Source organism: Choloepus didactylus, chromosome 10 (assembly GCF_015220235.1).
Source record: "Choloepus didactylus isolate mChoDid1 chromosome 10, mChoDid1.pri, whole genome shotgun sequence".
In the NCBI taxonomy this organism is placed as follows: Eukaryota; Metazoa; Chordata; class Mammalia; order Pilosa; family Megalonychidae; genus Choloepus; species Choloepus didactylus.
In genome coordinates this window covers 12,143,967-12,216,055 of record NC_051316.1, presented here as the reverse complement: position 1 = coordinate 12,216,055, position 72,089 = coordinate 12,143,967, and the positions used below count along the sequence as shown (strand labels likewise).

Sequence of the window (72,089 nt, the reverse complement as noted above, 5' to 3'; positions counted from 1 at the left end):
CCAAACCCACATTTGTCCCCAAATATAAGCTAAATATCCCCCACTGCCATTGGACCCCCCAGTCCCTCTCCTTTTTCACAAGCATTTGCTTTAAGCTACAACCTGAGTCTCCTGTGGGAAATCTACTAACATCCACCCCTGGGCCACAATAAAGGCAAAAGCCCACAGTTTTTGTGCTCCCTGCCTATTGGTTGAACTTCCCAAGCCAACAGCACTTCCTGTTGACTCGTCATGGCACCCACTCTCTGGGACATATAAGTAATCTTTTCTCATGTATTATGGCCTCGGTTTCCCACTGTGTCACACCTGACTTCCACCCAGACCCAAATTTAAAATCCATCTTAATTCAGAACATCAGTGATGCAAAAATGACCACACACACACCCACATACACATACAGAGTAAATACTATATAGTGCTTTTGGGTACATACATACATACATATTCAGGAGGGATAAATACAAAGTTAATAGTGGTGGTTGTCTCTGGCACCAACAGGAAAATAGTTTAAGTAGAAAAGTAAGTGAAAATGAAAAGCAGAACAAGAAGAATATGAAAGAAAATTAAATTGATAGAATGTTAATTTTATGTTTGTGGTTTGTGGCTGTTTTGATATACTACCCTCCATATGTCTCTGGGTTCATAATCCTCCAACAAAATAGAATTTAACTGAAAAATTTGAATACAAAACAACAGCATTAGGATAATTATTTTAACTTTGGTATCCTAAGGCAGAGAAAAAATGAGAAACCACAAAATACTACATTGACTAAATACAATGTAAATACAAATACATATACACATACATAGGCATATACACATGAGTGTACACACAAAAAATATACAGAAAATGGATGCTTCCCAGCTCTGAGAAACTGAGAGGAAATTTGAGCACAGACTGAGAAGAGAGAGAGAGAAGATGGCCAAGTGACGGAGGCAGAATTTGAAGAACACTATGGATTGCTAGCAAGCCACAGCTTTCAGAGGAAGCATGGTCCTTCAGATTTTGGACTTCTGACCCCAGAATTCATTGCTTTTCCAGATATTGTTCCCAAATTTTGGATCTACAACCCTGTTTAGAGTCTGCATTGCCTAAAGGTATGTGACAAATACTATGGAAAGGAGAATGAGTAAAACATGGAAATCAAGACATCAGGTCAGAACAAAGGAGCACCAAATCCACTTGTTTTTCTGGTGCCTAGGACAAGAATTTCAGCCACAGCTTTGCTTTCTGGAGGATCCTATGCATTTCCTTTTGCTTTTCTGCTCTAATCATGGTCATTTTCCAGCTACAACAATCAAGTCCAAGTGTCAGTACAATATATTCCTTTTGTAAAAATCACCTTCCTGGTGATAGAAAGTCATCTTGTGATTAGTAGATTACCCAGCACCACATATATATGTTCAAGTGTAAAAAGATGCTGTTTTAATCAAGAAAAAAGGTAATACCTGATTGGGACCTCAGATTTCTACAGGAGAAGTAGAGGATTCTATAAATGATCATCGGAAGAACTAAAAATATTACATTCCTTCAAAGCATTCTTTTTCTCATTTTAACATAGAAAAGAAACTGTTTTCCCATTCTCCAATGAATGATAGAGCTATTTTTGTTTTTCTAATGAAAGTAGTTAGATTTTTTAGATGTTTATACATTTCTAATAGATATTTTGGATTTGTAACTCAAAACAAGTTTAATTCTTTCATTATATATATACAAAATGAACTATATATACCTTTCAGTTATGCTGATAGTATCTTTATGAAAACTCTTTAGAATTATCTGTAAAGTAGAATATATGCTTCACCTAGGACTCAACATTTCACCTCTCCATCTGTGTCAAACATAAATATATGCTAAATGATATGTGCACCAAAAGATATGTAAAAAAAATTCCTAACAAAGTATTTTATGATAGCCCCAATTTGAAAAAATATCCATCAACAGTAGAATATATACATAAATTGTGGCTGTCCAAACCATGGAATAGTACACCACAATGAAAATAAATAACAGCATGGATCTATCTCACTAAGATAATATTGTACAAATACCAGACACATGAAATACTTAACTGCAAGAAATGCTTGTTTAAAATTCAGTTACATTGGGTCTGTAGGAAGAGAAGAGGCTTCAGTCTTCAAAAAAAAAAAAAAAAAAAAATGAAATGACTTCCAAAAGAGTTCTAGTCATTCTGGCTAAAAGAGCAGAGATGGTGGTGGTCAACCTTGTGGATGTCATGAGATGAGCTGGAATTAAAGTCACTTTTGCAGATTTGGCTGGAAAAGAGCCAGTACACTGTAGCAGAGATGTCATTTGTCCTGATACCAGTCTTGAAGACGCCAAAAGAGAGGGACCATATGATGTGATGGTTCTGCCAGGAGGTAATCTTGGTGTACAGGATTTACCCAAGTTTGGTGCTGAGAGAGAGAGATTGAAAGAAAAAGTAAATAGGAAGGGTTTCATAGCCACCATCTCTGCAGGTCCTACAGCTCTATTGGCTCATGAAATAGGTTTTGGAAGCAAAGTTACAACACACCCACTTGCTAAAGACAAAATGATGACTGGAAATCACTACAGCTACTCAGAGAACCATGTGGAGAAGGATGGCCTTATTCTTACCAGCCAGGATCCTGAAATCAGCTTTGAATTTGCTCTTGCTATTGTTGAGGCACTGAAGTGTCAAGAAGGTGGCTGATCAAGTGAAGGTGTCATTTGTTCTTAAAGATTTGTAAAGAAATATATAATAAAGAGTTAGAGAAAAAATATAGAAAATGATACCAAAGTTAGTTAAAAAAAACTTGCAACAAATATTAAATAAAAGATAATATTCAAAATACTAAATAGCTTTTACAAACAGGCCAAGAAACATAAATATGTATGTAAACATGTAAACTTTGTAAGAACAAAAAGACTCCATTTGATATTGATCTTGCATTTGTTTTGAGGGTGTAATTCTTGAATACATGTTTTCTCAACACTATTGGCATCTTGAGCCAGATAACTCGTGGTGGTGGTAGGGGGGCCTGTCCTGTGCATTGTAGGATGTTTAGCAGCAACCCTAGCATCTACCCATTAGATATTAGTAGCATACCTCCTCCTACCCCACTTATGACATCCAAAATTGTCTCCAGACACTGCCAAATGTCCTGAGGGGAAAAGTTGCCCGCATTTGAGAACCATTCCTCTAGGATTAACAACATAATGTAAGGTTTGCATAATTGGCTATCTCATTCTCTCAAGCCACCTGTTAAGTTTATCTGACTCTATGTCAGATAAAAACAAAAATCTTTTTTTATTCTGTTAATTTTTGTTTTCAATTCTTTCATATCTTTTTAAATTAGATTTAGTGACATTTATCTAGAAAATTATACCTTTTCTCTACTTTTTCAAATTTATTGTAACCAAGTTATTATTGAAGTTTTTAAAGAAATCTCCATCACATCTGTATGGTTCTTTTTACTCTTAATGCTGTATTGAGGTATGACCCATTTTTCCTGAGATATGATCAAGTCTAGTCCAGAAAATTCAAATAAATTGGAATATTCCTATTGTTCTCTTCTCTATTTCATTATTTTCTCCTTTTATTTTTATTAGACCTTCCAACTATTAATTTAAGGTTTGTATTTTGTATTTTTTCCTAGTATCCTGAATTGAATGCATATTATTTTATTCAACAAATATTAACTCAGTACTCATTAGGAGCTGATACACTGTGAAAACAATAAATAACTCCCCTTGACTTCTTAACATAATGCATGCATTAACTTCTCTAGAAAACAACTTTGACCACATCCTGTAGGCTTGCCATATTAAGGGCTCATTGCCTCTACCCTCAAGAGTCTATTTCAGATTTGATTTTCAAAATCAAACAAGCATACAGACTTTATTAATTTCCAAAAGCTTGGAATTTTGGGCCATCCACAATTACTATAGAAAATAAAATTAAACTTTTGCTTTTAGAAATTTGATAAAGCAAAGTCAATTTGCAAAACACCTTCATTAAGTCCTATACTCCTAACAACTCCACATTCACTATACCCATGAAATTATATTTTTTCCCAGGATGAACTTGCTGACGTAGCAAAAAGATAAGATCTGAATAAAGGCTTTCTCATATTCATTACATTCTGCAGTTAACTTTCTTATGTGTAGTAAGAGATCAAAAACTTTCCTATTTTAATTAAACATAAAGGAGTCTTGCTCATCTTCATTGTCTAACAATACTAGTTATACTGATGTAATTGCTAAAATTTATCAGGGACATGTGTCAGACAATATGTAAATTAAAATATTTAATTCCCTCCAGTTTACAAATCAGTTAACATTGACAGAACAGTTAAATTACCAACCCAATGTCCCAGATGTAAATTAAGGTATATATCATGGGTTAAAAACAGAATTTTCTAGTAAGAGTTCTCTTAAATTTAATAATCTAACTTGTGATGAAAGGGTTTTCTACATCCAAATATTGTTTATCCAAAATAAGTTTCTGATGTTGAGTGAAGTATAAATACAAAGCAAATAGAGTTGCCACACATGCATAAGATTTTCTTCTAACATAAATTCATTAATGTTAAATAACTGCATCATTACAAGTGGAAGCTTCCCTATATCAATTTATGAATGTGCTGATACTGAATAACAAAAGTTTTTTGGTATCCCTTACATTCCTAGAGTTTCTTATGAATTCTGTCATAGTGAATAAAATTCTGAATAAAAGCCATGAATAAAGGCTTTCTGACATAATTTATATTTTTTGTAAATAAGTACACCATGACTAAGTCTTCCTACATTGTTTACATTCACGTTTTTTTCCTCCAGTAAGAATCTGTGATGTTTATGTTTGAAACTAACACTGACACCATCAATAATATTCATAGTATTTCTAACAAGTATGCATTTTCTTTAATTTTTTATTGTGAACTTTAGCATATATACATGACAGTGATAACTCTCAATGTACGATTTCACAAGTAGTTAGAGAGCAAGTCTCAAAGAAAATCATGGGTCACAGTTCCACAACTTCAGCCATTTCCATTATTGTAAAATATACATACAGAAAGGTGTCATCTCTTGTACAGCTCAACAAGCAGTCACATAGGTGATCTCGGAAATTGTTATGGGCTACAGTTCCACAATTTCAGTTCTTTCCTTATTATGCATTTTCTGGTTTGCTAATGCTGCTGTTTTGCAAAACACCAGAAATGGACTGGTTTTTATAAAGGGGGTTTATTTGGTTACAAAGTTACAGTCTTAAGGCCATGAAAGTGTCCAAGCTAACACATCAACAATAGGGTACCTTCACAGAAGAATGGCCAATGGCATGTGGAACACCTCTGTTGTCTGGGAAGGCACATGGCTGGTGTCTTCTTCCTTTGCTCCCAGGTTGTGTTTCAAAATGGCTTTCTCCCAGGATGTTTCACTCTGGGCATCTGGGGGTATTCTCTTAGTGTTTCCCAGACAAACTCCAGAGTGGCAAAAGTCTACTTTAAAGCCATCTTCAAAATGTCTTCTTGGCTGCAGCCAATCTCAGGAGTCCACTACTCCAAGCATCTCTGAGCTAAGACAGCTAGCTTCTGGGTCTGTGCCAGAATTTTTAAAGGACTCCAGAGATTAAAGCAAGACCCATGGTGGATGGGCACAGCCATGCCTCCATGGAAATAATTCAGAGTTATCACCTACAGTTGGGTATGTCACATTTCCGGAGAAACAACTTAATCCAAATATTCCAACCTAATCAACATTCAATACATCTGCCCACATAAGATTGCATTAAAGAACATGGTGTTTGGGGGGATGTAATACATCCAAACTGGCACAATGCAATACAAGGTATATATAGAAAGGTGAAGACCTTCAAGGCATAATTCAATGAGCCGCTACAGAGCAAATCCCAAGGAATGTTATAGGGTACATTTCCACCATGTAACATAATACATCCCAGAGCTCTTACCAGCTGCTAATTATTCATCCCTAGTATTAGTGTTGAGTTGGTAAGATATTCCTATTAAATATAGTCATTAATACCTAATGGGTAGTTTTTCCATACCACTCTGTTGTTGACTGCAGCAGCATCACACCTTATAAGTATATCATGTTAATACTTATTTAGGTTTGTGGTGCTACTCAGTGGGTTACTTGCCTTTAAACAACCATTTAATATGCTGACCTTCAATGCATCACTAATACTTATAATTGCATTAAGGTACCATAGTCACTTCTCACCATCCCCAAACTATTAAGATCACCCTCATTATCACATCTGTACATATTAGATCATTGTTCACACTTCACTAGGTTCTGACTATCTCTAGGTCCCCTGTATTCTACATTTTAAGACACTTATTTTACATTTTCCAGAGTTCACATTAGTGGTAACACAATATCTCTCCTTTTGTGTCTGGCTTATTTCACTCAGCATTATGTCTTCAAGGTTCATCAATCTTGTCACGTTTCACAACCTTGTTTCTTCTTACCAACACATAGTATTCCATCAAGTGTATATATCACACTTTGTTTACCACTCATCTGTTTAAGGACATCTGGACTGTTTCCATCACTTGGCAATTCTGAACAATGCCACTATGAACACTGGTGTGCAAATATCTGTTCATGACACTGCTTTCAGAGTTTCTGGGTATATGCCAAAAAAAGAAATTGCTGGATCATAGAGTAACTTGATATCTAGTTTTCTGAGGAACCACCAAAATGTCCTCCAGAGTGGCTGTACCATTATACAGTCCCACTAGCAATGAATAAGAATTTCAATTTCTCCACGTCCTCTCCAGCATTTGTAGTTTCACATTTGTTTAATGGCAGCCATTCTAATTGGCGTGAGATGATATCTCATTGTATTCTTGATTTCCATCTTTCTAACAGCTAGTGAAGATGAATATGTTTCATATGTTTTTAGCCATTTGTATTTCCTCTACAGAGAAACGTCTTTTCATATCTTTTGCCCATTTTATGGGCTGTTTGTACTATTGTCATTGAGTTGTAGGATTTCTTTTTATATGCAAGATATCTCTCTTATCAGATACATGGTTCCCAAATATTTTTTCCCATTGACTTGACTGCCTCTTTACCTTTTGGACAAATTCCTTTGAGGTACAGAAGCTTTTAAGTTTGAGGAGTTCTCATTTATCTATCTTTGCTTTTGTTCCTTATGCTTTGGGTGTAAAGTCTATGTAGTGACTGCCTACATTATCTCCTAGGAGTTTTATGCTGCTGTCTCTTATATTGGTGTCTTTGATCCACTTTGAGTTAATTTTGGTATAGGTGTGAGGCAGGGGTCATCTTTCATTCTTTTGGATATGGATATCCAGTTCTCCCAGCCTCATTTGTTGAAGAGACTATGTCCCAGTTCAGTGGATTTGGGGGCCTTATCAAAAACCAATCAACCATAGATCTAGGGGTCTATTTCCAAATTCTCAATTCAATTCCATTGAGCAATATGTCTATCTTTGTGCCAATACCATGCTGTTTTATAGTAAGCTTCAAAGTCAGTAAGTTTAAGTCCAACCATTTCATTTTTCTTTTTTAGAACATTTTTAACAATTTGAGGTAACTTACCCTTCCAAATAAATTTGATAACTAGATTTTCCAATTCTGCAAAGCAGGTTGTTGGAATTTTGATTGTAATTGCATTGAATCTGTAGAGGAGTTGGGGTAGGATTGACATCTTAATGATGTTTAGCCTTCCTATCTAGGAACACAGAATATTTTTCCATCTCCTTAGGTACCCTTCAATTTATTTTAGTAAATTGTGTAACTTACTTGGTAGAGGTTTTTACATCCTTGGTTAAGTTTATTCCTAGGTACTTGATTTTTTTTTAGTTGCTATTGAGAATGGAATCTTTTTCTTGAATGACTTTTCACTTAGGTCATTTCTAGTGTACAGGAACATTATTGACTTTTGTGCATGAATCTTGTATCCTGCCAATTTACTAAATTTGTTTATTAGTCCAAATAACTATGTCATTGATTTCTCAGGGTTTCCCAAATATAAGATCATATCATCTGCAAATAGTGACAGTTCTATTTCTTCCTTTCCAATTTGGATGCCTTTTATTACTTTCTTTTGCCAGATTGCTCTGGCTAGAACTACTAGCACAATATTGAATAATTGTGGTGAAAGAGGCATCCATTTCTCATTTCTGATCTTAGATGGAAGGCTTTTAGTCTCCTCCCATTGAGTACTATGCTGGCTGTGGGTTTTTCATATATACCCTTTATCATATTGAGGAAGTTTCCTTCAATTCCTACATTTTGAAGTGTTTTTATCAAAAAAAGGATGCTACATTTTCTCAAATGCTTTTTCAGCATCTATTGAGATGATCATTTCATTTTTTCCCTTTTGACTTATTAATGTGTTGTATTACATTCATTGATATTCTTATGTTGAACCATCCTTGCATGCCTGGAATGAACCCCACTTGGTCATGGTGTATGATTTTTTTTTGTCTTTGGATTCAAATTGCAAGTATTTTTTTTGAGAATTTTTGCATCTATATTCATTAGGGAGATTGGCCTGTAGTTTTCCTTTGTTGTAGCATCTTTATCTGGTTTGGGTATTAGAGTGATGTTGGCTTCATAAATGACTTAGGTAGTGTTCCATTTCCTTCAATTTTTTGAAAAATTTTAGGTAGGATTGGTGTCAATTCTTTTTCATAAGTTTGCTAGAATTGCCCTATGAAGCCATCTGGCCCTGGGCTTTTATTTGTAGGAAGATTTTGGATGACTGATTGGATCTCTTTGCTTATGATTGGTTTGTTGAGGCCTTCTATTTTGTCTCTGGTCAGTCTATGTTGTACATGTGTTTCCAGGAAAGTATCCATTTCCTCTAAATTATTTAGTTTGTTGGCATACATTTGCTATAGTATCCTCTTTATGATTTTTTAAAAATTTCTTCAAGGTCCACAGTAATGTCCCCTCTCTTATTTATCATTTTCTTTATCTGGGTCTTCTCTCTTTTTTACTTTGTCAGTCTAGCTAAGGGCTTGTCAATTTTGTTGATCTCAAAGAACCAACTTTTGGTTTTATTCATTCTCTTTATTGCCTTTTTGTTCTCCATATCATTTATTTCTGCTTTAATTTTTATTTCTTTTCTTCTTCTTGCATTATAATTTTGCTGTTAATTTTCTAGCTTCCTCAGTTGTTTCATTAGTTCTTTGATTCTAGTTCTTTCTCCCTTTTTAATATATGCATTTAGAGCTATAAATTTCCCCAATACCCCCTTCACTGCATCCCATATGCTTTCATATGTTGTGGTCTCATTTTCATTCATCTCTATATATTTAGAAACTTCCCTTGCAATTTCTTCTTTGACCCACTGATTGTTTAGAAGTGTGTTGTTTAACTCCCAGATATTTGAGAATGTTCTAGATCTTGGATGGTTATTGACTTCTAGTAGTAATCCACTGTGATCAGAGAATGTGCTTTGAAGAACTTCAGTCTTTTTTAATTTATTGAGGCTTGTTTTCTGCCCCAGCATATGATCAATCCTGGAGAAACTGCAATGTGCACTAGAGAACAATGTATATCCTGGTGATTTGGGATGTAATGCTCTCTATATATCTGTTAAGACTAATTCACTTACCAAATTCTTTAGATTCTCAATTACCTTATTGCTTCTGTATCTGATTGATCTATCTATAGGAGACAGTGATGTATTGCAGTCTCCCACAATTACTGTGGAAACATCTATTGCTTCCTTCAATTTTGCTGTTTGTCTCATGTACTTTACAGCATCATGATTGGGTGCATAAACATTTATGATTGCTATTTCTTCTTGGTGAATTTTCCCTTTTCTTAGTATATAATGTCCTCCTTTGTTTCTTATGACATTCCTGCATTTAAAGTCCATATTTTCTGAAATTAATATTGCTATCCCTGCTTTCTTTTGGCTGTAGCTTGCATGGAATATTTTTTTCAATCCTTTCACTTTCAATCTTTGCCTCACTGGTTCTAAGATGAGTCTCTTGTAAGCAACATATTGATGGTTCCTATTTTTTAATCCATTCTGCCAGTCTATATCTTTTAATTGGGATTTTAATCCATTCACATTCAATATTATTCCTGTGATGGCAGTTCTTGAACCAGCCATCTTATCCTTTGGTTTTTATTTGTCAGATATATGTTTCACCCCTCTCTAATTCCTTTAAGGTATCCTTTCTAAAGCTCTTCAGTTCTGTGCCCTGCTCCAGACCTCTCAGTCCTTTTTTCTCAACCAGTAGAGCTCCCTTTAGTATTTCTTGTAGGGCAGGTCTCTTGTTAGCAAATTCTCTCATCATTTATTTGTGAAAATTTTAAGCTCTCCCTCAATTTTGAAGGAGAGCTTTGCTGGATAGAGAATTCTTGGCTGCAGTTTTTCTCTTTCAGAATTTTAAAAATTCATACCACTGCCTTCTCCTCTCCATGGTGCCTGCTGAGTAGTCACTACTTAGTCTTATGCTGTTTCCCTTGTATGTGGTGAATCACTTCTCTCTTCCTCCTTTCAGAACTTTCTCCTTCTCTTTAGCATTTGACAACCTGAACAGAATATGTCTCAGAGTGGGTTTATTTGGATTTTTTCTATTTGGAGTTCATTGGGCATCTATGCTTTGCATATCTAGGTCATTTAGCAGGGTTGGGAAGTTTTCCCCAACAATTTCTTTGAATACTCTTCCTAGTCCTCTACCCTTCTCTTCCCCATCTAGAACACCAATGATTCTTATATTTGTGCACTTCATGTTTTCCATCATTTCCCTGAGATCCATTTCATTTTTCAATTTTTTTCATCATTTGTTCTTTTGTGCTTTCACTTTCCAACACACTATCTTTGAGTTCATTTATTCATTCCTCTACTTCTTCAAATCTGGTGTTATGTGTCTCAAGAATCTTTTTAATTTGATCAACAGTATCTTTTATTTCCATAAGATCTGCTATTTTTTTATTTACTCTTGCAAATTCTTTATGCTCTTCTAGGGTCTTCTTGATGTCCTTTATGTCCTGAGCCATACTACTGGTGTTCTGGTTCTTCTTTTACTAATTCCTCCAAGTTCTGTATCTCCTCTGGTTTTTTAATTTGGGAATTTGTGTTATCCATGTCTTCTGGTTTCTTCATATGCTTTACAATTTTCTGTTGTTTGGTGGCATTTACTTATCTTGATAAGGCTCTTTTAGGATATTCAGACTTATTTAAACAATTATCTATAATTTGGCAGAGGTACAGCTTGACAGAACGCACTTTCCCTGACCTACCAGCAGATGGTGCTCCCAAGCCACCTCTTACCCTCAAGCCAGTTCTCCCCAACTTCATCTATGCACTGAGTGAGAGCCCAAACCATGTGGAGGTCCAATCAGTGCACCAATTTTTCATTTGCAGTGGGGACTGCCAGCCCTGTGCACTTTGACAGGGAGTCTGTTCAAGGACACAGTAATCTCAGCCATTCCTGGGGCTGTGGGTGGAGTACCCTGGGGCTGCAGAATGCTTATAATCCTACATTTCATGTTCCCCACAGTCCCTCTCTGCCATGGGCCCACAAACCCCTGGGCTTGGGGGAAGGCTCCTGGAACTTCCTTGCGGTACCACTGCCTCTAGGCTGTGCACACCACAGACTTCTGTGGAAAAAAGCGTGGGTCCCTTCACAAGCCAGCTGAATCCTGAATTCCCTCAAGGAAGCGCTCACCTGCAGCACTGTGAGGGGATGTCTCCCAGCCAGCTGCAAAAATGGCTGCTTGGGGCATGAAAAGATACTCCCTTCTGCAATCAACCACCTGCTGCAATGGCCAGTCTCTGGCATGGGGTCTTTGGCTGCAGGTCTGCAAAGGGTTATCACCCACACCAGGAACTGAGGCAGGTGCCTGGGGCATGGAAGGTACTCCCCACCATGCTCAACTGTTACTCCAGCTGCCCATTCCCCAGTGGCTTTGGGGTCTGGTCACCTCCTCTGAACACAGTCTGTTTCTCCAAGTACACAGTCACTATGGGTGGAGAAGTCCCTGCCCAGCCAGTGGAACACTGGATCTGCTATTCTGGAGCACTTTCTGTCCTTTATCTAGTGATTTTCTCAGGGCATTTTGCCCTAAACAACCATCTTGGATTCCCCCTTGCATTTTCTAATATTCAGTAAACTGTAAGTTCTTAATAAAGGCTTTTCTTAATTTTTATATTCACAGGGTTACTCAAAAGTATCAATTACCTGTTATAAAGTTGTGAGTCACACTAAAGACCTCTGCACGTTGCTTATTTTCATAGGTGTTTGTTTTCCCTAATATGAATTCTGTGATGTTGAGCAAGTTTGGAACTCTAGATGAAGGCCTTCTCACATTCCTTACATACATAGGGGTTCTCATTAGCATGAATTTTCTGATGTTGAATAAGATATGATTATTGAATAAAAGCCTCCCCACATTCCTTACATTTATAGAGTTTTTCACCACTGTGAATTCTCTGATGTTGAACAAGGTGTGAACCATGACTAAAGGTCTTCCCACATTCCTTACACTCATAGGGTTTCTCACCACTATGTGTTCTCTGATGCTGAGAAAGTTCTGAGCCACAATTAAAGGCCTTCTGACAATCTGTACATTCATAAAGCTTTTCAACAGCATGAATTCTTAGATGTCAAAGAAGGTGTGATAACTGAATGAAAGCCTTCCCACATTCCCTACATTCATAAGGCTTCTCACCAGAATGAATTTTCTGATGTCATGCAAGTTGTTAAGCATGTCTAAAAGCCTTACCACATTCTTTACAATTATATGGCTTTTCTCCAGTGTGAATTCTCTGATGTTGACCAAGGTGTGAACCATGACTAAAGGCTTTCCCACAGTCCTTACACTCATAGGGTTTCTCAACAGTACGAGTTCTCTGATGTTGAGTAAGGTCTGAGCCACAACTAAAGGCCTTCTCACAATCCTTACATTCATATGGTTTCTCCTCATTATGAATTCTTAGATGTCAAATAAGGTGTGATAGTTGAATAAAGGCCTTCCCACATTCTCAACATTCATAGGGTTTCTCACCTGTATGAATTTTCTGATGTCAATTAAGTTGTGAGCCATGACCAAAGGCCTTCCCACAGTTCATACATTTATAGGGTTTCTCTCCAGTATGAATTCTCCAATGCTGAGTAAGCTGTGATCCACAAATAAGAGTCTTCCTACACTCCTTACATTCATATGGTGTCTTGTTGCTGTGAATTCTCTGGTGCAGCTCTTGATAATTTTTATGAGAAAGCATATGAATATGCCCCACTGCTGGATGCTGGCTAAAAGGAGGTATTTTTTATAGATGATTTTCCCTTGTCTGATATATTCCTCCTCAGCTTCTGGCTGTTTTCCATAAAGACCTCTGAAATTGGATTCATCAAGGCTGTGGCTTTTTAATCTTTTCATTATACAATACTGGAATGATTCTCTTTCAAAAATACTCTCTTGTTTGGGAATAATTCACTATCACACAGGCACTGCAAATCTGAAAAATAACAAGAAAGTATGCATATGATGTTTTCTGAGCCATGAAAAACAAAACTGGTATGGCAGAAACCTGAGATACGTGAAAATAATACTTTATTTGCATATAGAAGTAAATGGCTTAAAACATTCTCAAATATTGAGGAAAGAAGTCCAAAGAGAGGAATTTCAAAAACGTTTAAGGTGCTAAATAAGTCTACAATGAGTGGAGCACAAACAGAAATCCATGAATACTATATAGTGTATTTACAGGACTTTTTAAATTACTATATGCTTGTGCTATAATGTTATAGAAAGAAGGGAGAAGAAACTCAGAGACAGTTCCAGAAATGGCAAAGTAAGAATAGTTTGGTTTAGAGAATATCATCATAATAAGTTGCACAGGGAAAATGACCAAAAATCAATTAAGATAGACTATACTTTCACCTCCTGTTGCCTTTATGCCTTGGACAAATTACTTAACCAACTTGAGCTCCCAGTTTCTCATACCATAAGTTAAGGATAAAAATGTCTATTCTTATGGAATTTTGAAGATTAAGACTAAAGGTCCTTGTCACAACATAAGTGCTCAATAAGTACTATTTCCAAAAAAAATTATTAGACAAGTTGTAGGCTTACAGAACAATCATGCACAAAATAAAGGATTCCCATACACCATCCCACCACAACACCTGGCATTGATGTGAAACATTTTTTACAACTGATGATAGCACTTTTTATAAATTGTACTATTTTTTTAGCAGTAGTTACCTTTGTTACAATTGATGAAAGATTAAAATGGTACTGTTAACTATTGTTGATACTTTACATTAGGTATATTTTTCTTCCATAAACCACCCAATTTTTAACACTTTGTTTTGTACATTTATTATAATTCATGAAAGGACATTCTTGTACTATTAACTATAGTCTATCATTTACAATAGGGTTCACTGTGTTACACAGTCCTATGTTTTAACTTAAAATTTTTTTCTAGTGATATATACATCTAAAGTTTCCCTTTATCCAAAATAACCTATATAATTCAGTGCTATTAATTACATTCACAATAATGTGTTACTATCACCACCATCCATTTCCAAATCTTTACAATCATCTAAATAGAAATTCTGTACAAATTAAGCATTAACTCCCCATTCTCTAAGTCCAAACTATCCCCTGGTAATTTATATTCTAGATTCTAACTCTATGAATTTGCTTATTATAATTAGTTCTTATCAGTGAGAACATACAATATTTGTTATTTTGTGTCTGGATTATTTCACTCAGCATACTATCCTCAAGGTTTATCCATGCTGTCAAGTGCATTTTTACTCCTTTTTTAAACTATGTGTGTCTGTGTATACGCATATATATATATATATATAATTAAATGTTTCTTAGACATCAGACTTTGGTTCTGAGCTTGCAAAAAAACTTAGCGATAACTTGTGCTGGTTTGGATGTATTGTGTCCCCCAAAATGCCATGTTCTTTGAAGCAATCTTGTGGGGACAGATGTATTAGTGTTGATTCAGTTGGAAACTTTGAATTAGGTTGTTTCCATGGAGATGTGACCCACCCAACTGCAGGTAACTCTGAACTATTTCCATGGAGGTGTGGCCCCAGCCATTCAGTGTGGGTCTTGTTTTAATCACTGGAGTCCTTTAATGCTGGCCTAGACCCAGAAGCTAGCCATCTTAGCTCAGAGATGCTTGGAGTTGTGGACCCCAGACACTGGCTGCAGCTTAGAGAGACATATTGAAGATACCCTTTGAAAGCAGACATTTGCTGACACTTTGCTCTGGAGAAGCTAAGACAGGACAAATGCCCCAAGAGCAACATTTCTGAACAATGTACAGGAGCTGAAAGAGGAGCTGGAATAGAACCTGGGATCAGCAGACACCAGCCATGTGCCTTCCCAGCCAACAGGGATTTACTGGATGCCACTGGCCTTCCTTCAGTGAAAGTACACATGCTGAAGCTCAATTTAGACATTTTCATGGGCTTCAGACTGTAAATATGTAACCAAATAAACCTCCCTTACAAAAGCCAATCCATTTCTGATATTTTGCATTCTGGCAGCATCAGCAAGCCAGAAAATAACTGATTTTAGAAACTTAGACCAAAACATCAATTATGGTTTACACTGTCCTGTTTGCTTCTCTGATTAAATAAAAATTTCTATTATCATTTAATAATTACTGAACCCCAAGAATACATCAACTGTCCTCTCCTTTCTTTAGATCAGGGTTGTTAAGATGCTTAACAGCAGCTAGTTTCAAGAAATATCAAGGTCCTCTCTGAATATTCTAAAGTAAAACTTTCAAAAATTAATGGGAAACCATTTTACTTCCCCTCCCCCCAGCACTTTTACTTCTTAATCTTTTGATACTGAGGTTGTTTAGATCCATTTTCTTTTCTTCTTGCAGTTTTCCATATCTATCCCCCTGACTTTTTAATTTAATCCATAACATTGCTTCTAGTATTCTCCAGAATTTTTTGCTTTCAAAAATGGAGTCTCAGTATGAGTGGTTTTCATCCAAACAATGAACACATCCTCACTGTCTTAAAGATGTTTTACTTATTTACTCCTTCACTGGCTTTTTTCTTGCAGTTCCTCTCATCAAAAGTTAGAAACTATTTCTCCACCCCTGAATCCAGGCTGGCCTTGAGACTTGCTTTAAGAGAATTTGGGCAGAGATGTGTCAGTTTGCACCTGACAGTTCGTAGGATTTTGTATGCCTCTACTTTCTCTCAGAACCTAACTCTGCAATACTAAGCCTGGGCTTACCTGCTAGAAGATGAGAGATCATATGAAGCAGACCTGACCCAGACCAATTGTCTTAGCTGAGGTCCTGGACATGTGTGCAACATTGGCCAAGATCAGCTCAGTCTGGCCCAGATCAGTAGAATTTCACAGCCTTTCCCAGCCTCATTAAAAATAATAAAAAAGTTGTTATTCCAAATCAATAAATTTTTGGATAGTTTGTTATACAGTAATAGCTAACTATTAACAAAACTAGTACCAAGAACAGTGTGCCACCATATCAAAAACTTTAATTTGTGGCATGACTCTACAACAGGTGGCGGAGGAAACTGGAATAATGACCATTCAATGAAGGCTGGGAAATGACGACCTCTATTTTTTAGTGGCAAAACATTTGGTAAAATTATTGTCCACAGTGTTTCCTCAGAAAGTTAAGTATAGAATTACCATATGACTAGGCAATCCCACTTCTAGATTTACATCCAAAAGATTTGAAAGCAGTTATTCAAGAGATTAAAACCAATGCTCATAGCAGCATTATTCACAATTGCCAAAAGATGAAAGCAGCACAAGTGTCCATTAACTGATGAATGGATAAATATGGTATATATCTATGAAGGAATATTATTCAGCCATAAAAAGTAATGAAGTTCTGATACATGTGACAAAATGGATCAATACTGAAAACATCATGTTGAGTGAAATAAGCCAGAAACAAAAGGACAAATTTTGTTTGATCTCACTTATTTGAAATAATTAGAAAAGCAAACTCACAGAGTCAGAATCTAGATATAGGCTACCAGGGGACAGACTGGGTATAGGGAATGAGGAGTTAATGCCTAAATTGTACAGAGTTCCTATGTGAGTTGATCATAAAACTTTGGTGGTGGATGGTGGTGATAGTAACACAAAATTTTGAACATAACAGCATTGGGTTGTGTATGTGAATGTGATTGAGGGAGGATATTTTGGATTGTATCTATGTTACTAGACTAAAAATTTTATCCCTATGTGGGATCTGACAGCCAGGGGTATTCCCTGGCAATGCAGAATATGACTCCTGGGGAGGAATCTGGACCCGGCATCATGGGATGGAGAACATCTTGACCAAAAGGGGGATGTGAAAGGAAATGAAATAAGCTTCATTGGCAGAGAGATTCCAAAAAGAGCTGAGTTCACTCTGGTGGGCACTCTTACACACAATATAGACAACCCTTCTTAGGTTCTAATGAATTGGAATAGCTAGCAGTAAATGCCTGAAACTATCAAACCACAACCCAGAACCCCTGAATCTTGAAGACAATTGTATAAAAATGTACCTTATGAGGGGTGACAATGTGATTGGGAAAGCCACATGGATCACACTCCCCTTTGTCCAGTGTATAGATGGATGAGTAGAAAAACAGGGTTAAAAAAAAAAAAAAACACCCAGTGATCTTTTTCACTTTAATTGTTCTTTTGCACTTTAATTTTTATTCTTATTACTTTTGTGTGTGGTAATGAAAATGTTCAAAAATTAATTTTGGTAATGGATGCACAACTATATGGTGGTACTGTGAACTGACTGTATGCTTTGTATGGCTTTATGGTATCTGAATATAGCTCAATAAAAAAAGAAAAAAAAAAAAGAAAACATGGGACAGCAAACCTTATGGTAAACAATGGACTATAGTTAATAGTACAATTATAAAAATGTTCTTTCATGAATTGTAACAAATGTGCCACACTACTGCAAATTGTTAACTATTATAGGGAATCCATAGTTTGTATATGATTTTCTGTAAACTTACAACTTTGCTAATAATAATTATTATTATATATATATACACACACACATACACACACATTTTATACCAGGGGGACTGGTAGCCTGGAAGACAGAGAAAGTACTCAAAGTTTTGAACCTGCATAATTTTATTTCTAGTCAGAGTTAACTATCTACTGGATGTTCCTAGCTGCACATAATAAGGTACTGCAAAAAAGAATGAACTGGCCAGTTTGCAAATAAAATTTAAAGGGCATTTAGAGGCTTCAGGAATTGCTGTGTTGGAAAAGAAAACAATTTTTATCTCTAGCTTCTCATGTCAGTAACAGATCAAATCCACAACACTATCAGAAAGACAAGGGCTGAGAAAACAGATCAAATCAAGGAGGTGGCTATAAGATGATTTTTTGAGACTTCTGAAAAGTATTAAGGCAGTCTTAGTAATCCTTCTCATCTGGACAAAATGGATTTCAGAAAGCTTAAAGTCATGGTCCCATGGAAACTTAATCTTCAAAGCAGTAAACTGGTCTAGAAAAGGGGGCATATCTAAAAAATAACTGATAATAATAATGGGTATGGCTTTTGGAAGCATGGATTAAACAGAAAGCCCATAAAGTGTTTAAAGGATTGTACTGATAAAGGTGCTGCCAACCTAGACTAAAAAAGACTGAGATTCAAGTGTTCAGAAAATGGATTGACAGACAGATGGAAGTATGGGAAGGAAGGGAGGGAGGGAGGAATGGAAGAGAGGGATGAAAAGATGGCAAATGTGGCAAAACATTAAATTGCTGGATCTGGGCATCTTGGGGGTGGGGCTAGGGGTATGTTGGAGTTCTCTGTATGGGGCATGTATCATTTTTGAAACTGTCCTGTAAGTTTGAGAGTATTTCAAAAGAAAAAGTTTTTTTTAAAAAAGAGACTGAAATTATTCAAATCATAAGAAGGTCCCTGTGCCCCTGCCTTTTATGGGCAAGAAGCAGGCTAAGAAATCTCAGCTGCCAATACAGGCCATTTCTTCACAAGCAGCCTAGGAGGTTGAGGGAAAAAGAAAGATGTCTCAGAGAGCAAAGCAAAGAGCCCAAGAACCGTGGAGGTCAATGAACTGGGGAACTACTCTCAGAGAAAACTGGAGGTTATTCTAGGAACACTCCCCACCAAAGAGTACTTGACAAAATTTACACAAAGTCATTTGAGAATTGCTGTGGAGCAGTGGCTGTGATGTGTCTCTCATCCTTCCTCTTCTTAAATGGGATTGTTTACTGTGGCTATTCTGTCCCTGTCTCACCACTGTCTGCTGGGCATGGGGGTAGGGTGGGAGGTAGCAGACAACATGTATTTTAGTTCATAAGTTTCCTGATCCAGAGCTGCATCTGAGGATCCAATCTAGACCTATTATAGATAAGAAGATCTTGTGTTTCAAGCCAGATGCCATGATTAGATAAGATGTTTGGAGACTTTAGGATGGGGGTGAGTGTATACTACATGTGGGAAGAAATGTAATTGGGAAAAGAAGGGGGACTGCAAAAATGGCCTCAATTTTCCATGCCTTCTTTGCAATGTGACTCTGCAACTCCTCTCATCAAAGGGTGAAGTCTACTTCCCACTCTTGGCCAAGAGAATCCATCAAATCCATCAATAATTGAGTGCAAGTTCCAAGAGGTCTTGTGGGTTCCTACCCTCTCCTGAAATCTGCCTCTGCCATAATAAGAATCCAGGACCCAGCTGGAGGATGAGAAACCATGTTTATCAAAGTAAACTCAGCCTCCTTGTCTCCTGAAACCCTGCTTCCCCAGGTCACCTGCCTGAAAAAGGGAGACCATGTAGATCAAAACCAACTCAGTCCACTTGTGTCCCAGTCAAGGTCACAGCCATCTGAGCAAGCCCAGCCAAGATCAGACAAGCTTGGACCACATTAGCAGAAGTGCCCATTAACCCTAGACTGGTAGAAAACAATAAATGGTGGCTATTTTATGCCACTAAGTTTTGAGGTAGTTTGCAGAAATAAAAACTGATAAAATAGTTATGCCATTTTTGTTTTCTTATTTTTAAAAGGAAAGATTTCTATTAAATGGGTTGTCTCCATTTGGTAGGATTACAAATTAACCTTGATTTTACCTTGGTATTCCTTTAATTTTCTGAAATTTGTGCAGTTTCTTTTTCCTCTTAATTTGAAAATAAAGGAAAAAATACTGTTACCCCTTTCTGAACCCCCAAGAAGAAAAAATAAAAAGACAAAATTGTACTAAATATTTGATTTTTTAAAAACACATAGTAATTATATAGTAGAGGTACAAGTCCAGACAGACAGATTATTGAAATAGCAAAAACCAGCACTAAAATGGAAGCATAATTAAAAGAATAAATGTATATACAAAGAAGCTATCCAAACCAATGGGTCAGGAAGGAATTATTTAATAAAAGGTATAGTATGGGGATTAAAATCATATCCAAGACATATTTGGCATAATCTTTTTAAAGTCATGTATAAAACAACCAACTTACAGAAAAATTAAGGGAAAAAGTAAATATCCATATACGTTTTATAGGTCAGAAAACTTCAATAATGGAAATGAGAGAAATTATAAAGAATCTGTCTTTACAAAATTTGTAATTATTAAAAGTAAAACAAGATTTTAATCAAAACCAAAAGACAAACCTGGAACAAATATAAACAGGCATAATTTTGTTCTTTATATAAATGTTTATAAAAAGAAAAGTATAAAGACAGAAGTGCTAAAAATGGATAAAGAACACAGACAATTCACAAAAGAAACACACACACAAACTTGGGAAAATATCCTCCTTAGTAAAAAAACAGATACAAATTTTATGAAGTATGATTTTCTTACCTATTACATTTAGCGGACAGTTTTAATTAAGAATAGCCCTGACTTGGTGAGAAAAACCAGGGTACTCTATACTTCCTTACTGATGTGATGTATACCAAAATGCCTCAGGTGTCAGCTATTTGTTAGTATCTATGCCCTGTTGAGTTGTATGCTTATGAAATTGTTCCCAAACTTAAACTTGAAATGTTTAAATTTATTCAAAGATTATGAAATTCATATTTATTATATATAAATGAAATATGAGCACAAAAAGTTGCTTTTATGAAGACTAAATTGAACGGTTTAAGAACACTTGAAAAAAGTTGCATTAAAAAAGATTGTTAAATGATTTGAAAGTAAGATATAAAAAGATGAAAATAACTCAAAGTTTTGTGTTCAGGTGTTCTACATGTATCTAAATTCTCACTTGCTATTAAATAAATGGAACAAATTTATAGATGATGTACGGTAATGGTTTTTACAAAAAAGAAGAGGCAGAATTTAAATCAAGCGAATCCATACTCAAGTCCTCAACCTGACATCAAAAGCTTGGTAAATGAATGTACAATTATCAAGTTAAACTAAAAACTTTTGAGTTGTCTGACATTTTTTATAATTTTTCACTTCAATTGACTTTTTTTTTCTGTAGATGCATACACTACTTTTTTCTCAATTGACTTTTTAAATTAATTGACATAAAGGGGTTATTTACAGTTAAGTGGGCATCTACCTTATAGATTAAGGACAACAGTTAAAGAGCTTTTTAACCTTTTGAGCCCAGGAAGCCTGTATCTTAGAATTAATCCTAACTGTAGTGAATGCCTAGACCTCCTCTTAGCACCAATGTGTTGGCAGCCAATAGCTCACAACTGAGTCTCCCTCCAGGAACTGTCCTGGGTAGAAGGGAGTTGTCTCACCTAATGTGATGTCCCCTCTCAGGAGCAGCTGCATCCAATGGCTGGTCAACGTGAGGTATAAAGGTCTGATCCCCTTACCTTTCAACAACGCTGAAGGGCAAGCCCAGCTGCAGAGCATCTTACAGAATCAGCTGTGGCCTCCATTGCAACTGTACTACAGCTCAATTTGTCCTGCTTCCTGAATAGCTATGGAGACTGGCAGCATTACCCGGTAAATTTCTTGCGTGCAAATCTCCAGCTCTGATCTATTTCCCCAGGCACCCAACCGAAAACTTATGAAATATGGAAAAATCTAAGCAAATAAAAGATGTGTATCAGAGTGAAATTTTCATTAACAAAATACTGCAAAACATGGACTATCATGTATATACTTGAAATTAAACCAAAATAAAAAAGATATGATAGTGCTCTGTGAAAGAAGGATGACAAAAAGTGTATAAATTCAATGATTAGAACAACAATGTTAAAACATTGATGTTGTTTATGGAACATAAAATCTAAAAAAAAAAAAATGTATCCTCTTTTTCACATTTTAAAGGAAAAAGGAATCCTTCATTGACTGAGATTTCACTGACTTCTGCCCCAACAGACACCAATGACCACCCATCAAGGGTGCCATCTCTTCTTAATGGTCAGGTTCTGTCTTCCATGAGCCTAAACCCTACAGCTTGTCCTCTTCGATTCCTACTCTCTCCCCTCATACTCCTTCCACCTCAATGCAGATATAAACCCTTTTCCTAATTGCTTCCATGTTTGCATTTCTAGTCCCCATTTGCATCTAAGCATCTTATCTTCTGTAGCAGAGTCTATTTTATAAGAATTGCTTATAGGGCTGTTCTAACGCTTTTATTAAATGACACATTTCTTAATAGTTTAGTCATTTTAACTCCACCAAGCCCTGAAATAAGTGTTGCATAAATTAAACATCAATACTTTATAAAGAATGAATGAATAAAGCATGAATTACTGAATAAATGGGAAACTTCTCAAAGAGGGAACAAGTCACTGAATAGAAGATAAAATGAAGAGGGGGTTTTAAAAATATATATTTCACAGGTGACAGTATCTATACAAGTCTAAAAGTCAGAGAAGCTGGGATGGAATCAGATTTAATGTGTACGTGGGAGTGCTACTACTGATCACAAGGAAGGAGGGCACCTACCTCTCTGAGAAGGAAAAAAAAAAAAGTTACTTTTCTCCCTATGTCTCAGGCCATCTCTCCCATGTCAGGCCTTAGACTTTGGCAGGGTTCATCCCAATCAAAATCTCAAAGGTGTGGCTGCCATAGGGTCAGCTGTGTGTCAAGGTGTCTCTTTGCTGATGAGCTCCCTCCCTTTCACCTGGGCAGGGTCCATGGCTGCTTCTCTTGTTCCAGCAAGGAGATCATGTCTGGCTTGGAAAGGGAAACTCCTACTTGCAAAAAAAGAAAAGAAACATGACTACACTGTAAGTGTTCCAAAATTCAAATACTTTTGGGTCACTATAAAAGAGATAAGTTACAAGAATAACTGGAGAAACATGTGAAGGTCTTCTGAAGAACAGTGTGCAATGGAGATGACTTTTTCCGCAACCATAAAACACAGACTTTTTCCTCAGTAGCAAGTAGCAGAAATTCAGACAACCCCAAATCCACGAGGACAAAGGTAGAAATTCCAGCGAGGAATAATGAATTATTTGCAAGTAATTGTCCTTACCCAATGAGACCAAGTTGCTGTAATTCTCCATTACTTGTACAGAGAGCATTACATCTCTGTACAAGTTCCTCTGAGTAGACTCCAGGCAGTCCCACTCCTCCTGAGAGAAGTCTATGGCCACATCCTTAAATGTCACCAACCTCTGAAATAAATCAACACATGCATCACTGGTGAAATTAAATCCAAGTTTCCAAGCCAGAAAAAGAGATGGAGAAAGGTGTTATAGAAAGAAACAGATGTAAGCTAGGCCTGGAGGCATGTATCTGGGAGGAATCAAACAAAGTCACATGGAGTTTCCCAAATAAATGAAAGAGCAAAGACAGAGCTCACAGCTTTGAAGAATAATAAAACAGATAGACTCCATCTACTATTTTTTATATTTCTAGCTTTGAAAGTAGAATTTGAATATGCCATAATTTACTGGAGAATTGGTTTCCTCATTATGTCAGAATATGAGATCATAAACAATTGTCTTTGTCAAGATAAATGTCTAATAAACATTTTATTGCCTGAGTAGTGATATATCCTACAGTTATAAAGACTTAACCATTCTTATGCTTTCTATTGTAAACATTTAGATTTGACCAGATTTCTCAAGGTCTTCACAGATCAAAAAGTTATTTTCTCACTATCCCATCATGTCTAATTTAAAAACCTAGATCTGTGGAAGAAAATAAGAAACCAAAACTTTTTATGTACACACACACATGACTATTCATCTCAGCCTTAGCACACCTACTTGTAAAGGGAGGCTTTAATACTTCCCTTGAAGAATGTGCACCATCTGCATTCCTGGCAAAGACTGGGCCAACAGAGATGTCCAATAATCTGCTGACTGGGTATTCAAGGAGAGGTTAGAGAAAAGAGGGGACTTTGGGAAGGCACCAGGTCGCATGACCCAGCATTCATCACCACAGGTGGATCTGTGACTTGAGTAAGTATTTTAAGGATAAACAATTCCAACTCACATGAGCCCTAGCTTTTAGAATTCCAAGAATGAGCTGTCATCTTCTGGGTAATTATCCTGACATACCAGAGCTGGGAAGGAAAACAGAAGCCAAGAGACATCAGGCTTTCCCCAGAGTTCTCAAACTGATTAAATTACAGTGACCTTCCTCATCTCATCCCTTCCTCTGTAGCTATATTAACTGAGGGAGTTCTGCAAGAGAATATACATATCTCATTTTAATCCAAATCCCTAAGGAATTCTATTAAAGCTAGAATGACAAACTCTTCCTCGGGTGCTTTAGCAATAAGTCTTTTTTTTTTTTTTTTAAATCTTCATTTTATTGAGATATATTCACATACCACGCAGTCATACAAAACAAATTGTACATTTGATTGTTCACAGTACCATTACATAGTTGTACATTCATCACCTAAATCAATCCCTGACACCTTCATTAGCACACACACACAAATAATAATAATAATAATTAAAGTGAAAAAGAGCAATTGAAGTAAAAAAGAACACTGGGTACCTTTGCCTGTTTGTTTGTTTGTTTCCTTCCCCTATTTTTCTACTCATCCATCCATAAACTAGACAAAGTGGAGTGTGGTCCTTATGGTTTTCCCAATCCCATTGTCACCCCTCATAAGCTACATTTTTATACAATTGTCTTTGAGATTCATGGGTTCCGGGTTGTAGTTTGATAGTTTCAGGTATCCACCAGCTACCCCAATTCTTTAGAACCTAAAGAGGGTTGTCTAAATTGTGCATAAGAGTGCCCACCAGAGTGACCTCTCGGCTCCTTTTGGAATCTCTCTGCCACTGAAGCTTATTTCATTTCCTTTCACATCCCCCTTTTGGTCAAGAGGATGTTCTCTGTCCCACGATGCCAGCTCTACATTCCTCCCCGGGAGTCATATTCCACGTTGCCAGGGAGATTCACTCCCCTGGGTGTCTGATCCCACATAGGGGGGAGGGCAGTGATTTCACCTTTCAAGTTGGCTTAGCTAGAGAGAGAGGGCCACATCTGAGCAACAAAGAGGCATTCGGGAGGAGGCTCTTAGGCACAATTATAGGGAGGCCTAGCCTCTCCTTTGCAGCAACCATCTTCCCAAGGGTAAAACCTACGGTAGAGGGCTCAACCCATCAAACCACCAGTTCCCTATGTCTGTGGTCATGTTAGCAACCATTGAGGTGGGGTAGGCCAATACCCCTTTTAGCAATAAGTCTTATTTCTATTCTCCCACAGGAAGTTTCTTGAAATCCAAGTTTCTAGACTTGTGTTTTTAACTCTGTTTAATATCCTTCAATAATTAATTTTAAATATTATCTATAATTTATGGTTGCTTTCATTAACAGGTTGGTCAGAATATCCTAGCCCCTCATTACAAGATATAGAAGTGCCTTCTTTTCCTTTATTTTTCCTTAACCATATATTTTGGAGAGGGGAACATCATTTTATACGTACATAAAGAGCAACTTCATTCTTATTTGGGCTATTAAATATTCCATCTTAAGAATGAACCATGGAGAACCTAAGATGGTGGCTAGGTGAGACAGGGCAAAAAAAAACACCTCTGTGAAAAATACTAGATAAAAGCCAGAAAGTGACCCAGAACACCAGTTCCAGTGACGCACCACCCGGACAAGGTCTGCTAAATCCACAGGGACCATGAATTTGGTGAAACTGGCAGTCTGCATTCTGAAATAAGTGAGTAAGCCAGTTGAAAGTCCCGTGGCCATGCTGTGGTGTGCGGAAACTGCAGGTTGGCATTTGGAGATGGACTAGTTCTTTAAAAAAAAAAAAAAAAAAAAAAAAAAACCTGAGAGTGGCTGCAGATACGGCAGTGAGAACCATGCAGTGAAGCACTGCAGGAGTGGGCTGTAACCAATGCCTCAGTGTCTGGCATGCAGGATAGCCATCCCCATACCTGCTGCTGATTGTCTCGGGGCCAGGGGGACAGAGGGGAGCCAAAAGGAGAAAGAAACCACACCCCTTGCAGACATCTCCCAGGTGGCCTGGGGATGCTCCTGCCCAGGGCCGGACCCACAGCCCAGAGCTGCGCCAAGAAACTCAGTGTGACGGGGAGTCTTTCCCGCACCACTGCACACATGCCACAATAGCGGCCGTGGACAGTGGCCTTTACTGCACCCACAGCTAATTGTCCCAGAGCTGGGAAGTTGGAGCTGTGTGAAAAGAGGGAAATTAACAAGCCCCATTCAACCATCTTTAAAGCAGGCTGGAAACGTCCCTGCAAGTACCAGTGGCCCAGGGCTTCCCTGGAGGCCAGCATGCACTTGTGGCGTGGCACAGCCTTCTGTCAGCAGAGGTCCTGGAAGAGCACAGCTGGGATAGAGAACCCACTTGGAAATCCCAGGGACCCTATACCAATACCAAGGAGTTGAGGGTCAGCGGCAGAGACAATCTGCGGCAAGACTGAAATGAAGGCTTAGACTCGTAACAGCCTTAAATCTCTGGGAACAACTGGGAGGTTTGATTATTAAAGCTGCCCTGCCTCCCTAACCACCCAGACACATGCCCCACATTCAGGGCAGACAGCACCAACAACATACCCAAACTTAGTGCACCAATCAAACCCCACAAGAATCAGTTCCCCACACACCACAAAGGAAAAGTCAGGGAGAACTGACTTGAGGGGAATAGGTGATTCACGGATGTCATCTTCTGGCTAGCTAGCTAAAGTATATGCCACCAAGCTGTAGATCTGACAAATTAGAGACCGGTATTTTTTATATCCAGAAAGAACCCTATCAAGTAAAGCAAATGCCTAGAGGCCAAAAACAACAGAAAATCTTAAAGCATATGATAAAACCAGAAGATATGGAGAACCCAAACCGAAACACCCAAATCAAAAGATCAGAAAAGACACAGTATTTGGCGCAATTAATCAAAGACCTAAAATCAAACAATGAAAGCATGCCACACGACATAAACGACATGAGGAAGAGCATGGCACAGGATACAAAGGACATAAAGAAGACCCTAGAAGAGCATAAAGAAGAAATTGCATTAGCAAATAAAAAAATTGAAGATCTTATGGAAATAAAAGAAACTGTTGGCCAAATTAAAAAGACTATGGATACTCATAATACAAGATTAGAGGAAGTTGAACAATGACTCAGTGTCCTCAATGGCCACAGAACATAAAATGAAAGAACAAAAGAAAGAATGGGGAAAATAATTGAAAAAATTGAAATGGATCTCAGGGATATGATAGATAAAATAAAATGTCCAAATTTAAGACACATTGGTGTCTCAGAAGGGGAAGAGACGGGTAAAACACTAGAAAGAGTATTCAAAGAAATTGTTGGGGAAAACTTCCCCAACTTTCTACACAACATAAATACACAAAGCATAAGTGCCCAGTGAACTCCAAATAGAATAAATCTAAATAAACCCAATCCAAGACATATTCTGATCAGACTGTCAAATACTGAAGAGAAGGAGCAAGTTCTGAAAGCAGCAAGGGAAAAGCAATTCATCACATACAAAGAAAACAACATAAGACTAAGTAGTGATGGCGGACTGGTGAGCTGTATGTTTTAGTTACTCCTCCAGGAAACTAGGTAGAAAGCCAGGAACTGCGTGGACTGGACAACACAGAGCAATCTGACTTTGGGAATACTTCATACAACACTCATGAAAACGTGGAACTGCTGACATCAGCGAAATCTGTAAGTTTTTGTGGCCAGGGGACCCGTGCCCTTCTCTGCCAGGCTCAGTCCCGTGGGAGGAGGGGCTGTCAGCTCCAGGAAGGAGAAGGGAGAACTGCTGTGGCAGCCCTTATTGGAAACTCATTCTACTGATCCAAACTCCAACCATAGATAGACTGAGACCAGACACCAGAGAATCTGAGAGCAGCCAGCCCAGCAGAGAGGAGACAGGCATAGACAAAAACAGCACGAAAAACTCCAAAATAAAAGCGGAGGATTTTTGGAGTTCTGGTGAACATAGAGAGGGGAAGGGCAGAGCTCAGGCCCTGAGGCTCATACGCAAATCCCGAAGAAAAGCTGATCTCTCTGCCCTGTGGACCTTTCCTTAATGGCCCTAATTGCTTTGTCTCTTAGCATTTCAATAACCCATTAGATCTGTGAGGAGGGCCCTTTTTTTTTTTTTTTCTTAATCCTTTTTTCTTTTTCTAAAACAATTACTCTAAGAAGCCCAATACAGAAAGCTTCAAAGACTTGCAATTTGGGCAGGTCACGACAAGAGCAGAACTAAGAGAGCTCTGAGACAAAAGGCAATAATCCAGTGGCTGAGAAATTTCACTAAACACCACAACTTCCCAAGAAAAGGGGGGTGTCCGCTCACAGCCATCATCCTGGTGGACAGGAAACATTCCTGCCCATCGCCAGCCCCATAGCCCAGAGCTGCCCCACACAACCCAGTGTGACGGAAGTGCTTCAAATAACAGGCATACTCCACAAAACTGGGCGTGGACATTAGCATTCCCTGCAACCTCAGCTGATTGTCCCAGAGTTGGGAAGGTGGAGCAGTGTGAATTAACAAAGCCCCATTCAGCCATCATTTCAGCACACTGGGAGCCTCCCTACACAGCCCAGCAGCCCAGAACCGCCCTGGGGAGACGGCAGTCACCTGTGACATAGCACAGTCATCCCTCAACAGAGGACCAGGGGGTGCACGGCCTGGAAGAGGGACCCACTTGCAAATCTCAGGAGCCATACGCCAATACCAAGGACTTGTGGGTCAGTGGCAGAGACAAACTGTGGCAGGACTGAACTGAAGGATTAGACTATTGCAGCAGCTTTAAAACTCCAGGATCACCAGGAAGATTTGATTGTTAGAGCCACCCCCACTTCCTGACTGCCCAGAAACACGCCCCATATACAGGGCAGGCAACACCAACTACACACGCAAGCTAGGTACACCAATTGGACCCCACAACACTCACTCCCCCACTCACCACAAAGGCAAAGCAGGGAACAACTGGCTTGTGGAGAACGGGTGGCTCGTGGACGCCACCTGCTGGTTAGTTAGAGAAAGTGTGCTCCACGAAGCTGTAGATCTGATAAATTAGAGATAAGCACTTCAATTGGTCTACACATCCGAAAAGAACCCTATCAAGTTCAGCAAATGCCAAGAGGCCAAAAACAACAGAAAATTATAAAGCATATGAAAAAACCAGACGATATGGATAACCCAAGCCCAAGCACCCAAATCAAAAGATCAGAGAAGACACAGCACCTAGAGCAGGTACTCAAAGAACTAAAGATGAACAATGAGACCATAGTACAGAATACAAAGGATATCAAGAAGACCCTAGAAGAGCATAAAGAAGACATTGCAAGACTAAATAAAAAAACAGATGATCTTATGGAAATTAAAGAAACTGTTGACCAAATTAAAAAGATTCTGGACACTCATAATACAAGACTAGAGGAAATTGAACAATGAATCAGTGACCTGGAAGATGACAGAATGGAAAATGGAAGCATAAAAGAAAGAATGTGGAAAAAAATTGAAAAAATCGAAACGGACTTCAGGGATATGACAGATAATATGAAACGTCCTAATATAAGACTCATTGGTGTTCCAGAAGGGGAAGAAAAGGGTAAAGGTCTAGGAAGAGTATTCAAAGGAATTGTTGGGGAAAACTTCCCAAATCTTCTAAACAACATAAATACACAAATCATAAATGCCCAGAGAACTCAAAATAGAATAAATCCAAATAAACCCACTCCGAGACATATTCTGATCACACTGTCAAACACGTTAGAGAAGGAGTAAGTTCTGAAAGCAGCAAGAGAAAAGCAATTCACCACATACAAAGGAAACAGCATAAGACTAAGTAGTGACTACTCAGCAGGCACCATGGAGGCGAGAAGGCAGTGGCACGATATATTTAAAATTCTGAGTGAGAAAAATTTCCAACCAAGAATACTTTATCCAGCAAAGCTCTCCTTTAAATTTGAGGGAGAGCTTAAATTTTTCACAGACAAACAAATGCTGAGAGAATTTTCTAACAAGAGACCTGCCCTACTGGAGATACTAAAGGGAGCCCTACAGACAGAGAAACAAAGAAAGGACAGAGAGACTTGGAGAAAGGTTCAGTACTAAAGAGATTCGGTATGGGTACAATAAAGGATATTAATAGAGAGAGGGGAAAAATATATATGACAAACATAAACCAAAGGAAAAGATGGCTGATTCAAGAAATGCCTTCATGGTTATAACGTTGAATGTAAATGGATTAAACTCCCCAATTAAAAGATATAGATTCGCAGAATGGAACAAAAAAAATGAACCATCAATATGTTGCATACAAGAGACTCATCTTAGACACAGGGACACAAAGAAAATGAAAGTGAAAGAATGGAAAAAAATATTTCATGCAAGCTACAGCCAAAAGAAAGTAGGTGTAGCAATATTAATCTCAGATAAAATAGACTTTAAATGCAGGGATGTTTTGACAGACAAAGAAGGCCACTACATACTAATAAAAGGGGCAATTCAACAAGAAGAAATAACAATCATAAATGTCTCTGCACCCAATCAAGGTGCCACAAAATACATGAGAGAAACACTGGCAAAACTAAAGGAAGCAATTGACGTTACCACAATAATGGCGGGAGACTTCAACACATCACTCTCTCCTATAGATAGATCAACCAGACAGAGGACCAATAAGGAAATAGAAAACCTAAACAATATGATAAATGAATTAGATTTAACAGACATATACAGAACATTACATCCCAAATCACCAGGATACACATACTTTTCTAGTGCTCACGGAACTTTCTCCAGAATAGATCATATGCTGGGACATAAAACAAGCCTCAATAAATTTAAAAAGATTGAAATTATTCAAAGCACATTCTCTGACCACAATGGAATACAATTAGAAGTCAATAACCATCAGAGACTTAGAAAATTCACAAATATCTGGAGGTTAAACAACACACTCCTAAACAATCAGTGGGCTAAAGAAGAAATAGCAAGAGAAATTGCTAAATATATAGAGACGAATGAAAATGAGAACACAACATACCAAAACCTATGGGATGCAGCAAAAGCAGTGCTGAGGGGGAAATTTATAGCACTAAACGCATATATTAAAAAGGAAGAAAGAGCCAAAATCAAAGAACTAATGAATAACCTGAAGAAGCTAGAAAATGAACAGCAAACCAATCGTAAACCAAGTAGAAGAAAAGAAATAACAAGGATTAAAGCAGAAATAAATGACATAGAGAACAAAAAAACAATAGAGAGGATAAATATCACCAAAAGTTGGTTCTTTGAGAAGATCAACAAGATTGACAAGCCCCTAGCTAGACTGACAAAATCAAAAAGAGAGAAGACACATATAAACAAAATAATGAATGAAAAAGGTGACATAACTGCAGATCCTGAAGAAATTAAAAAAATTATAAGAGGATACTATGAACAAGTGTATGGCAACAAACTGGATAGTGCAGAGGAAATGGATAATTTCCTGGAAACATATGAACAACCTAGACTGACCAGAGAAGAAATAGAAGACCTCAATCAACCCATCACAAGCAAAGAGATCCAATCAGTCATCAAAAATCTTCCTACAAATAAATGCCTAGGGCCAGATGGCTTCACAGGGGAATTCTACCAAACTTTCCAGAAAGAACTGACACCAACCTTACTCAAACTCTTTCAAAACACTGAAGAAAATGGAACACTACCTAACTCATTTTATGAAGCTAACATCAATCTAATACCCAAACCAGGCAAAGATGCTACAAAAAAGGAAAACTACCGGCCAATCTCCCTAATGAATATAGATGCAAAAATCCTCAACAAAATACTTGCAAATCGAATCCAAAGACACATTAAAAAAATCATACACCATGACCAAGTGGGGTTCATTCCAGGCATGCAAGGATGGTTCAACATAAGAAAATCAATCAATGTATTACAACACATTAAAAATTCAAAAGGGAAAAATCAAATGATCATCTCAATAGATGCTGAAAAAGCATTTGACAAAATCCAACATCCCTTTTTGATAAAAACACTTCAAAAGGTAGGAATTGAAGGAAACTTCCTCAACATGATAAAGAGCATATATGAAAAACCCACAGCCAGCACAGTACTCAATGGTGAGAGACTGAAAGCCTTCCCTCTAAGATCAGGAACAAGACAAGGATGCCCGCTGTCACCACTGTTATTCAACATTGTGCTGGAAGTGCTAGCCAGGGCAATCCGGGAAGACAAAGAAATAAAAGGCATCCAAATTGGAAAAGAAGTAAAACTGTCATTGTTTGCAGATGATATGATCTTATATCTGGAAAACCCTGAGAAATTGACGATACAGCTACTAGAGCTAATAAACAAATTTAGCAAAGTAGCGGGATACAAGATTAATGCACATAAGTCAGTAATGTTTCTATATGCTAGAAATGAACAAACTGAAGAGACACTCAAGAAAAAGATACCATTTTCAATAGCAACTAAAAAAATCAAGTACCTAGGAATAAACTTAACCAAAGATGTAAAAGACCTACACAAAGAAAACTACGTAACTCTACTAAAAGAAATAGAAGTGGACCTTAAAAGATGGAAAAATATTCCATGTTCATGGATAGGAAGACTAAATGTCATTAAGATGTCAATTCTACCCAAACTCATCTACAGATTCAATGCAATCCCAATCAAAATTCCAACAACCTACTTTGCAGACTTGGAAAAGCTAGTTATCAAATTTATTTCGAAAGGGAAGATGCCTCGAATTGCTAAAGACACTCTAAAAAAGAAAAACGAACTGGGAGGACTTACACTCCCTGACTTTGAAGCGTATTGTAAAGCCACAGTTGTCAAAACAGCATGGTACTGGCACAAAGATAGACATATAGATCAATGGAATCGAATTGAGAAGTCAGAGATAGACCCTCAGATCTATGGCTGACTGATCTTTGATAAGGCCCCCAAAGTCACTGAACTGAGTCATAATGGTCTTTTCAACAAATGGGGCTGGGAGAGTTGGATATCCATATCCAAAAGAATGAAAGAGGACCCCTACCTCACACCCTACACAAAAATTAACTCAAAATGGACCAAAGATCTCAATATAAAAGAAAGTACCATAAAACTCCTAGAAGATAATGTAGGAAAACATCTTCAAGACCTTGTATTAGGCGGCCACTTCCTGGACTTTACACCCAAAGCACAAGCAACAAAAGAAAAAAATAGATAAATGGGAACTCCTCAAGCTTAGAAGTTTCTGCACCTCAAAGGAATTTCTCAAAAAGGTAAAGAGGCAGCCAACTCAATGGGAAAAAATTTTTGGAAACCATGTATCTGACAAAAGACTGATATCTTGCATATATAAAGAAATCCTACAACTCAATGACAATAGTACAGGCAGCCCAATTATAAAATGGGCAAAAGATATGAAAAGACAGTTCTCTGAAGAGGAAATACAAATGGCCAAGAAACACATGAAAAAATGTTCAGCTTCACTAGCTATTAGAGAGATTAAGACCACAATGAGATACCATCTAACACCTATTAGAGTGGCTGCCATTAAACAAACAGGAAACTACAAATGCTGGAGGGGATGTGGAGAAATTGGAACTCTTATTCATTGTTGGTGGGACTGTATAATGGTTCAGCCACTCTGGAAGTCACTCTGGCAGTTCCTTAGAAAACTAGAAATAAAGTTACCATTCGATCCAGCGATTGCACTTCTCGGTATATACCCAGAAGATCGGAAAGCAGTGACACGAACAGATATCTGCACGCCAATGTTCATAGCAGCATTATTCACAATTGCCAAGAGATGGAAACAACCCAAATGTACTCCAACAGATGAGTGGATAAATAAAATGTGGTACATACACACGATGGAATACTACATGGCAGTAAGAAGGAACGTCCTCGTGAAACATATGACAACATGGATGATCCTTGAAGACATAATGCTGAGTGAAATAAGCCAGGCACAAAAAGAGAAATATTATATGCTACCACTAATGTGACCTTTGAAAAATGTAAAACAAATGGTTTATAATGTAGAATGTAGGGGAACTAGCAATAGAGAGCAATTAAGGAAGGGGGAACAGTAATCCAAGAAGAACAGATAAGCAATTTAACGTTCTGGGGATGCCCAGGAATGACTATGGTCTGTTAATTTCTGATGGATATAGCAGGAACAAGTTCACAGAAATGTTGCTATATTATGTAACTTTCTTGGGGTAAAGTAGGAACAGGTTGGAAGTAAAGCAGTTATCTTAGGTTAGTTGTCTTTTTCTTACTCCCTTGTTACGGTCTCTTTGAAATGTTCTTTTATTGTATGTTTTTCTTTCTTGTTTTTTTTTGTTTTTTTTTTTTAATTTTTTTCCATACAGTTGATTTAAAAAGGAAAAAAAGGTAAAAAAAAAAAAAAAAAAAAAGGAAGAAAAAAAATAAAAAGGAAAAAAATATGTAGTGCCCCCTTGAGGAGCCTGTGGAGAATGCAGGGGTATTGGCCTACCCCACCTCGATGGTTGCTAACATGACCACAGACATAGGGAACTGGTGGTTTGATGGGTTGAGCCCTCTACTGTAGGTTTTACCCTAGGGAAGATGGTTGCTACAAAGGAGAGGCTAGGCCTCCCTATAATTGTGCCTAAGAGCCTCCTCCCGAATGCCTCTTTGTTGCTCAGATGTGGCCCTCTCTCTCTAGCTAAGCCAACTTGAAAGGTGAAATCACTGCCCTGCCCCCCTACGTGGGATCAGACACCCAGGGGAGTGAATCTCCCTGGCAACGTGGAATATGACTCCCAGGGAGGAATGCAGACCTGGCATCGTGGGACGGAGAACATCTTCTTGACCAAAAGGGGGATGTGAAAGGAAATGAAATAAGCTTCAGTGGCAGAGAGATTCCAAAAGGAGCCGAGAGGTCACTCTGGTGGGCACTCTTATGCACAATTTAGACAACCCTTTTTAGGTTCTAAAGAATTGGGGTAGCTGGTGTTGGATACCTGAAACTATCAAACTACAACCCAGAACCCATGAATCTCGAAGACAGTTGTATAAAAATGTAGCTTATGAGGGGTGACAATGGGATTGAGAAAACCATAAGGACCACACTCCACTTTGTCTAGTTTATGGATGGATGAGTAGAAAAATAGGGGAAGGAAACAAACAAACAGGCAAAGGTACCCAGTGTTCTTTTTTACTTCAATTGGTCTTTTTCGCTTTAATTATTATTCTTATTATTTTTGTGTGTGTGCTAATGAAGGTGTCAGGGATTGATTTAGGTGATAATGTACAACTACGTAATGGTACTGTGAACAATCGAATGTATGATTTGTTTTGTATGACTGCATGGTATGTGAATATACCTCAATAAAATGAATATTAAATAAATAAATAAATAAATCCATACTTGGAAAAAAAAAGACTAAGTAGTGACTACTCAGCGGCCACCATGGAAGCAAGAAGGCAGTGGCATGACATATTTAAAATTCTGAGAGAGAAAAATTTCCAACCAAGAATACTTTATCCAGCAAAACTCTCCTTCAAATTTCTGGGAGAGCTTAAATTTTTCACAGACAAATGCTGAGAGATTTTGCTAATAAAAGACCTACCCTACTTCAGATACTAAAGAGAACCCTACTGACAGAGAAACAAAGAAAGGAGAGAGAGAGATAGAAAAATTTAACAGACATATATAGAACATTACATCCCAAATCACCAGGACACACATTTTTCTCTAGTGATCACGGATCTTTCTCCAGAATAGACCATAGGCTGGGACATAAAACCAGCCTCAATAAATTAAAAAAAAAATTGAATATGTTCTAAGCACATTCTCTGACCACAATGGAATACAAATAGAAGTCAATAATTTTTTATTTGTAACTCCACTATTTACTTCCTATGGGATATAAAATATATAAACTCTAATGACAAATCAATGGTTTTGGACTCAATGTAAAATATGTAATTTTTGACAAGAACTACATAAAGGTGGGGGAATGGAGGAGTATAGGAACATAGTTTATGTATCCTATTGAAGTTAAGTTGGTATCAAAGAAAAACAAGTTATAGATTTAAGAGGTTAAATTTAAGCCCCACAGTAAACACAAAGAAATTATCAGAGAATATGACCACAGAGATGAAAAGTAGAGTATGGGTTATGAGAAGTGGGGGAAGGGTTTCTGTTTGGGGTGAAGGGAAATTTCTAGTAATGGATGGTGGGAAGGTGATAGCATTACAACATTCCAAATGTGATTAATCCCACTAATGGAATGCTAGGGAGGGTTTGGAATGGGAAGATTTAGGCTGTACATATGTTTCCACAATTGAAAAAAAAAAGAAAAAGACAGTTTAAATAGACAATGACAATTAAATGCCAAGGATGATCCTGGATGGGATCTGAGGATGGAGGACAGAAGGCTCAAAGGGACAAAGTGGGGACATAAGAAAAAAAAAAGGAAATATAGAATGTAAGCTTTGTATCAATGTTGAATTTTTGAACTTCTTAGCTGCGCTTAATGGGATTGCATAAAAGAATGTTCTTGTTCATGGGAATTGTATATGTGAATTATATTGTTTGTTCAAGGATGTGTGCAGCTTGCTCTCATATGTTCAGAAGACAGAGCAATAGATGATGGATGATAGGGAGGGAGGGAGGGAGGGAGGGAAAGAAAGAAATGGTGGTGTGAAAGGATGTTAAAGTTGGTGGATCAGGGTATTGGGGGAGGGGGGTCAGGGTATGCTGTATTCTGTGTATAGGTTTTGTATTGTTTTTGCAACTGTTCCTGTAAGTTTGAATTTATTTCAAAATAAAATTAAAAAAAGAAAGAACCATAATTTTTTTAACTAGCTGCCTAATGCTCAATATTTAGATTGTTTCCAAGCTATTGCTATTTATACTATATTCTACATGTCCAAATGTATCTGTAGAATTGTTAGAATCTGTGTATTTTCTATTTTGAGACAAGAATTGCTAAACTGTCCACTAGAAAGGCTCTATTATCATTTACGGGTGCTGAGAGATTTGTGTGTTCCATCAACTGCTGATCCAAACCCACATAGAGGAAAGTTCTATGGGTTCATCTGGAAGAAGGAAAATGATCCCAGTTGGAAATATGGGAATGAGGAAAAATATAAAGATTAAGTATGAGGGTAAATTAAAATGAATATGAATTAGACAAAAATATGCATGGTTAAATAAATGTAGAATTAAAATTCATTACCAAGAAACATTGGGGGTAGAGGGGGTTGGAGGAAGCTGGTAAATGGGGTTAACAAGTTCCAAGGTTTTAGCACTACTGGGAAATAGTGAAAATAACAATTTGTATTATGCTATAATATATCAAAGATACATGCTGTAATCTTTAAGGCAAACACTAAAGTAAACATAAATTAAGGTATAACAAACTAATAGAAGGGAAATAGAAATATGAAAAGTAGAATCAATCCAAAATAAGGCAAAAGAGAACATAAAACAGATGCACTAAATAGAAAACAAATAATAAGGGGGCAAATATAAATCCAATGATATAAGTAGTTATGTTTAATGTAAACTGGATAATATTGTCAGTTATGTTTAATGTAAACTGGATAAATTGTCAGAGTACATTTAAAAACAAAACCTAACTACATGCTGTTTACAAGAGACACCTATTATTTATAAGGACAGAGAAAGATTTAAAGTAAAAGGATAGAAAAATTTATAGATGCAAATACTAAAAAAAAAGTCAGGTATAACCACAGAAATAATATACAAAATAGAAATTATGTATACCGATTATTTTGTGCTTAAATAGGAACATTTCATAATAGCACAGAGGTTGGTCCAACAAGAAAATCCTAAAATCCTAAATCTATATTCATTCAATAATATAACCTCAAAATATATAATGTAAAATTGACATAAAAGAAAAAACAGACAAAAATGCATAGACAGTGAAAGATTTAACACACCTGTCTCAGTAACTGATATAAAGAAGTAGAAAAAGAAATCAGTAAAGATTAAAGAAAACCTGGCAGGCATAAATAACAAAGTTGACCTAACTGACATATAGAACAGTATAATCAAATAACTGAATTCACATTCTTTTCTAGTGTACTTGGAACACTTACCAAAATTGTCCATAATCTGGGCAATAAAGAAAGGCTCTACAATTTTCAACAAGGAAATCATTCAGAATATATTCATTGTCCATATGAAAGTAAGCTAAATATCATTAAAAATAAGTCACCAGAAAATCTCCAACTGCCTGAAATTAAACAGTACACTTTTAAAAATCCATGCATCAAAGAAATCAAAATAGAAATTAAAATATTTATGAACTGAAAAATAATGATGCATGACATATCAAAACTTTGAGGATGCACTGAAAGCATTGCACAGAGGAAACTTAGAGCCTTAAATGCATAGACTTAAAAGAATAAAGGCTGAAAATTGAGTGTTTAAGCTTCCACCTCATGCAGCTACAAAAGGAACCTAATGAAAAAATAATAATTAAAAGGGAGCAAATCAGTGAAATGGAAAACAAACATACAATAATGAAAAATCAACAAAATCAAAAGCTGCACCTTTGGAAAGATTGATAAAACCTCAATAAGACCTACCAAGAAAAGAGAGAAAACATAGAAAATATTCTCAAAAAGAAAATACAAGGATATTATGAACAACTTTAAGACAAATGTCAAAAATTGGAGGAAATGTACAAGTTTCATAACACAACTTAATGAACTTGCCACAACAGAAATACAAAACATGAATAGTCCACTATGTCTTTAAAAAAATGTATCATTGAAAATTCCCACAAAGAAAACTAAGGCCCAAATGACTTCACTGATGACTTCTTCCAAACACTTAAGGAAACACTGACACCAATCTTAAGCAAACCTTCCCAGGGAACAGAAAAATAATATTTTCCAATTCTTTTTATGAGGTCTGCATTACACTGATACCAAAACCTGACAAAGACATCATAGGAAAGGGTAATTACATACCAATCTTTTTCAACAACACAGCTGTAAAAATCCTAGGTAAACTTTCAGCAAATCAAAATCAGTAATACCTCATGCCCATGCTGGCTTTATTTGAAGAATGCAAGCGTTCTTTGACATTTGAAGAAAAATCAATCATTAACAGAAAAAAGGAGAAAAATCACATGATCATCTTGGTAGGTGTAGAAAAATCATTTGACAAAATTCAACAGTTAATCATGATAAAAAAGTCTTTAAAAAACTCTGAGAAAACACAATTTCATCAACCTGACAAAGTATATCTAAAAATGCCACCTCAAACATTATAATTAATCCTAAAATACTGAAAACATTCCCCTTAAATTGGTAAAAAGAAAAGAATCACTACTTGTATTTGGAGTTAGTATTCAACTAGAGATTGGAGTTAGCAATGAGGCAAGAAAAAGAAATGAAAGGCATAAGCATTGGAAAGGAAGAAAGTAAACTCATTGTTCACAGATGATATGATTGTACACATAGAAAATCTGAAAGAATTTACAGATTCATTTTAGTACAGTGGGGAAAGCATAGTCTTTCAATAAATGGTGCTGGGTCAATTGCTATTCAGATGGGGGAAAAATGTGTTGGATTTTAAAACTCCATTCCAGGTGGCTACAGATAGAAATGTGAAAGATAAAACACTAGCACTTTTAGAAAAAAGTGTAAGATAACATATTAGCAGCCTTGGAATGAACAGAGTGTTTAAACAGGACACTGTTTTAAAAAGCACTAACCATAAAGAAAAAGTTGATAAAATTGACTCATTGTCCATCAAAAAATACTACTAAAGCCAGTCACAGACTGGAAGAAGCTATTTACTACAATATATATATCCAACAAAAGATTTATCTCCAGAACATATGCTTTTAAACCTCCTTAAATCAGTAACAAAAAGACAGAAAACTCAACAGAAAAACGGGCAAAAAGTTGGACACTTCACAAAAGAAAATACCCAAATGGCCGATAAACACAAGAAATGTGCTAAACTTCATTAGAAGTTAGGGAAATGTACACCCACCAGGTCTAAAACAAAAACATGAAATATACTAAATATTGGTGAGGATGTGAAGCTACTAGAACTCTCATTACCTCCTGGTGGGAATGTAAATTGGTCCAACTACGTTGCAAATCTGCTTGGCAGTAGCCACCAAAGTGGGAAATATTTCCTCCCTATGGCCCAGTGTGTCGGTTTGAATGTATTGTGTCCCCCAAATGCCATTATCTTTGTGGTCTTGTGTGGGGCAGACATTTTTGGTGCTGGTTAAATTTGCTTGGAATGTGCCTCACTTAGCTGTGGGAGATAATTTTGATGAGATGTTCCCATGGAGGCGTGGCCCCGCCCATTTGGGGTGGGCCTTGATCGGTGGAGCTATATAAATGAGCTGACTTGGGGGGAGAAAAACGAGTGCAGCTGGGAGTGATGTTTTGAAGAGAAGCAAGCTTGCTAGAGAGGAACGTCCTGGGAGAAAGCCGTTTTGAGGCCGGAGCTTTGGAGCACACGCCAGCTGCCTTCCCAGCTAACAACGGTTTTCCGGACGCCATTGGCCATCCTCCGGTCAAGGTACCCGATTGCTGAGGTGTTAGCTTGGACGCTTTGTGGCCTTAAGACTGTAACTGTGTAGTGAAATAAACCCCCGTTTTATAAAAGCCTATCCATCTCTGGTGTTTTGCGTTCTGCAGCATTAGCAAACTAGAACACCCAGCAATTTCACTCATCTGTATAAACCAGCAGCAATGCACATTTAAGTGAACCAAAAGGCACTACTGAAATGTTCTTATTAGCAACATTTGTAACTGCTGGCACCAAACTGGAAACTATGCAAATGCACATCAGTGTGGAACTGTGTTACATCACACAACACAATACCATATGGAGCAATAACAATGGATGTATCATCATAAGAAGCAGTAATATGAATCTTGCAAACCTGAGCAAAAGAACCCAGAAACAGAAAAGAGTACTGTTGTGTGAGATTCCATTTAGATAAAGCTAAAATAAGGGAAATCTATAATATTACAAGGGAGGATAGTGATTAGTGGAGGCAGTAAACTGAGTGGGCAGGAGCATAAAAGAACTGGAATTCTGGCAATGTCCTGGGTTTGGTTCTTTTTGTTTGTTTTGTTTTTTGTTTTTTCTGTCTCAATGCTGATTAAAAGGGTGTGTTACGTTTGTGAAACCTCATCACGCTGCATAATTATAGGTACAAGTTTCTGCAGTAGTAGACATACTAGGATAAGCAAGATTACAGTATTTTAAAACCACAAGCAGTTATTATTATACCCGTTCAGCTAGGCAGGATTTTAAAACTCCGAGAATAATGGTGTTGCAAGAACACCTTGAGGATCACTTGGGCATTCTCTAAAGACGCTTCAGACCTTTCAAAACAAGATATAGTATGCAATCAACCATTAAAAAAATCATGTATTTAATGACTTGGGGGGAAACCTGGAGATACATAGTTACGTGAATTAAGCAATTCACAAAACAATAGGCTCCTACTTTGTTTAAAAGTATCTTATACATATATATATATACACATATATGCAAAAATATAATAAAATGTTGACCGTTCTAAGTGAAGACATTATCATTTTTCCACAAAAACCACATAATGCCTTTGTGATTTTTTTTTAATTTTTAAAGCTTAAAATTTTTGAAATTTTACTATTTGAAAGATATTATTTATCAAAATTGTCATTTTTTTAGCAAGAAAAAATGACGGCTATCTCAATTGACATCTGAAAAGATCTCGTTTCAAACTGGAGAGATCCTGTCTAAAAACATGTAAGATAAATCATCAAATCTTTGTTTCTTCCTTTTTTCCCATTTATTTTGGTGTTTTTCATCTCATAATGTGTGTACCTGCTTTTACTTTTTTATATTTTTAAATAAAAGTTGTACATGCGTTCTATAGAAAATTTTAAAAACAAAGAAAATATTTAGAATAAGATTTTCAAAAAAAGAAAGAAAGAAAAGAAAAAAACAGGATACAGGTTCCAATCGTATTCCACGGACGGACGTAGCCCCAGCAACGAACCTCATCCAGACCGGAAGTCCCTGCACTCTTCACAGCGGCAGCGCACACTTCCGCAGCAATTAACGTGCAGAACCCACCAAGGCCAGCCGCGGCGCCTCTGCCCAGATCCCTCCGCACGGCCAGGCCCCGCCCCCAATGCCAGCACCGCCCTTCCTCCTGCTAGGGCCCGTCCCCACACTCCTCCGACCAGGCCCTGTCCCAGTCCTGCGGCGCCTCGCCTCAGCACTCTGCGGCCCTCAGAGTCACGCACACGCAGGGACATCCAGTCACAGACAGGTGCAGAGTGACCGCCACCCCCACACACCATTCCCCTCTTCAGCCCGAACCTGCGCCGAGCCCAGAACGAGCGGCAACGACGCCACCGCCGCACACCGGCGCGGAGCAGCCAATCCGCGGCAGAAAGTCCCTGTCATAGGCGGAGCCTCGGCGTGGGGAACGCCGGGAAGTGCAGTCCCGGGTGGCCAGAGATGGTCGTTTCCTGTGAGTTCTACCTGGGGCCAGCCACTCCCAGGTCGTTCAACATGTGCCGGCCGTGTTCTGAGTTGATTCAAGTCTGGACGCCCCTGAGTGGTCTGTGCGCTCTCTGCAAGGGCCCGGCCGGAGTTCCGAGACTTGAAAGCCTCCGCCTTGCCTCTGGGGACGCCCTCGCTGGATATTCTCCAGCGGAGGAGGCTACGTTGGCGCTCTCCCCATTCCCTTCCGCCCCGAGCGGAACACGCGCAGGTCGCAGGCACCTGCTAGTGTTCGCGGGGACTTTCTTTTCAGCAAGGCAATGTGCCTCTGACCTGGAGACCCAGACTTAGGAAGCCACACCTCTTGGATTTTAGATGATGACGTGTTGGCCCAGAGACGTTTGCTAATTTAAGGCAGAATTCCCAGCCACACCACTATTTCCATTACTAATCACGCTCAAAACCATGCCAGCTATCTGCCCTGCCCGGTGAGAAACGTTGCTTGGAAGAGATGATGGCCTTTTCAGTACTGCTCAAGAGCCTGAACCCAGTCAACACAAAATTCTCAAAGTATCTCTTTCCCCATCTATTTGGAACCGTTTTTGTAACTGAGAAGTTAGGATTACTGATTATTATAGTTATTCCTTTTTACTTTCTGATATATTGGAGTAGACAGGGAAATAAATTGAAATCTGAACTGTCATACAGCTGCCTTGATCTCTGATAATGATTATATAGCCTTTATCTTGTGCCCTGGTATGCCAGTTTGGATGTATTATGTCCCCCAAAATGCCATTATCTTTGATGCATTCTTGTGTGGGCAGAGGTATTAGTGTTGATTAGATTGTGATTCTTTAATTGAGTCTTTCCATGGAGATGTAACACAACCAACTGTAGGTGATAACTCTGATTAGACAATTTCCATGGAAGCATGGCCCCGCCATTCGTCATGAGTCTTGATTAGTTTACTAGAGCATTGTATAAGCTCAGACAGAAGGAGCGAGCTTGCTACAGCCAAGAGGGACACTGAAGAATGCACAGAAGCTGAAAGAGTAGCTGCAGATGGGAGACAATCTGAAGATGGCTGTTGAAAGCAAACTCTTGATCTGTAGAAGCTAATAGAGACAAACACCCCAAGAGCAAGTAAGAGCAACATTTTTGAGGAACTGCAGCCTAGATAGGAATGTCCTGGGAGAAAAACAATTTGAAACAAGAACTTGGAGCAGATGCCAGCCACATGCCTTCCCAGCTAACAGAGGTTTTCCAGACGCCGTTGACCATCCTCCAGTGAAGGTACCTGATTGTTGGATGTGTTACCTTGAACACTTATGGCCTTAAGACTGTAACTGTGTAACCAAATAAACCGCCTTTATAAAAGCCAGTCCATTTCTGGTGTTTTGCATTCCAGCAGCATCAGCAAGCTAGAACACCTGGTGATTGTAAAAATCTTGTGACTAACCTTCACTTGTACCCATTTATCCAGTTTTCTGACTTGAAGTCTTATGATCACTAATGGCAGCCCCTAATGGTATTAGTGAAGGGTTTTGTGTCAGTCCAGAACTAACTTGTCCCAAGTCCAAAGTTATCTTGCTAACCGAAGCTGGATCTAACCAAAATGGTCCTGCCTGACATGCATAGTAACTTAGACTTTAACCTACAAGTCACGTGTATCTCATTACAATAGTAAAAATCACACCCATCATCATATTAAGGTCACCATTTTCTTACATACATTTTGTGATTAAGCATGTAATCAGTCTGCACATGCTCAATAATTAAATTGCTTCTAATTATTTTATCCGGGGCCATTGTGCTCATTATCCTGAAACCTGCCCATCTTTTGATACTATAAAACTATCAAAATTACTGCAGTTCAAGGAGACAGATTTTGGACTCATAGGCCATCTGCTCTCCTGCTTTGCACCTAGCAATAAAACTCTTTCTCTCTTTGAAATCTCAGTGTCTCAGGAATTGGTCATTTGAGTGCATCAGACAAATAACTCACTGCCTTGGTCCAGTAACATTTTCCTTTAAAATTATTCTTTTTAAAAAAATTTCCTAAAGAAAAGATAATTAAAAATTTAGAAAGTACATTTAAAGGAAAATGAGAAAATAGACATATCTCATAATCCCACTAATTTCAAGCTAACCACTGTTAACATATATAGGTTTAGTTTTTTATTTCTATATTTTATACCTAATGTTTACTTTTATGCACTTTATCAGACTTTGAAAGTCTTTCCACCACCACCCGCTCCAAACTTCCAATGATCTGACCTGATCAGTTTTTCAGTGTGCCTTACCTAGTCTTTTCTTTCCTCCCTTGTTATATTCCATGGTCAGTTTATTCACTCATTTGCTAATAACCTTAACTTACTTGCTGTTCTCTTCCTCTGATTAAATACAATTACAGTTTTAAAAGTATCTGCCTTTTGCCCACTATCAACAGTGCTTTTCAACATTGTACTAGAAATGCTAGCCAGAACAATTAGGCATGGAAAAGAAAGAAAAAGCATCCGAATTGGAAAAGAAGTACAACTATCCCTATTTGCAGACGGCGTGATTCTATGTACAGAAAATCCGGCAAGAAAGCAACTAGAGCCAATAAACAAATTCATAAAAGTGGTGGGGACAATGTTAATGCACAAAAATTAGAGGTAATCTATACACCAGCAAAGAACAATCTGGAAAGCCAATCAAAACAATCTCATTTATAATAACAGTTAAAAGTATAAAATATTTTGGAGTAAACTTAAGCAAGTATGTAAAGGACTTGTACACAGAAAACCACAAAACATTACTTAAGGAAATTAAAGGAAATCTAAATAAATGGAAAGATATTGTGTTCATGGATTTGAAGACAATATCTAACATATTCCTACTACCCAAAGTGATTTTCAGATTTAATGTAATCCCAATAATATTTTCCACAGTCTTCTTTGCAGAAATGGAAAAGCTAATCAACTAGTTTATATGGAAGGTAAAGGACCCCAAATAACCAAACCCCTCTTGAAAAAGAACAAAGTTGGAATATGAACACTTCCTGATTCCAAAAATTATTATAAAGCTACAGTGAACAAAACAGTGTGGTACTGGCACAAGGACAGGCCAAAAGACCACTGGAATAGAACTCAGAGCACAGATATAAGCCCACACATTTATGGCCAACTGATTTTTGACAGGGGAGCCAAGTCCACTCAATGGAGAAAAAACAGTCTCTTCAACAAATGGTATTGGGAAAACAATATCCACATTCAAGAGAATGAAAGTGGATCCTTACCTCACACCATATGCAAAAATTAATTCAAGATGGATCAATGACCTAAATTTAAGAGTTAAACCATAAAAACTCATGGAGCAAAACATAATAGGGAAATATCTACAGGGCCTTATTTAAGGTGATGGATTCTTAGACTTCATACTAAAAATTCAAGCAACAGAAGAGAAAATTGAGAAGATGGACTTCAGTAAAATTAAAACTTTCTGTGAGTCTAAGGACATTATCAAGAAAGTGAAAAGACAACCAAAAGAATGGGAGCAAGCATTTTCAAACCATATGTCTGAATAAGGGTTTAATATCCATAATATAAAAAGAACTCCTACAAATCAACAAAAAGACAAACAACACAATTTGAAATGGGCCAAGGACACGAATAGACATTTCTCCAAAAAAATAGATATGCAAATGGCCAGTAAGCAAATGAAAAGATATTCAATATCAGTAGCCATTAAGGAAATGCAAATCAAAACCACAATAAGACAAAACCTTCCACCCCCCAGAATGGCTGTTTCAAAAAAAAAAAAAAGGAAAGAAAAGAAAAACAACCAAAATAGTAAGTTCAGACAAGGATGCAGAGAAATAGAACCCTTATACATTGTAATGTACAAGGAATGTAAAATGGTGTACCTCTGTGAAATACAGTGTCAGTTTCTCAAAAAGTTAAACATAGAACTACCATATGACCTAGAAATCTCACTTCTAGGTATATACCCCAAAGAAGTGAAAGTAGGGATTCTAACAGATATTTGTATACCCATGACCATACTAGCATTAATCACAACAGCCAAAAATTGGAAGTAACTCAAATGTCCATCAGCAAATGAATGGATAAACGAAATGTGGTATATACATACAATGGAATATTACTCAGCCTCAAAAAAGAATGAAGTTCTATTATGTGATACTACATGGATGAATGTTTAAGATGTCATGTTTAGCAGAGAACCTAAGATGGTGGCTAGGAGAGACAAACCAAAAAAACACCTCCATGAAAAATACTAGCTAAAAGCCAGAAAGTGACCCAGAACACTAGTTCCAGTGATGCACCAGCTGGACAAGGTCCGCTAAATCCACAGGGACCATGCACTTGGTGAAACTGGGAGTCTGCATTCTGAAATGAATGAGTGAACCTGTTGAATGTCCAGCATCCATGCTGCAGTGTGGGGAAAACATGGGTTGGCATTTAGAGGTGAACTAGTTCTTTTTAAAAAAAAAACCCAAAAGTGGCTGCAGATATGGCAGCAAGAACCACACAGTGAAGTAAGGCGGGAATGGGCTGTGCAAACACCTCAATATCTGGCATGGAGGGTGGTCTTTCATGGATCTGCTGCTGATTGTCTCAGGGTGGGGGTGGGCAGCAGTGAGTCAAAAGAAGAAAAAAACATGCTCCTTGCAGCCATCTTCCTGGTGGGCTGGGAACGCTCCTGGCCAGCACCAGAGCCACAGCCCAGAGCCACACCAAGAGACCCAGTGTGATGGGAAGTGTTTCCCACAACACTGTGCACACACCACAATATCAGGCATGGACAATAGCCATTCGTGCACCCACAGTTTGGTTGTCCTGGAGCTGGAAGGTGGAGCTGTGCAAAAAGGGGGAAATTAAAATGCCCCATTCAGCCATCATTATAGCAGGGTGAGAATGCTCCTGCACAGCCCAGCAGCCCAGGGCTTCACTTGAGGGATGTGGTGCACTTGTGACATAACACAGCCTTCCCCCAGCAGAGGCCATGGAAGGGCACACCTGGGAAGAGAGAACCACTCAGAAATCCCAGGGACCCTATACCAATACCAAGGACTTGTGGGTCAGTGGCAGAGACAATCTGTGGTGAGACTGAAATGAAGGTTTAGACTCTTGCAACAGCCTTAAATCTCCAGGAACACCTAGGAGGTTTGATTATTAAAGCTGCCCTGCCTCCCTAACCACTCAGACACACACCCCACATTCAGGGCGGACAGCACCAACAACACACCCAAACTTAATGGACAAATTGGAACCCGCAAGAACCAGGCCCGCACACACCACAAAGACAAAGTTGGGGAGAACTGACATGGGAATAGGTGACTCACAGATGCTATCTGCTGGTTAGTTAGAGAAAGTATATGCCACCAAGCTGTAGATCTGACAATTTAGAGGTTGGGGAATAATCCTTCATATCCTAAAAGAACCCTATCAAGTAAAGCACATGCCAAGAGATCCCAAAACAACAGAAAATTTTAAGGCATATGAAAAAAACAGACAATATGGATAACCCAAACCCAAACACCCAAATCCAAAGATCAGAGGAGACATAGTACTTGGAGCAATTAATCAAAGAACTAAAGAGAAACAATGAGATCATGGCACAGGATATAAAGGACATGAAGAAGACCCTAGAAGAGCACAAAGAAGAAATTGCAAGAGTAAATAAAAAAGCTGATGATCTTATGGAAATAAAAGAAACTGTTGACCATATTAAAAAGATTCTGGATACTCATAGGAAGCTGAACAATGACTCAGCAAGCTCAAGAACCACAGAACATGGAAAATGAAAGAAAAGAAATAATGGGGAAAAAATCAAAAAAATTGAAATGGATCTCAGGAATATCATAGACTAAAACATCCAAATATAAGACTCATTGGTGTCCCAGAAGGGGAAAAGAAGGGTAAAGGTCTAGAAAGTATATTCAAAGAAGTTGTTGGGGAAAACTTCCCAAACCTTCTATACAATATAAATACACAAAGCATAAGTGCCCAGTGAACTCCAAATAGAATAAATCCAAATAAACCCACTCCAAGACATATTCTGATCAGACTGTCAAATACTGATGAGAAGGAGCAAGTTCTGAAAGCAGCAAGAGAAAAGCAATTCACCACATACAAAGAAAACAACATAAGACTAAGTAGTGATTACTCAGTGGCCACCATGGAGGTGAGAAGGCAGTGGCATGACATATTTAAAATTCTGAGGGAGAAAAATTTCCAACCAAGAGTACTTTATCCAGCAAAACTCTCCTTCAAATTTGAGGGAGAGTTTAAATTTTTCACAGACAAACAAATGCTGAAAGATTTTGTTAATAAAAGACCTGTCCTACTTCAGATACTAAAGGGAGCCCTACGAACAGAGAAACAAAGAAAGGAGAGAGAGATACAGAGAAATTTAACAGACATATATAGAACATTACATCCCAAATCACCAGGGTACACATTCTTCTCTAGTGATCACAGAACTTTCTCCAGAATAGACCATAGGTTGGGACATAAAAGAAGCCTCAATAAATTTTAAAAATTTGAAATCATTCAAAGCACACTCTCTGACCACAATGGAATACAAATAGAAGTCAATAACCATCAGAGACTTAGAAAATTCACAAACACCTGGAGGGTAAAAATGAGGGGAGATGAAAACATTCCCAGATAATCAAAAGCTGAGAGACTTCATCACTAGTAGATCAGTCCTATAAGAAATGCTAAAGGGAATTGTACAGGATGAAAGGAAGGGACACTAAACAATTGACTGAAATCACATAAAGAAATAGAGATTTCCAGTAAAGATCACATGGTAAATATAAATACCAATACTACTGTATTTTTGATTTGTAACTCCACTCTTTACTTCCTACAGGATCTAAAATACATAAACTGTAATGATAGATCAGTGGTTTTGGACTCAATGTAAAATATGTAATTTTTGACAAGAACTATATAAAGGTGGGGGAATGGAGGAGTATAGGAACATAGTTTATGTGTCCTAGTGAAGTTAAGTTGGTATCAAAGAAAAACAAGATTGTTGTAGATTTAAGAGGTTAAATTTAAGCCCTATGGTAAACACAAAGAAAGTATCAGAGAATATGACCATAGAGATGAAAAGTAGAATATGGGTTATGAGAAGTGGGAGAAGGGGCAATGGGGAGTTAAGAAATGAGTGTAGGGTTTCTGTTTGGGGTGAAGGGAAATTTCTAGTAATGCATGGTGGGAAGGTGATGGCATTGCAACATTGTGAATGTGATTAATCCCACTAAATGTAATGCTTGGGAGGGGTTAGAATGGGAAGGTTTAAGCTGTAGATATGTTTCCACAATTGAAAAAAAGGACAGTCTAAATAGATAATGACAATTAAATGCCATAAATGATCCTGGATGAGATCTGAGAATAGAGGAGAAAAGGCTCAAAGGGACACAATTGGGACATAAGGAAAAAAAAATGAAATATAGAATGTAAGCTTTACATCAGTGTTAAATTTCTTGAACTTCTTAACACAATGTGATTACATAAATGGATATCCTTGTTCATAGGAAATGTATATGTGAATTATATCATTTGTTCAAGGATGTGTGCGACTTGCTGTCATATGTTCAGAAGACAGAGCAATAAATGATGTATGATAGATAGGGAGGGAGGGAAAGAAAGAAATGGTAAATTGACAAAATATTAAAGTTCGTAGATCAGGGTATTGGGGGGTGTCCTAGTTTGCTAATGCTGCAGAACGCAAAACACCAGAGATGGATTGGCTTTTATAAAACGGGGATTTATTTCGCTACACAGTTACAGTCTTAAGGCCACAAAGCATCCAAGGTAACACCTCAGCAATCGGGTACCTTCACCGGAGGACGGCCAGTGGTCGTCTGCTCCAAAGCTCCGGCCTCAAAACGGCTTTCTCCCAGGACGTTCCTTTCTAGCAAGCTTGCTTCTCTTCAAAACATCACTCCCAGCTGCACTCAGTTTTCCCTCTTTGAGTCAGCTCATTTATATAGCTCCACCGATCAAGGCCCACCCCGAATGGGTGGGGCCACGCCTCCATGGGAACATCTCATCAAAATTATCTCCCACAGCTGGGTGGGGCACACTCCAAGCAAATCTAACCGACACCAAAACTTCTGCCCCACACAAGACCACAAAGATAATGGCATTTGGGGGACACAATACATTCAAACTGGCACATTCCACCCCCTGGAACCCAAAATGACATTATCTTTCCAAATACAAAATACATTCATTTCATCACAACATCACAAAAACTTATTTCAGTAACAAAAATTAAGTACAAAATCCCATCAAAATCAATTTAGACGTGGTCAGTCCCAAGGCACAATTCCCCTCTAGCTGTGGATCTGTGAACCTAGAACAAGTTATGTGCTTCCAATATACAAAGGAGAGACATTCATAGGATGAACATTTCCATTGCCATAAGGAGAAACAGTAAGGAAAACAGGGTTAACAGGAGCAAAACAGTTCCTAAAACCCACAGGACAAAGTCCATTAGATTTCAAAGTCTGAGAGTCATTTACAGAACAATGTTGCATCCTTGGGGCTTGAGAGAGCGGGAGCCTAACCCTTCCCAAGGGCCTTTTTGGCAGCTGTTTCCTCTCCAAATGCTTGGGTGAGTGCTCCAGCATATCCACACATTGGGGAGACCACCTTCTCGGCCCCACCCTCCTCAAACCTCGGGGCAGCTCCCGGATTCCCTTCCATCTCCGGGGCACACGCTCAACCCCTTCAGAACAGTGGGGTGGCAGCCAGGCTCTCCCCAATTCCCTGGGAATGTGCTCCAACCTCTTTGGGACCTGAGGTGGCAAAACTCTTCCAGAGCATCGAGGCGGAAAGCCCGCCCTCGACCTCCAGGGCAAACTCACCCTTTCCATGCATGTGGGCTGCTCCGCTCTCCCAGCCCTAAACCTCTTGACTCCAGACCTCAACCTCCATGGCTCTGTCTTTGAAGAGATTTTTCCTTTAATTTTTTCCTTGTCTGTCTCCTCCAGTCCAGACCGGCAATGGCTCCGTCTATAAAGATCTCGCAAAAATTCTGTTGGCTTTGCATGAAGCATGCAGGGGTCAAAGCCATCAGACAATAGGACTTTCCACAAATCCTTTCTGCTTAACTCCTTTTCCAATCTTGGCTTGTACTGAAATAGCGGCTGGGTTCCATGTTTGGTTCCATCCTCACGTTGGGCTGTAGCTTCTGGGATTCCACCCCCTGGAAGCCTGTAATTTTCCAAGCCATCAGCTTCTGGTTTCTTTGAACCCAAGAGTTCAGTTCTAAGTTTATCTCTCTCTGCTAGCATTTTACTATAAGCTGCAAGGAGAAGCCAGGATACGTCTTCCACACGTAGTCTGGAGATCTCCTCAGCTAAGTATTCCAGGTTGTTGCTTCCAGATTCTTCCTTCCATCTGACACCAGGACTCAATTTTGCCAAATTCTGTGCCACTTTAAAACAAGGATCACCTTTCTTCCAGTTTACAACAACACATTCATCATTTCTGCTCAAGTCCTCATCAGAAGTATCTTTAGAGTCCATATTTCCACAAACAGTCTCTTTAAAGCAGTTTTGGCCTTTTCTATCAAGCTCCTCACAATTATTCCAGAATCTTCCCCTTATCCATTTGAAAAGCTGTTCCAACATGTTTGGTATTTGCAAACTCAGCAGCAAAAGCACCCCACTTCTCTGGTACCAAAATCTGTCCTAGTTTGCTAATGCTGCAGAACGCAAAACACCAGAGATGGATTGGCTTTTATAAAACGGGGATTTATTTCGCTACACAGTTACAGTCTTAAGGCCACAAAGCATCCAAGGTAACACCTCAGCAATCGGGTACCTTCACCGGAGGACGGCCAGTGGTCGTCTGCTCCAAAGCTCCGGCCTCAAAACGGCTTTCTCCCAGGACGTTCCTTTCTAGCAAGCTTGCTTCTCTTCAAAACATCACTCCCAGCTGCACTCAGTTTTCCCTCTTTGAGTCAGCTCATTTATATAGCTCCACCGATCAAGGCCCACCCCGAATGGGTGGGGCCACGCCTCCATGGGAACATCTCATCAAAATTATCTCCCACAGCTGGGTGGGGCACATTCCAAGCAAATCTAACCAACACCAAAACTTCTGCCCCACACAAGACCACAAAGATAATGGCATTTGGGGGACACAATACATTCAAACTGGCACAGGGGGGTAGAGGTATGCTGGAGTTCTGTGTATGGGGTTTGTATTATTTTCACAACTGTTCCTGTAAGTTTGAATTTATTTTAAAAAAAGACATCATGTTGATTGAAATAAGTCAGACACAAAGGGACAGATAGTGTATGACTACACTTATATGAAATAGCTAGACTATGCAAATGCATAGAAACAGAAAGTAGAGTACACATTGGTAGGGGCAGTTTGGTGGTTTGGAGCTGTAAATACCAGAAAAACATATTCTTAAACTTAGTCTATCCCTGTGGGTGTGAACCCATTAAGTAGAACATTTTGATGAGGTTACTTCAGTTAAAGTTTGGCCCATCTCAATCAGGATGGGTCTTAATCCTACTACTAGAGTCCTTTATAGTAAAGGCAGAATGAAATTCAGAGAGAAAGTGACAGAAGGAACAGTTGGAAGCTGAACAACAGAACACAGGAGAGAAGGGAGAGATGAGGACACAAGGCCATGTGCTTTGTCATGTGTTTTAGTTTCCTTGGCTGCTCCAAGCAAATATCATGAAATACATGGGCTTAAACATTGGGAACTAATATTATTAGCTTATGGTTTTGAGGCTGTGAAAATGTCAAAATCAGGCATTAACAAGGTGATGCTTTCTTTCCAAAGACTGCCAGTGATCCTTGTCCCTCTGCCACATGGCAAGGCACATGGTAGCATTGACTGGTCTCTCCCCTCTGGGTTTTATTGCTTTCAGCTTCTTGTTTCCATGGCTTTCTTTCTGTCTGCCTTTCATTCTCTCATAAGGACTCCAGTAATAGGATTAAGACCCGTCCTTGGTCATGCTTTAACTGAAGTAATCTCACCAAAATGTCCTACTTATAATGGGTTTACACCCACCAGAATGGATTAGATTTAAGAACATATTTTTCTGGGGCACATACAGCTTCTAACCACCACACCATGTGACTAAGGACCAAGGATCAGCTAGCCCCAGAACACTATAGTCTTCAGGGAAAGTGTTGCTTTGATGACACCTTGATTTGGGCTTTTGCTTAGCCTCAAATCCTTGATTTCATAAATTTACCCCAACCCATTTCTGGTATTTTCTTGAGCAGCTAAGGAAACTAAAATGAAGGGAGGTGAGGGATGTGGTGTTAATGCATAATGGGTATAGGGTCTCGGTTTGGAGATGATGGGAAAGTTCTAGTAATGGATTTTGGTGATAGTAGCACAACATTGTAAATGAGATTGATCTCACTAAATGGTATGCTTGGGAGCGGTGAGATGGGAAAGATTGGAAAGATTATGTTGTATATATGTTTCTACATTTTTTTAAAGGAGCAACTAAAGAGACAATGACAATTAAATGCTACCTATGATCCTGGACTGAAACTAATAATGGAGGAGAAAAGGCCCAAGAGACATTATTGGAGCATATGAAAAATTGCAATATAGACTGTAAACCTTATATCAATGTTAAATTTTTTTAATCTATACATAAGTTGGTTACATAAGTGAATATCCTTGTTCATAGGAAATGTATGTGGAAGTATAAGTTGGTCAAGGAACATGATGTATACAACCTCACAATGTTTAGAATATAGATAAATAGATGGAATTGCAGATAATGATAGATAGATGATAGATAGATAGATAGATAGATAGAGCACATATAGTAAAATGTTAAAAATTTGAAGAGCTGTGTATCTGGCTGGAGTCATGTTAGAAATCTTTGTATGGGTTTTGTATTATTTTTGCAACTGTCCTGTAAGTTTGAAGTTATTTCAAAATAATTTTTTTAAAAAATCTCTGCCTACTTTGCACCTATTCCCATGCAGCACCACGGAATGTGGTTGGCAAAACCATAACCACACTAATGGGTCTCACTTTAAATAAGGGGCCACAAATTTTTGTGTCCTTCCTAATAATTTCTTTGATTTTCATAATAATGGTAATCTATATTTTTTTTGTTTCCTTGTGATTAAATTCAGATTACTTATTTTTAGCAGAAATACCACTAAAATGATGCTGAATTCTCCTCAGTGCACCTTATCTGGAGGCACATGCTATAGATTAGTCCCATTTTGGCATTCTAAAACTTTTGTCATGTGGTCATTTTGTTAAGGTAGTGTCTCTAAAATTCCTCCAATGTACAACTACTATCTTACCCTTTATAATTAATAAGCATCTGGAGGGTAGATACTGTGAGACCATATAAATATCCTATTACTTTTCATATTTTGCCCATTAGTTTTTAGCATCCATTGTAGTTTCTTGCTGCATCAATTATTATTATGATATTTAAGTGGTGATTCTTCTAATTCCATGAATATGAATAATTCCAATATTCCTTCTACATTCATTAGTGGTGTTTTACTTTATTGAAGAGCTTTCCCTCCTCCACCCCATATTTAATTTTTGAGTGTAAACTCATAGATATTTTATTCACTAGGTTATATTCTTTTATCTTCTTTATTTATTTTGATGATAAATCATTTGAGATTTGGCCAGTGGGAGCCCCTTCAAGCTGAATCATTTTGCCATGTCTCCATCATTCTTTGAGCACTTCCTTACTTTTTGACAGGAAGTTCCAGGCTCATTTCATGTTTTCCCTGTCCCTACAACAGAATTAGCTGCTTCTCCTAGGGGTCTTGTTTCTTTTAGTGGAGAATGGTATTTAGAGACCAAGATTTAATCAAACTTTTTGGTCCTGGAGGTGTCATTGCTCCTAGGTCTTCCTATTTGACAGATCTGGGAAATAGACATATGCATGTACATACATACCTGCATACATGCATATATGTATAATGGTATCTCATGATTTTGTTCTGTTTCATTTTCCTAATAAGGACCTATATTCTCTCCTTTGGCTTTGCTATAGGATTAATAATAATAGTAATAATAATAATAATAATAATAATGTGAGGTAAGGTTCCAAATTAATTCTTTTGCTTGTGGTTTAGTTTTCTCAGCACCATTTCTTGAAGGTTCTTTCACTATTGAATGATCTTTGTTGACTTGATTTTTAAAAGTTATTTTTGGTAGATCTATAATTCCTGGTTGGGAGTGCTTTTTCTTTCCGCACTTTAGAAACATTCCTCCACTGTCTTCTGATTTGCATTGTTTTTGATAAGAAGTCTGTTATAGTTTTGATCTTTGTTCCTATGTTCATAATGTGTCTTTTATCTCTGGCTGCTTTTCAGATTTCTCTTTTAACTAGTTTCAAGAAATTTGATTGTGAGATCTATATGCAATCTTTTCTTGTTTTTCAGGTCTGTTGAGCTTCTTGAATAATGGATTTATAGATTTAATGAAATTTGGGGAAAAATGGCCATTATTTCTTTAAAAACTTTTTTCTTTCCCTCCTCCAATGACACATCTTCTTTGGAAACTCCAATAACAGGTAAATTGGGACACCTGAAATTGTCTCACTGCTCACTGCTGCTCTGATCACTTTTTTTTTCTGTTTCCTTTTGGACAATTGCCATTGCTATGATTTCCAGTTCATTATTTCTTTGGCAATGTTTAATCTGTTATTAATCAAATGCAGTGTATTTTCCATCTTATATATAGTAATTTTTTTAACATGAAGTTTGTGCCTTTTTTATATCTTCCTTGTCTCTACTTACCCCACTCAATCTTTCCTGTATCTTCTTGAATGTAGTTTTGATAACTGTTTTAATGTCTTTGTCTGCTAATTCTATGTCATTTCTGAGTTTCTGATTTATTTTTCTCCTTTTTATGGGTTGTATTTGTCTTCTTCTTTGCATGTCTTAAATTTTGTAGTTGGATACAAGACATTATGAATGATAATTTGTTGTATGTTCAATATTTTTATGTTCTTATTAATAGCTTGAGCTTTGTTCTCAAATACAGTCAAATTACTTGGAAAACTTTTGTTCCATTAGGGTCTTGTTTCAAAAATTTGCTAGACAGAATCAGAACAACATTTAATATTGAGACTTGTTTGCTCCACTACTGAGGCAAAACCTGTCAGAGGGTACTTTATCTGATTATGAGATTTTTCCCTCTGGCTGGCCAAGTATTTCCATCCTTGTACAATCTCTATTTGTATCTCCAATAGGGCACTATGCCCTGGAACTCTAGCCATTTTGACCTTCCTGGACTCACAGCTTCATCACTCCAAGCATTATCTTAAATATACTTGGAAATGAAGTTGCTGGGTCATATAGTAATTCTATGTTTAACATTCTGAGGAACAAAATCTGCTTTCTACAGTAGCTGCAACATTTTACATTCCCACCAACAACATATAAGTGTTCTGAGCTGGCTTGGAGCTATATGCCTCAGAAAAACATGTTCTTAAACTGAATCCTTTCCTATGTCTGTGAACCCTTGTAAATAGGACCTTTTGAAGAGGTTAGTTCAATTAAAGTGTGGCCCAGCTGAATCAGGATGGGTCTTAATCCTATTATTGAAGGTCTTATAGGGAAGATCACAGAGAGAAAACCACAGAAAACAAACAGAAGCTGTAAGTCAAGGGAACTGAGAAGCCAGGGAGGCTACCATGTGCATTGCCGTGTGGCAGAAAAGCCAAGGATCAGGTATTGCTGGCAGCCAACCCAAGAACTGCCTTGTTTTTGGATTTCCAGCCTCAAACACATGAGCAAATAAATTTCCATTGTTTAAGCCAACCCTTTGCTTTAGGAGCCAGGAAACTAAAACAGGTTCCAATTTCTCTGTTTCCTCACCCATGCTTGTTATTTTCCATCTTTTAAATAACAGCCTTCCTAGCAGGTGTGAAGTGGTATCTCATTGTGTTTTTGATTTGCATTTCCCTAATGGCTAATAATGTTGAGCATCTTTTCATGTGCTTATTGGCTATTTGTATATCTTTTCTTTTTTGTGTGTGTGGAGATCAATATGTGTATCTTTTCTTGGAGAAATGTCTATTCAAGTCCTTTACCCATCTTTAAATTGAGTTGTCTTTTGTTGTTGAGTTGTAATTCTAGTTCTCTTGCTCTTTTCACCACATTGACAGCTACTTCTCCACTGAAGTCCTGAAACCCTCAAAATCATCCTTTGGGGTTGGAATTAATTTCTTTCAAATTCCCATTAATGTTTTTATTTTAACCTCCTCCCACAAATCATGAATGTTCTTAATGGCATCCAGAAAAGTGAATCCTTTCCAGATTTTCTCTTTTTTAACTGAGTCCAACAAATAATTAACAAGTGCCTATTACATGCTAGGTATTTTTCCAGGTTTCTGATGGGACACATTAGAGAACAAGGCAATGATCCCTGCCCTCGTGTGGCTTACAGTCCAGCAATAATTGCTGCTCCTCCTGGAACACAGTCTGGTCAATTCACTGTACCTCTCTGTGCCTGTGTCCCAAGCTGCCCAATAGAGGAAGAAGGCCCAGCTCAAGCATGGAAAATAGGCCTGGGGTATGGTAGATGACTGACAGAGCTTCCACCCCAACCCACCACATAGACAGTTGTGGCTGGAAGTTGATTTTAATAATAAATTACAATGAGGAAAGTGTGGAGAGATTTGAGCTGACTTCACTAGCATGCTGTGGTAGTGGAGGCAGGGCCCAGGTTGTGCCAGAGCCTAGGCTGGCTCCACAAACTGCTGCTTTTGCTACTTCTTAGTGGCTGCCTTTTTTGCAATATCCTTAGCTTTCTCTAGCTTCCAGTGTCATCTCTGCTTTCTTCTTGGCTTGCTTGGCTATCTCAACAAGTGTTTGGAAGGAGCCTCACATTGTAGCATGGTGAAGATGTATCAAAAACCCTTCATATGTTGCTTTTAAACCAGATCAGATCAAATTCCTGGGCAGCCAAATAAGCTAAAGGAGACCAAGGTTTCCTGGCAATTTCTGTCCAGCTGCTGTTATCAGAGTTCATGTAGTACACACATCATTCCTCCACCACCATCAGCTGGGCATGGTTGGTGTTCCAGTTCTAAAATAAAGTTTATTTAAGATATTGCTTGGAATGATGATGCTGAGTCCAGGAATGTCAAAATGGCTAGAGTGCCCTACTAGAGACAGCTGCATACAAAAATAGAGATTGTACAAGGATGGAAATATTTCCTGTTCTGGCCAGCCAGAGGGAAAATTTCATTCTTTTTATTTTAGAACATTTTTAGATTTACTAAAAATTGCAAAGATAGTACAGAGAGTTCCATTTTACCCTATTATTTAATCTTACATTAATATGGTATTTTTCTCACAAGTAATGGGCCAATATTGATGCATTATTATAAATTAAAGTCCATGCTTTATTCAGTTTTCCTTACTTTTTATCTAATGTACTTTTTGGGTTCCAAGCTCCCAACTAGGATGCCTTATTACATTTAGCCATCACGTCTTCTTAGATTCCTCCTGGCTGTGACAGTTTTTCAGACATTCCTTGTTTTTGATGACCCTAAAAATTTTGAGGAATACTGGTCAGGTATTTTGTAGAATGCCCCTCAATTTGGATTTGTCTGTTGCATAATTAGACTGAAGTTGTGTTTTGGGGAGGAAAACAACAGAAGTAAAGTGCCACTCTCATCACATCATAGCAAGTGTACCTGCTGTCAAAAAGATTTATCACTGTTGATGTTAACCTTGATCACCTGGCTGAGTCCCCAAGTAATTTTTGAACACCATGTTTGCACCATAGGTCCTCTGTTTAGAGGGAAAAAAAACTATAAACAAACAATGAACCATAGTTTCAAAGTTTCTTTTTTGCAGAGGTACAAATTAGCTATTCTATAACTACTTTCTCTGTCTTCTAGAATTCAGGGAATAAGCAAATATATTATGGATACTGGGAACCATATTTCTCACCATCAATGAAGGAGTTAAAATTTGGTAAAGGAAGAAGGTAGCATGAATCTTGTCCTTTTGGATATGAATTGGGGTTATCAAAATGACTACAATTACATTCCAGTAGCAATGAACCCCTATCACTAACATCTTGATTTCTAATATTATGCTCCTCTAAATGGAACAAGAGCTCCCTTGTGAAATTGCTAAATTCAGGACTGGGAAAAAAGAAAATTATCTAGGAACACCTTGGCTAGAAAATAAGGAAGCACTCAAAGAAAAATGGAAACACATCAAAAGGACATAGGAGTTAGTGTAAAGGGACTCCCACTGGACTAATATGTGACATAAATAATGAATTTAAAGTGAGTAATAGGAAGCAGAACTGTTGACTGCAGGGAAGTGTTAGCACGAGTCCACTGTCCAAGCCTTAGCCTGCCATGGAGGGGCCTAGCAAGTCACTGCTAGATGCTAAGTCTCAGGTCACCAACCAGATTATAGATTTCCTATGGAAACTGGGTATGGCTGTGAGCTCCAACAATTGCAGATCTTTTAAATATCCTTATGTTGCAGTCATGCTAAAACTGGCAGATTATTTAGGCCAAGTAAAGAACAAGTCCTTTGAAATGACAATTCCACAGTTTCAGAATCTCTACAGACAGTTCAAGGAAATCACGGCAATTATTGAAACTCTGTGAAAACTGATCACTTTGTTGATAAATTGCTATAATCATTCTAAAATCACAGACTTCACTTTTTGCAGCAAAACTGCATAAAGATCAAATGATATTTATTGAATGAATTTTGCACTTTTGTTTTTCCATTAAAAAATAAATCAAATAAACAGGGAAAAAAATAAAGTGAATAACACTAGATTCTAAGTCCTTACAGATAAAATTACACAGGCATTTCTCATGTTATTGTGCTTGCTTTATTGCTCTTCACGAGCATTGTGTTGTTTACAAACTTGAGTTGAGCAAGTCTATCAGTGCCATTCCAACAGCATGTGCTCACCTGTCACGTGTCTCTTTGTCACATTTTGGGAATTCTCACAATATTTTAAAGAGAGTTAGGGCCTAATCCATGTGGTTCATGAGGTTTAAGGAAAGAAACCATCTCCAAAGTATAAAAGTGCAAGGTGTTGATATGGAAGCTGCATCAAGTTATCCAGAAGATCTAGCTAAGATAACTGATGAAGGTGGCTACACTAAGCAACAGATTTTCAATGTTGACCAAACAGACTTCTATTGAAAGAAATTACAGTCTAAGACTTTGATAGCTAGAGAGAAGTCAATGCCTGGTTTCAAAGCTTCAAGGGACAGATTGGCCCTCTTATTAGGGGCTAATGCAGCTGGTGACTTTAAGCTGAAGCCAATACTCATTTACCATTCTCAAAACCCTAGGGTCCTTAAGAATTTGCTATATCTACTCTGCCTGTGCTCTACAAATGGAACAACAAAGCCCGGATGATAGTACATCTGTTTACAACATGGTTTACTGACTATTTTAAGTATACTGTTGAGAACTACTGCTTAGAAAAAAAGATTCCTTTCAAAATATTACTGCTGTAGTTTGTGTGGTCTTTGTGAATTTCTACCATTGTGTACCATAGCCAGGGCCAAAAAAGAATAAACCTTATCATCAGATATTTTCAGAATAGATTGCAGATTCAGGTGTGGCTCTATGAACAAGTAAATATATGGATAGAAAGTTGTGTCATTGGTTTTGATGAGTATATGAACCTCATATTAGATGATACAGAAAAGATTCATTCTAAAACAAGTCAAGAAAACAACTAGGGGAGATCATGCTGAAAGGAGATACTACTACTCTGTTACAAAATGTTTCCAACTAGAAATGATCCATAAAGTGAGAAGCTGTTGAGAAGGCAATACAATTTTTTTAGTCTCCTTTGTTGGGAGTATGATTCTAAAACATTTGTTCATATTCTTTTGTTTTGTTTTGTTGTTTAAGGTTTTATTTCATAATCATTAATTTAACTCTGCAATACAGCTAGAATTGGAAGGGGAGGATAATGTGGAACCCAAAGAAATGCAGTGAAAGCACAAATATGATAGGATACTGAGAGCAGACCATGAGTCATGGGGTGCTTTGCTGAGCTAGAGAAGAAACGATCTGGTGATTAAGACAAAACACAAATCAAATTTATTAGTCTCATCCGCAGTGGACAATAGTGATCTTGCTGGTTGTTCTAGTTTGCCAATGCTGCCAGAATGCAAAACACCAGAAATGTATCAACTTATATAAAGGGGGTTTATTTGGTTACACAGTTACAGTCTTAAGGTCATAGAGTGTCCAAGGTAATGCATCAACAATCAGATACCTTCACTGGAGGATAGCCAATGGTGTCTGGAAAACCTCTGTTAGCTGGGAAGGCACATGGCTGGCCTATGCTCCAAAGTTCTGAGTTCAAATGGCTTTCTCTCAGGATGTTCCTCTCTAGGCTGCAGTTCCACAAAAATGTCACCCTTAGTTGCTCTTGGGGCATTTTTCCTGTCTTAGCTTCTCTGCAACAAAAGTCTGCTTTCAAGGACTGTCTTCAAACTGTCTCTTATCTGCAGCTCCTCTCTCAGCTCCTGGGCATTCTTCAAAGTGTCCCTCTTGGCTGTAGCTCCTCTTTAAAATGTCACTCTCAGCTGCACTGAGTTCCTTCTGTTTGTTGGCTCATTTATATGGCTTCAGTGATTTAATTTAGACCCACCCTGAATGGGTGGGGTAACACCTCCATGGAAAGTATCCAATCAGAGTCATCACCCACAGTTCGGTGGGGCACATCTCCATGGAAACACTCAAAGGATTCCAATCTAATCAGCACTAAAATGTCTGCCCCATAAGGTTGCATCAAAGAATATGGCTTTTTCTGGGGACATAATACATTCAAACTGGCACAGTCTTGCAGTTACTAGACCAAAAGCACTCCATGGTTTCCACAAGTTTCATGCCTTCTTTCACCTTGCCAAAAACCACATGCTTGCCATCCAACAACCCAGTTTTCACAGTGCAGATGAAAAATGGAACAATTTGTATTGCATCCAGCATTGGCCATGGACAAGATGCCAGAATCTGTATGCTTCAGGATAAAGTCCTCATCATCAAACTTCTCCCTGTAAAAGGACTTGCCACCAGTGCCATTATGGCATGTGAATTCACCACACTGGCATATAAACCCAGGAATAATTCTGTTAAAGCAAGAACACTTATAACCAAATCCTTTCTCCACAGTGCTCAGAGAATGAAAAATTTTGCTTTCTTGGGAACTTTGCAAACAGTGCAAAGGAGATTCCCAAGGGTTCACTCAACCACAATGTCAGAGAACACAGTGGGGTTGACCAAGGCTGGGGCTTAGGGACTGTGGTGGCAGAAAGGCAGCATCTGTAAGGACTCTTCATATTGGCTTTTTAAACATTTTTTATTGTGAAATATAACATACATACAGAAAAATAACTATCAAAGTACAGTTTAACAAGCGGTTATAGAGCAAATTTCAAAGTTTAGTGTGGGTTACAGTTCCCCACAATTTCAGTTATTTCCTTCTAGCTGTTCTAATACACAAGAGACTAAAAAAATCTATATAATGATTCAGTAATCATAATCCTGTGTTAAATCCTATCATGTCTGTTGCTAGTCTTCCCTCTCATTTGATCACTGTCTCAATCTTCAAGGATATTTGGGCAATGACCACTCTAACTTGTTCATATTGAAAAGGTGTGTCAACATTATGTGGAAGGGGGATGCAGTTTGTTGATGTTGTTGGAGAGACTGGTGCCTCTGGGTTTGGGAACAACCTGGACGTTTTAAGTCACTGCAAAATACAGTGTATGAAACATTTATAGGGTCTCAGGTACCTGGGTATTCATGGGACTTTTGTGAATACTGTTGGTTTGGGCATGGTTTACTGTGGCTATTTGCAATATCTAACTGAAGCTTGCATAAGATTAACATACAGGATAGCCTCTCAACTATGTTTGAAATATCTTAGCCCCTGAAACCTTATTTGACCACTGTCTCAATCTTCTTCTGAGTTACATTTCTGAGTTACATTTCTTTTCCCCCTTTTGGTTAAGAAGGCATTCTCAATCCCTTGATGCCAGGGACAGGTTCATTCCTGGGAGTCATGTCCCACATAGGGGGGTGTTCATATTGTTGTGTTTTTATTTTCATTTGTAATTGTGGAATATAACATATATACATTAAAGTGATAACTTTCAAAATGCAATTTAACAAGTAGGTAGAGAGCAAATTTCAAATAATCTTACGGGTTATAGCTCCACAGTTTCACTTAGTTCCTTATTATGAAATATAACATATATACAGAAAGGTGATAACTTTCCAAGTACAATTTAACAAGTAGCTATAGAGCAAATCTCAAAGAATGTTATGGTTTACAGTTTCATCATTTCAGTTCTTTCCTTCTAGCTATTCTGATAAACCTAGCAACTAAGCCAAAAAGTTATATAAAAATTCAGTATTCATAATGCTTTGTTGAATTCTGTCTTATCTGTTGCTACCCCTTCCTCTAGTTTAATCACTTTCCTGATCTTCAGGGATATGAAGGCACTGACCACCTTAACTTGTTCATGTTGAAAAGTAGTGTTGATTTTATGGGAAAGGGGGATGCATCTGGGTGATGTTCTTGAAGAGGCTGTTTCCTCTAGGATTTGGGGCTTATCTGGCATAGGAATACTCTGGAGGATTTAAGTTTCTGAAAAATAAATTTAGTAAGTGAAATTTTATAGAGTCTCAGAGAGGAAACAGGGTATTCTTTAGGGGTTTAGGGACTACTGTTGACTTGGGCTTGTCATACTGTGGCCATTTGGCATATCTAGCTGAAGTTTGCATAGGAGTAAATCCCAGGCTCTTGATTCTATTTGAAATCTCTTAGCCACTGAAACCTTATTGTGTTGCCTTTATTTTCCCCTTTTGGTCAAAAAGGCATTTTAAATCCCTTGATGTCAGGGCCAGGTTCATTACTGGGATCCATGTCCCATGTTGCCAAGGAGACTCACTCACCTGGGAGTCATGTCCCACCTCAGGGGGAGGGAAATGAATTTATTTGCAGAGATAGGCTTAGAGAAAGACCACATCTGAGAGACAAAAGAAGTTCTCTGGAGGTGACTGCTAGGCATAATTATAAATGAGCTCTCTCCCATCTTTAGCCAAAACTTTCCCAAAAGCAAGCCTCAAGATTGAGGGCTTGACTTTTCAAGTAGGTGTGTCCTAATTTCACATAGCAGATGTTCTATCCAAGTCGAACAATCAATGTCCCACACTATCTTCACTTAGTTGTACAATCATCATCACTCTCCATTAAAAAAAAAAAATTCTCATGACCCAAAACACTTCAGCCCTTATTTATTTATCCCTAGTATTTGTGTGGTACTAGTAAGTTATTCCTATTAATTATAGTCCCCAGGATGCAATAGGCAGTTTTTCCCATATACCACTCTGTTGTTAACTCTTTGTACTGGTGTCATACCTTAGAAGTATATCATGAAAGCACTTATTTATATTGTAATCTGCGGGATATATGCCTTTGAAAAAACACTTTCAAAAATGTTCACATTCAGTGCAACTCTGATGCTTATAATCCCATTAATGAACAATGATCACCCCATCCATTCCCATACCTATAAATTCAGTCTCATTAACATATCTGAACATGTTAGTTTATCATTCCCCTTCACCAGCTTCTGTCTATCATTAAGGTCCCCTATATCCTACATAATAAGATACTGACTTTACATTGTTCAGGGAGTTCAGAGTAGTGGTAACACATAATATCTCTACTTTTGTGTCTGACTTATTTCATTCAGCATTATATCTTCAAGGTTCATCCAAGTTGTCATATGTTTCAGAATTTTGTTCCTTCTTACTGCTGTGTGGTCCATCATATGTACATACAACTTTTTGTTTTTCCACTCATCTGTTGAAGGACACTTGGAATGTTTCTATCTCTTGACAACTATAATCAATGCCATTATGAATATTGGTGAGCAAATGCTTGTTCATGTCACTGCTTTCAGATCTTCTGGATATATACTGAGAAGTGGAATTGCCAGATCATAGAGTAACTTGATATCTAGTTTTCTGAGTAACCACCGAAGTGTCTTCCACAGAAGCTGTACCATTATACATTCCCACTAGCAATGAAAAGAGCTCCTATTTCTCCTCATCCTCTCCAGCACTTGTTGTTTCCTGTTTGTTTAATGGCAGCCACTCTTATTGGTGTGAGTTACCCCATTGTGGTTTTGATTTGCATTCCCCTAATAGCTAGTGAAGATGAACACTTTTTCATGTGTTTTTTTTAGCCATTTGTATTTTCTCTTTGGAAAAACATCTTTTCATATCTTTTGCCCATTTTATAATTGGGCTCTTTGTATTATTGTCAATGAGTTGTAGGATTTCTTTACATATGCCGGATTTCAGTCTCTTATCAGATACATGGTTTTCAAATATTTTCTCCCAATGAGTTGGCTGCCTCTTCTACTTTTTGACAGTCTTTTGAGACACAGAAGCTTTTAGTTTTGAGGAGTTCCAATTTATCTATTTTTTCTTTCATTGCTTCTGCTTTGGTTGTAAGATCTAAGAAGCTACCTCCTATTACTAGGTCTTGAAGATGTTTCCCTATATTATCTTCTAAGAGTTTTATGGTGCTCTCTCTTATACGCAGGTCTTTGGTCAATCTGAGTCAATTTTTCTGTAGGTTGTGAGGTAGGTGTCCTCTTTCATTCTTTTGGATATGGAAACCAGTTCTCCCAGCCCCATTTGTTGAAGAGACTGTTCTGTACAAGTTTAGTGGACTTGGGGGCTCTGCCAGTTTGAATGTATTATGTCCCCCAAATGCCATTATCTTTGATGTAATCTTGTGTGGGCAGACCTATCAGTGTTAATTAGATTGTAATTCTTTGAGTGTTTCCATGGAATGTGCCCTGCCCAACTGTGGGTGATAACTGATGAGATATTCCCATGGAGGCGTGGCCCCACCCATTCAGGGTGGGCCTTGATCAGTGGAGCCATATAAATGGGCTGACAGACAGAGGGAATTCAGTGTAGCTGCACCTGAGAGTGACATCTTAAAGATGAGCTACAGCCAAGAGGGACACTTTGAAGAAAGCTCTGGAACTGAGAGGATCTTCAGCTTACAGAGACATTTTGGAGACGGCCTTTGAAAGCCGACTTTTGCTCCAGAGAAGCTAAGAGAGGACAAATGCCCCAAGAGCAACTGAGAGTAACATTTTGGAGTGAAGCTGAAGCCTAGAGAGGAATGTCCTGGGAGAAAGCCATTTTGAAACCAGAACCCTGGAGCAGACACCAGCCACATGACTTTCCAGCTAACAGAGGTTTTCCAGACACTATTGGCCATCCTCCAGTGAAGGTAACCGATTGTTGATGCCTTACCTTGGACACTTTGTGGCCTTAGGACTGTAACTGTGTAACCAAGTAGACCCCCTTTTGTAAAAGCCAATCCATTTCTGGTGTTTTGCATTCCAGCAGCATTAGCAAACTAGAGCAGGGGCCTTATCAAAAATCAGTTGACCATAGATATGGAGACCTATTTCCAAACTCTTTATTTGATTCCTGTGCCGTTTTGAATGTATTATGTCCCCCAGAAAAAGCCAGATTCTTTGATGCAATCTTGTGGGGCAGACAGAATAGTGGGGATTAAGTTGGAACGTTTGAATTAGGTTGTTTGCATGAAGATGCACCCCACCCAACTGTAGATGATAGGATATTTCCATGGAGGCATGGCCCCATCCATTCAGGGTGGGCCTTGGTCAGTGGAGCCATATAAATGTGCTGACTCAGAGATGGAACTCAGTGCAGCTATGAGTGATGTTTTGAAGAGGAGCAAGCTTGCTAGAGAGGAACATCCTGGGAGAAAGCCATTTTGAAACCAGAACTTTGGAGCAGACGCCAGTCACGTGCCTTTCCAGCTAACAGAGGTTTTCTGGATGCCACTGGCCATCCTCCAGTGAAGGTACTCGATTACTGATGTGTTACCTTGGACACTTCATGGCCTTAAGACTGTAACTGTATAGCCAAATAAACCCCCTTTTTATAAAAGCCAATCCATCTCTGGTGTTTTGCATTCCGCAGCATTAGCAAACTAGAATAATTCCATTGATCAATATATCTATCTTTGTGCAAATACTATGCTATTTTGACCACTGTGGCTTTATAGTAGGTTTTAAGTTCAGGAAGTGTAAGTCCTCCCACTTCGTTCTTCTTTTTTAGAATGTTTTTGACAATTTGAGGCCCTTTTCCCTTTCAAATAAATTTGATACCTGGCTTTTCCAAGTCTGCAAAGCAGGTTTTTGTAATTTTGATTGGAACTTCATTGAATCTGTAGATCAGTTTGGGTAGAATTGACATCTTAATGATGTTTAGCCTTCCTATCCATGAATATGGAATATCTTTCCACCTAATTAGGTCCTCTTTGATATCTTTTAGTAACATTTTGTAATTTTCTGAGTAGAGGTCTTTAACATCCTTGGTTATGTTTATTCCTAGGTACTTGATTTATTTTAGTTGCTATTGTGAGTAGAATTTTTTTCTTGAGTGCCTCTTCAATTAGGTCATTGCTAGCATATAGGAACATTACTGACTTATGTGCATTAATCTTGTATCCTGCCACTCTGCTGAATTTGTTTATTACCTCAAGAAGCATTGTCATGGATTTCTCAGGTTTTTCCAAATATAAGATCATATCAGCTGCAAATAATGACAGTTTTACTTCTTTCTTCCCCATTTGGATACCTTTTATTCCTTCATCATGGTGAATTGCTCTCACTAGACCTTCTAGCACAATCATGAATAATAATAGTGACAATGGGCATCCTTGTCTCATTCCCAATTTAGGGGGAAGGCTTTCAATTTCTCACCATTGAGTACTATGCTGGCTGTGGGTTTTTCATATATTCCCTTTATCATATTGATGAAGTTTCCTTAATTCCTGCTTTTGAAGTATTTTTATCAAAAAGGGATGCTAGTTTTTGTCAAATGCTTTTTTCAGCTTCTATCAAGATGAATATTTGTTTTTCCCATTCAATTTGTTAATTTGTTGATTGATTTTATTATGTTGAATGACCCTTACATGCCAGAAAAATGAACCCCACTTGGTCGTGGTGTATAATTCTTTTAATGTGCCCTTAGATTAAATTAGCCAGTATTTTGTTGGGAATTTTTTGCATTTAAATTCATTAGGGAGATTAGCCTGTAGTTTTCTTTCCTTAAAGTATCTTTATCTTGATTTGGTATTAGAGTGACATTAACTTCATAAAATTAGTTAGGCAGTGTTCCTTTTTCTTCAATTTTTTGAAACAGTTTAAGCAGGAATGGTGTCAATTCTTTTTCAAAAATTTAGTAAAATATCCCTCTGAAGCTTTCTGGACCTGGACTTTTCTTTGTAGGTTGATTTTTTTGTGACTGATTGGATCTCTTTGCTTGTGATTGGTTTGTTGAGGTTTTCTATTTATTTTCAGGTCAGTCTAGGTTGTTCATGTGTTTCCAGGAAATTACATTTCCTCTAAGTTGTGTAATTTGTTGTTCAGTTGTTCATAGTATCATGATTTTTAAAATTTCTTCAGGATCCATATAATTACCTTGCTCTCATTTCTGATTTTGTTTATTTGGATCTTCTCTCTTTTTGACTTTGTCAGTCTAGCTAAGGGTTTGTCAATCTTGTTGATCTTCTCAAGAATCAACTATTGGTTTTATTTATTCTATTGTTTTTTGTTTGTTTGTTTTGTTATCCAGCTAATTTATTTATGCTTAAATCTTTGTTATTTCTTTCCTTCTACTTGATTTATGGATAATTTGGTGATCATTCTCTGGCCTCATTAGTTGTTCAGTTAGGTGTTTGGTTTTAACTTTTCTTCATTTTTAATGTATGCATTTAAAGCTATAAATTTGCCCCACAGCACCACCTTCACTGCATCCCACAGGTTTTGATTTGTTGTGCTCTCACTTTCACTCATCTCTAGGCATTTACCTATTCCTCTTGCAATTTCTTCTTTTCCCCACTGGTTGTTTAGGAGTGTATTTAGGAGTGTGTTGTGAAAATTCTGGTTCTTTGGTGGTTATTGATTTTTAATTGCATTCCATTCTGGTCTGAGAGTGTAATTTGAAAAATTTCAATCTTTTTATGTTTATTAAGACTTGTTATGTGCCCCATCATATGAGCTGTCCTGGAGAATGTTCCATGAATGCTAATGAAGAAAGTGTATCCTGGTACTTTGAGATATAATAATCTAATATGACTTATGTCTAATTTGTCTATCATATTGTTTAGGTTCTCAATTTCCTTATTGGTACTCTATTTGTTCTATCTATAGAAAAGAGTGGTGTACTGAAGTCACCCATTATTATCATAGAAATGTCTATTGCTCCCTTCAGTTTAGTCATTGTTTTTCTCATGTACTTTAGAGTTCCTCATTTGGGTGCATAAACATTTAAGTTTGTTATTTCTTCTTGACAAATTTTCACTTTTGTTAATATTTAGTGGTGTTCTTTGTCTCTTATTACATCTTTGCATTTAAAGTCTATTTTTTCTGATATTAGTTTAGCTACCCCTCCTTTCTTTTGGTTGCACCTTGTGTGGAACATTTTATTTCCATCCTTTCACTTTCAGTCTCTGTGTCACTAGTCTAAGATGAGCCTTGTAAACAGCATATGGATGGGTCATAATTTTTAATTCATTATACCAGTCTGTACCTTTTAATTGGGGAGTTGAATCCATTCACATTCAAAGTTATTACTGTGAAGGCATTTCTTAAACCAGCCATCTTATCCTATGGTTTTTAATTGTCAGATCTATCCCTGCCCCCTGTCTTTTTTTTTTTTTCCTTTAAGTTACCCTTACCAATATTCTTCAGTTCTGTGCCTTTCTCTGAAGCTGTCTCTCTCTTTTTTTTTTTTTTCCCAAAGCTGGTAGAGCGCCCTTTAGTTTTTCTTGCAGGGCTGATTACTTATAAACAAATTCTCTCAACAATTATTTGTGAAAATTTTAAACTCTCCCTCAATTTTCAAGGAGAGCTTTATCTAGTTAAAGAATTCTTGGCTGGGAATTTTTCTCTTTCAGAATCTTAACTATTTCATACCCTGCCTTCTCACCTCCATGGTGTCCACTAAGTAGTCAGTACTTAGTCGTATGTGGTTTCCCTTTTATTTCATGAATTGCTTCTCTCTTGCTGCTTTCAGGAATTTTTCCTTCTCTTCATCATTTACTATTCTGATTAGTATATGTCTCAGAGTGAGTTTATTTGGATTTATTGTATTCAGTTTGTTGGGCTTATTTGATTTGCCTATTTATGTCACTTAGAAGGAGTGGGAAGTTTTCCCCAATTATATCCTCAAATACCCTTCCTAGCCCTTTACTCTTCTCTTCTCCTTCTGGGACACCAATTATTCTTCTATTTGCATACTTCATGTTATCCTTCATTTCCCTGAGATTCATTTCAAATTTTTAAAATTTTTTACCATTAGTTCTTTTGTGCATTTGCATTCATTCTGTCCTCTAATTCACTTATTCTTTCTTCTGTCTCTTCAAATCTGCTGTTGTGTCTCTAGTATATTTTTAATTCAATTTACAGTACTGTTTATTTCATAAGATCTGCTACTTTTTGTTTTATGGTTTCAAATTCATCTTTATGCTCTTCTAGAGTATTCTTGATGTCCTTTATATCTTTACTAACCCACCGATGTTGTTTTGGGGATTTGTACTCCTTTGATCAATTGCTCCATATTCTTTGCCTCCTCAAGCTTTTAAATTTGGTCATTTGGCTTGTCCATATATACTTGGGTGTTCATATGCTTGTGATTTTCTGTTGGCCTCTGGGCATTTGCTTATCCTGATAAGGCTATTTTGAGATATGCAGGATTATTTGAATATTTATCTATAATTTGTCAGAGCTATACCTTCCTGGAATGCACTTTCCCTGTTCTCCCAGCAGACTGTGCTCTTGAGCCACCTCTTACTCTCAAGCTATCTTTCCTCCAACTTCACCTATGCACTGTGCAGGGTCCAAACCAGGTGGAAATCCAGTCAGTACACCAGTTCTCTGTGTGCACTAAGAACTGCCAGCCCTGGGGATCAGGGGTGGCCCCTGTGCAGCTCTGCAGGGAGTCTGCTTATGGGCACAGTGAGTCTGTTAATTTTCTGGCTTCCAAATGGACCCCTCTCAAACTTCAGGGCCATGCATCTCATTCCCTGGCTCAAATGTACACTTGACCCTCTCTGCCACATGCCTGTAAGCCTCTGGGGTTGAGAAAGGGCTCCTCACACTTCCATGCA

The 72,089-nt window shown here is 37.9% G+C and overlaps 1 protein-coding gene, 1 long non-coding RNA gene and 1 pseudogene across 2 annotated transcripts; 2 read left to right on the top strand and 1 right to left on the bottom strand.

The window, feature by feature from the left end:
* The first annotated feature begins 2,165 nt into the window (after nt 1-2,165).
* LOC119505233 lies at nt 2,166-2,733 on the top strand (annotated as a pseudogene).
* A 19,508-nt stretch (nt 2,734-22,241) lies between these two features.
* LOC119504768 lies at nt 22,242-42,402 on the bottom strand. The gene is made up of 3 exons (XR_005210628.1): nt 42,382-42,402; nt 23,412-23,553; nt 22,242-23,127 (listed from the first exon to the last, which is right to left on the bottom strand). It is a non-coding gene; the product is annotated as an uncharacterized LOC119504768 (long non-coding RNA).
* A 17,814-nt stretch (nt 42,403-60,216) lies between these two features.
* Nucleotides 60,217-60,474, top strand: LOC119504767 (COMM domain-containing protein 6-like). The gene has a single exon (XM_037797299.1). The coding sequence runs from the start codon at nt 60,217-60,219 to the stop codon at nt 60,472-60,474; it is 258 nt and encodes an 85-aa protein (XP_037653227.1).
* Nucleotides 60,475-72,089: the final 11,615 nt, after the last annotated feature.

What these genes read in the sequence shown, in the direction of transcription:
- LOC119504767 (XM_037797299.1), top strand. Translation starts at nt 60,217, where the DNA reads ATGGAGGGGCCTAGCAAGTCACTGCTAGATGCTAAGTCTCAGGTCACC.